This window comes from Camellia sinensis, chromosome 10, assembly GCF_055761805.1.
Source record: "Camellia sinensis isolate YWXY chromosome 10, ASM5576180v1, whole genome shotgun sequence".
In the NCBI taxonomy this organism is placed as follows: Eukaryota; Viridiplantae; Streptophyta; class Magnoliopsida; order Ericales; family Theaceae; genus Camellia; species Camellia sinensis.
The window spans coordinates 62021845-62093933 of NC_138970.1; the positions used below are offsets into that span (position 1 = coordinate 62021845).

At 36.9% G+C, this 72089-nt stretch overlaps 2 protein-coding genes and 1 long non-coding RNA gene across 4 annotated transcripts; 2 read left to right on the top strand and 1 right to left on the bottom strand.

Moving 5' to 3' along the window:
* Nucleotides 1-8486: 8486 nt before the first annotated feature.
* On the bottom strand, nt 8487-13537 carry LOC114296984 (uncharacterized). 2 transcript variants are annotated; one of them, XR_014342088.1, is made up of 3 exons: nt 12924-13537; nt 11800-11880; nt 8487-8733 (listed from the first exon to the last, which is right to left on the bottom strand). It is a non-coding gene; the product is annotated as an uncharacterized LOC114296984 (long non-coding RNA). The 2 variants fall into 2 exon arrangements; XR_014342087.1 differs by having other exon boundaries at nt 11792-11880.
* An 11821-nt stretch (nt 13538-25358) lies between these two features.
* LOC145800431 (uncharacterized) lies at nt 25359-26688 on the top strand. The gene is made up of 3 exons (XM_082890104.1): nt 25359-25915; nt 26013-26131; nt 26224-26688. The coding sequence occupies exons 1-3, from the start codon at nt 25384-25386 to the stop codon at nt 26686-26688; spliced, it is 1116 nt and encodes a 371-aa protein (XP_082746230.1). The 5' UTR covers nt 25359-25383.
* Nucleotides 26689-29960: 3272 nt separating this feature from the next.
* Nucleotides 29961-33309, top strand: LOC114296979 (large ribosomal subunit protein uL4). Its single transcript, XM_028241309.2, has 2 exons — nt 29961-31243; nt 32995-33309. Exons 1-2 carry the CDS (start codon nt 30140-30142, stop codon nt 33106-33108), a joined length of 1218 nt encoding a protein of 405 aa, XP_028097110.2. The 5' UTR covers nt 29961-30139; the 3' UTR covers nt 33109-33309.
* Nucleotides 33310-72089: the final 38780 nt, after the last annotated feature.

Genomic DNA, 72089 nt, shown 5'->3' on the forward strand with positions numbered 1-72089 from the left:
AACACAACCCAAAACTCTAAAACAAAGAGTAAGGGATAGAAATGAGGATAAGACAACAACAGATCTACGGAACCAAGTCCGGATTACAGTTCAACAACAACAGAGAAAACTGGGATCGCTATACAAATGAATGTCCTAATTAACTAGCTATTACAACACCAAAATGAACTATGCTAACTAATTATTACATATTAAAATTAAACTAACTAATTAATGAGCTAGCTATTACAAGTTTCAAATGGACGACGATCTTAACTACAACATACTTCTAGCTAGCATCAACTTCACGAGCCACGGGCAACGAGGAATTGCATATGCATGAACAAGAACTTCCACCCGAAAATCCCTCTGTTTGCTACCAGAATTGTAATTGAACTATTTTCACTCCAGCCTCTACTCTGGTCTGCCATGAAAATGGTACTGTTGGTCTAAAATGAGGTGGCTGGCTGGCCATGAAAAGTGGTTGGCTGGATGGTTGGGTGGCCAACCGGCCACTATTTTTAGGTTTTGCCTTGCTCCAACAGAAAAGAAACAGAGCACAAACAGAGTATTTTCAGGGGATGTTTGTCTACTATGCCTCTCCTTATTATCAATCAGATCAAAGGAGGGGTAGTCTCAATTCACAGATCATCAATCAACGCAAACTCATTGCGTGATGATCCATACATCAAGGGACAAAGTCTCAATAAATGGCAATTAAAGACCAACAAAACCTCATCCTTATCATGGAATTGATCATGGGAAATGGTAGACCTTGAATCTTGAACCATTATCATCACTAAAGAGTATAAAATGATTCAAGACTCAATGGGTTCAATTAACGTCCGATTAAATCCAAACCATTTTTATTACTCTAGTTACCTTTTTTAGTCCATTTTATTAACCCCTTTTTTAATTATCTTTCCATTCTTTAGTCATTTTAGTCCAAAAATAAGAATAAAGTCCATTAATGGAGAGAAGTGTCAAACAAGGAGTTGTTCTTGGCATGAAAGAGATGTAATGCCTTAGTAATGAACCTTCGAAGAGATTAAACCACTAAGTATGGAAGGGTCTCTTTCTCAAGCTTGGAACAACACTCACTTGAAACGACTCTCAGATAAAGAAAAACCAAGAAAGGAGGGAGGTTGCAAAGGTGATTATGCAAAATGTGAACATATGTATGAAAGCTATGAAAATAAAGGTAATCAACTCAAATAGGTTGGTGTCTAAGGCCTAAACCACCAAAGCTATGAGGACTACAACGCTACAAGCATACTATACAAAGCATAAATGAAATAAACACCTTAAAACAGTCCTAAAATGAGTGAAAACAGTGCTGGAATTCAATTGAAAAAGCAAAAAAAAAAAAAGTAAGCTAAAATAGGAGAGAAATAAAGCTAGTAAGCAAGCTAAAGGAGGGGTGGCTAACCTCTCCACTTTTTGGATCTCAAAATCACATATTTTAGCCTTTTAAAACTCTAAAAAACAGGAGCTAAAATTTGCAAAATAAGTGGGAAACACAAGGACAAAAGCTTATGAAACAAGGTTCAAGGAAGGGTGATTAAACTTTCCACCTTTGATAGCTTTAAATCACAAGTTTCAGCCCACCAAAACAGTGTAAAAACAGTAAGAAAAAGATGAGAGAAGAGTGGTTTAACAAGGCAAAATTATACCTTTGAAGAGAAAACACTCTTTTGTTTACAAACCACTAGGTGCTCACTCTCAAGGGATGATATTTTAGGTCAATAACCTCAGCAAGGAGCCTAAAAACATTGGTTTAGGAAGTGTATGTAGAGTGTATGTGTATTGCAAGGTAGAGAGGGAGAGTGTTTGGCAAGTTTTGGAGTCTTAGCAAAATTTTCTAACCTAAAATCAAGAGGGGTGGGCTTGTATTTATAGAAAAAGAGCCTCTCAAGTCGAAAATATCTATATAGAGACAGCTGGTGCAAGGCATGCACATGGGGGGGGGGACAACTAGCAACAAAGTATCTGTCTGTTGGGACACCTGACCGATCGGCCACAAAAATCTGCTCTTAAGCCCGACTTCAAATAGGCATATCTCCTTCATCTGGATTCGGTTTTAGGTGATTCTTAAGTCTAATTTGAAACCCCAGAAATCTAGTTTACACTAGTGGTAGTCTCATATATAAATTCTAAGTGTACAAAGAGATATGTATAATTTAGTGAAGGCTACTCATTTCTTTCTTTAAGGATTGATGCCCAACTTCAAACGGCTATATCTCTCATCCGGACTCAATTTTAGGTGATTCGTGAGTCCAAATTGAAGCCCCAGAAGACTAATTTCCAATAGTGGTGGCCTCACATATAAATTCTAAGTTTACAAAGAGATATTTCTAATTTAGTGAAGGCTGCTCATTTCTTTCTTAACGGATTGATGTCTGACCTTTCCCCTAACTATTTTTCTTCTAACCTCTCATATTTCCTTCAACTCCAAATCTATAAATAAAATGTTTTTAAGTTCACCTCCTTTCCATTTATTTCCACTTTTTCTTTACTCAGTTTACCAAAAAGTGTAATATTTTAAACGAAATACGAGCCTCAGAACATCGTAGAAACATTTGGAAAAATATTTTGAAAAAGAAGGTTTTGAGGTCTAAAATAGTTTTGGTCAAAATGGGGTGTAAGGTTGGGATTAGAAACCAAAGCCTTTTGCTGAAGAATTTGAGCGATTGTACAGCGTACTTTTCATCATCGAATGTTCAACTTGAGGCACCTAAGTCTTGAGAGCGGTCAAAAATGGGGTGTTTACAAAAGGTTGTTGAGGCTTATCTCCTAAAAAGTGTCTTATCTCATAGTTTGCTGGTAAATGATTGACACGAATAAAGATTGTATGGGATTTGAAGATTTTGCAAATCAACAATAAGGCTACAATAGTGGAACTATTTTCTCCAACCCAAGTCAATGGAGGTTTTTGATGGGACACATGTCAACCTATGAAGATGTGCAAGATCAACAAGATGCTACAATCAAGAAATTGTTTTCCCAAATGAAGCAAGATTGGGTTTTTGAATTTCTTGAAGATAAACATGCACACCAAAGAGAAGAGGATCCATGTAACAAAAAAGGAGATTTTTTTCACAAATCAAGCAGAATAAATTCAAATTCAAATATGGCAGGACACGTGACCACCTATGGGAGCTCAATGGACCAACTCAAAGTGATGGAAATAGGTATTAGTCTTTGAAGATCAAAATTGTTCCTACTCTTAAGAGATCAAGTTATGGATCAAAGACACATGTCACCAAGAGGAGCTATCATGTTCTTGACAGTTGAGCAGAAATAGAGGCTTTACCAACACTATATAAAGGTCACCAAGAGCAACATTTGAAGGGGTCCCTGACCAAACACTTGACCAAGAGCCTTTCAATACATTTATCTCAACATCATGGTTTATTTATCTTAGCTTCATAGATTAATTATCTTAGCTTAGCTTTATAGATTAATTATCTTAACTTAGCTTCATAGCTTACTTATCATAGCCTCATAGTTTGGTTCCTTTAGTTTCATAGCTTAGTTATCTTAGATTATCAATTGTACTTCATTTTCAATCAATGCAAGTCACAATTTTAGTCTAATCATCTTTGGCACTTATAAATTTGTTAAAAGTCATCTTCATTGAGACTGTGGGGCAACTTCTTGAGTTTTGATCGTTTGAAGTCAGGGACAACCAAATACCTCAAAACCCTCAAAACTAGTAGAATCTACAACTTTAGGATCCTCAAAACCAGAGCTTTTACAACTGGAACCTTCAGAATCTGCAAAACGTCCAAGACGTTGGTCATAGGCCTATGCAGAGCAGTCAACTTCAGTTCCAACGCGGTTGGTCAAAAGTTAACCCTCTATTTACTATTCCAGAACAAAGAGAATTAAATTACACTTCGATTCCAGAATTGCGAGGGCAGAACTTTGCTCCGATTTTTTAACAGAGAGGGCATCCCTATGCTCCGATTCTGCAATTAAGATGGCAGAACTTTGCTCTGATTCTTGTACAGAGAATGAATAATTTTATGACATGAACTGATAGGGCAGAACTTCACTTCCATTCTTGAACAAGGAGTGCATAATTTTGGTCCAGATCCAAAAGGCCAGAACTTTGCTCTGATTCTAGAACAAAAAGAGAACTTTGCGCCAATTCCTAAAGGAAGATGTTAGAATTTCTACAACTAACCACCCCATGGAGCTTACAAGGGGGCACATCAACCAAATCCAACCATGAACAAGGATCAGGTTATGGATCTTATCAAGGAACAATGCAGTCTTGCACTTAGACGTGTTAGTAGGCCCATCTAGCAAAAGCCTTACCCAGAAGAAATAAACAGAAATTACGATTTTTCCTAGAGGGTATAAAGTTTTTGATTTTATTTTATTTTCTAGTGAAGATTATCATTCTACTGTTAAGCATGTCGCTAGGTTTACTATACAATGTGACGAGATATGAAAGAATGACTTCTTGAAGTTGAAGTTTTTCACCGATTCCTTAACTGGAATGACCTTCACTTAGTATATTAATCTGCATCTAGACTCAGTCTATTCTTGGCAGCAAATAGAAGAGATATTCCACCAACAGTTCTATAAAACCGAACCAGAGGTTATCATGTTCGACTTGTCAAGAATCATCCAAGTTCCTAGCGAGACGGTAGAAGCCAACATTACAAGATTCAAGAGAGCTAGATTAAAGTGTCACAATGTTCTTTAAAAAACGGAGTATGTCAGGCTGGCTCAAAACGGTTTTGACTTCGAAGAAATTCGAAGACATGGAATTTAGAGATCTCTTTGAATTAGCCGCAAGAGCAGCTAGGTGAGCAGATCCTTAGTTGAACCTACTTCTTGTAACGCTGTCCAAGGGGTGCCCGTACACGTTAACAGTATGAACCCTCGATTTCTTCGATCTAGTCTCACGAGTGCAATATGAAACGTAGATGAAAGTCCAGATTTTACAACTTTTATACAAAATCCATTTTATTACAAATTCTTTACCAGAAAATAGACTATATCACCAGATCTTAGAGTCGCCACTCAATATTTTGGAAAAATTAGAAAACCCGTGACTCATGCCAAGGCCACGGTTCGTCATAACCAAGGATGCTTGGCTCGAAACCTTAGGTATGAGAAGGAAAGGTCATTAATTGAACCCTTTGTTCACCTGATCAAAAGATCGGCCTTTACTAAGCCATGATATGATTTTTATTTCCTTTATATGTTCATATTCCAGTTATTTATAAAATCCTAAAATTTACAATGTAAAGCAAAGCAAATATAGACTGTGCCGTTCAATTTGGAGAAATTCGATTTCATATATTTTTAAAAATGTTTTGAATAGTGCAATCGTGAAAATCAATTTTATTCCAAATTAAATAACACAACCTTCACCCATTGACATGTATAGAGTTATATCAAATAAGCACATAGCCACATGGTAGGATGCTAAACATAATAAGAAAATCACACACAGGCAGGAGGCTAAAGTACAAAAACTTAGATATTTACTGACATTCCGCAAATAGGCACAATAACAAAATTAGTAAATATACATGATCCTATATATAAGATCCTAATACAATTCACTCATGAAATGCAACTAAAGATTCGATTTCTAAACTATATGACATGTGAATCATCACAACACATGAGGTAGCGCACAAAATCACATAATAATCAATTAAACCCACAAATGTAAATTTAACCAGATCTTAAGGCATGAAGCATAGATGCAAAACATGGATATGATGAATATTAAAACATACTGCATATGCACAGGTATGAAAAGCAAATAAAGAATGAAATAGAAAGAAACGGGGCAAGAAATTATTACATCGCTCTGAATATTACAAATCTGAATAGGGGGAGAGAAAAAATATCATAACAAAAATTAAATCCTCACAGTCTCTCTAATTAAAACAAAAACTAAACAAAAGCAGAAGCAGAAGCAGAAGCTTCAAGGAGGTCTCGGATTCAGTCGGAGACTGTTCTGCTCATTGTTAGGAGGTTGCTGGGTTTTGTTTAAGAGAAACTGGCTGGCCGGCCAAAAGATGAGCCAGCCAACCAATTAGGCTAGGTTGAAAAATCTATTTTGTTCAAACAACGCAAAAACAAACAGAAAATATGCAAGTGGCTCAACTAACCACTTTTAGTTATCTTACAACAAGTTAAAAACATGGAATTGAAGCAAGAAAAATAATATAAGAAAGAAAATGCAAAAAAAGTAAACGAAAATGAAAAGTGTACAAAGTTTACTCTCTAAGGAAGGATTTGATTTCCAAACTTCCTTGTGATCACCCTCAAGCTTAGGAAGTGTGTTTCCAATTCTTAGTTCGAAATTTCAAAATTCTAGTTCGAATGGTGCTTTTTGGGTGTTTAACAATGTGCATATATGGGAGGAGAGTTACAACTATCTATTTTTCTCTCTTTCAAGAAACACTCACTCTCTTTTGGTCAAGGCTCAAAAATATGGCTATAACAGAATTCATGGTCTTGGTTTGATATATTGAAAAATGGAATATCAGTGTGTATGGAAGTTTTGGCTCAATATTGATAACTTCTCTCTTTTTCTCTCTAACTCTCAATTCACTCTTTCAATTCAATTCCTTTCATTCAACTCTAATCCTCTCTATCTCTATAAGCAATCAGGGAAAGGCTCATAAGTCAAGGAGGTGGAGACAAGGTAGGAGACATGGATGATGGGATGACAAGGGTGGTTAAAAATGGATGCCACCTTTTAGGAAGATGACAATCTCTCTTTTGACAATAAGGGCTAATGGAAGATAATGAAGGGAGTGGGTGTGTATCTCGTGCATGAATCTGTCAAGAAATAGCTGGAATAGGCATGACCCACACGCATTCAACAAGAATTCTGGCGAAACTGCCCTACTTCTAGGCAAATTAGCCAACCAACAAATTTATTAGCTGGCTGGCCAAAAACCTTGGCACGACAGGCCAATTAAGTTGGCTGGCCGATCAAAAAAGTTGGTCGTGGCTGACTATTTTGCTCGAAACAAGATTTTTAAACAAAATTCTCGTCCTTTCCTCCTATTTTCACATTGTTTTTTTGCTGAATTTCTTGAAAAATGTTTCATTTTGAAGTTTAAAAGTGAGCCTCGGAACACTATGAAAATATTTGGAACAAAGCGCGGAAAGAAGGTTTCGAAAGAAAGTTTTGAACGAGACTTAAATAGTTAGCCAAAACAGGCTTAGAGTTGGAAATGAAGCACAAATTTCATATTTTTTACTGAGAATTCTGCGAGAAACACATTCTTATTTTCATCATCAGGTAATAACAAATAAAAAAAAGCGCCCAAGTCTTAGGGCCAGTCAAAATGGAGTGTTTACACTTCCCTTTCTCTCCTCGTCGACTTCTCTGTTTACCTTACATTTTGGTCGCCACTACGTGTGATTCTATCATTTTTTTCTTTTCGTTCGGTTACATAGAGCTGAACCTGTTGAATATGCTCGGTTCTACACAACTGAACATATGCCTTTTGTTCGGCTAAATACTACCGAATATCAAGCTTTTGTTTGGAACTAGTTTTCCGAATAGCGACAAAAGTGGTCACGAAGGCAAAAGAATGAGTTAAGGTGCTAGCTGAAATATGATGGAGGTCACAAAAGTACGAGAGTAGAGATTAGAAGGAGTAAGCGGTTGCAGGAGAGGGAAGTGGATTGCTAGAGGGAGAAAGGGAGAGTTGCAAGTAGAAGGTATCACTACAAGAATTTTCACTTTTGGCGACTAAATTTTTAGTCGCCAAAAGTCAATTTTTAGTCGCCTATAGTCTTTAGCGACTAAATTTTTTGGTCAGAAAATTAGTAGCAAAAGAGTAGTCGGCAAAGCTAATTGGCGAGTAAACTTCATTTAGTCGCCAAATGTATTCATTTGCCAACTAAATATTTAGTCGCCAATAGGTTGGAAAATTAATTAAATAATACATTTTTGCCGACCAATTTTTTTATCGCCAAAAGCCAATAATTTAGTCGCGAAAAAATTTTTAGCTACTAAATTTTTTAGTCGCCTAAAGCAAATATTAGTGTTTTGGCTACTAAAATTTTAGTCGCCTAAAGTCAATCTTTTTTGGCTACTAAACTTTTAGTCGGCAAATAGTATTTATTTTGGCTACTAAATTTTTAGTCGGCAAAAGTATTTTTTATTCTTCAGCTTTTGTTTTTAGCTACGAAAGATTTTAGTCGCCAAACGTTTTATTTTCTTTTGGCTACAAAATATTTAGTAGCCATATGGTTGTTTTTCTTTTAGTTACAAAAAATTTAGTAACCAAATGTTTGATTTTCTTTTGGCTACAAAACTTTTAGTAGCGAAAGGCTTCTTTTTTTTTTTCCCTTTTTTTGGCTACAAAACATTTAGTCGGCAAAAATCCGATATTATGTTTTATTGCAAATATTATAATGTGTCCATAACCTGTCTGTATTCCATGCAACCTGTAATATGTATATAAATAAAATAATACATAAACTATCAATCATTCCACAATCTGCATCCGTATACAAAAAATAAATTACTTTAACTATCCAAGTACATACAAACCAATTATTGTGCAAGCTAAAATAATAATTCCATAGAAAATATAGAATCATATAAAAAGTAAAGCCCTCCCTCCATATACAAAAATTACATTTACTATACCATGTGAAACGACATTTACAAAAGTATTATATTACTTCTATACAAAAGTATAATTTCTTTTCTATACACCAAAATATCTCTGGAAGTCCACACATCAAAGTCATCTACAAAAAACAAAAAAAACATTAGAATTGGATCAAAAAATGCCCAACTTCATGAATGAATTTGGCAACAAGTGACAAATAAAAATAAGTGAGAAACAACCTTCCATGATGAATCAATTATCAGTCATTCTACAGTCTTTCTAAAGTCTTTTGTTATAAGGGACATTGTTAAATGCAGAACAATCATTACTAAATCTTTCATTAGTAACAAAAAGCTAATGTAACAACCTTGTATTTGTATGCAACATATATCCAAATTCTATGGCTAAACCAATATCAAAGCCCAATGTGAATAGAAAGTATTCTTTTTACCAACTTCCTCATTATTTGTTTGCAAAAGGCACTTGAATCATTAGATTCGATATAAAACCATCGTTGCTTATTAATGTATGCCAGTGCCATTTCAGAAAGGATATTAGAATATGTGATAAAAATAATAACAAAAATAAATTTCAATCATAAAAGGAAATATGTAGAAATGTATGTTGAGACACCTATAAATGGTTCATCAAAGAAAGAATACTTGATATCTCATGACACACATAGCCTCAGAAACACCATGAGAATGTTTTATACTTGTATGAAAGCTTAAATATAATATAACACACGTGTGTACGTTCAAAAAATTAGCAAGTTTATAACAAGGCGTAAACTGAGTTCATATTGGTTTCTGAATATTTTTTCCACAATTTTCCATTACTATACATCTACAATACATTTCGTCAGTTGTCACAAGCCCTATTTGTAATGGGGAAGCTGCCCGTGAGAGTCAGAAGGAGGTTCGGGGGCTGTTTTGAAGTTTCGCCCCCGAAACGCCCTTTTTCGACTAAGTTTTGGGCGCATTCGTCTCTAAATCCCAACCTACGGGTCCGAATAACATTCCGTCAGTTGTCATAAGTCCTATTTGTCATGGTAAAGCTATCCGTGTGAGCCACACAGTCGTTCGGGGACTGTTTTGAATTTTTGCCCCCCGAAATGCCCTTTTTCGACTAAATTTTGGACGTATTCGGCTCTAAATCCCAACCTACGGGTCTGAATTACGTTCCGTCAATTCTCACAAGTCCTATTTGTCATGGGGGACCTGTCCATTGTCATGGCGAAGCTATCCATCTGAGCCACACGGTCGTTCAGGAGTTGTTTATAATTTTCGCCCCCGAAACGCTATTTTTCAACTAAGTTTTGGACGTATTCAGCTCTAACTCTCTACCTACGGGTCCGAATTACGTTCCGTCAGTTCTCACAAGTCCTATTTGTCATGGAGATCTGTGCAAGCCACACGGTCGTTCAGGGGCTGTTTTGATTTTTTGCCCCCGAAACGCCCTTTTTCGACTAAGTTTAGGGCGTATTCAGCTCTAACTCCCTACCTATGGGTCCGAATTACATGTCGTTAGTTCTCACAAGTCCTATTTATCATGGAAAAACTATTCGTGTGAGTCACACAATGGTTCGGGGGCTGCTTTGAATTTTTACCCCCGAAACACCCTTTTTCGGCCAAGAAGGCAACATAATTAATATCATATTTTCATACAAAGAAATACAATGAAAATGAATACCTACCAGTCACCCCACATTTGATATTTCTCCCACTTGAAATGGAGCTATTGGGAACCATTGTAACTTTTATTTATTGGGAACCATTTAAATACATGTTCATCACTAATTGAGATGAATATTACCCACCAAAAATAAATAAATAAAGTGATATGAAATGGAGCTACACATACAGAATTGTAGATGTTCTTGTGAATGATGTGTTGAAAAGGACAACTTGAGTTAAGATACTACAATTTCCCAACCCTGGTGGAATACCACTGCTAAAATAGTTGAAAGACAAGACCAAAGTGTCCATTTGCTTGAAACTACCCAAAACCCAATCTCAAATTCAGCTAATTCTCAAAGCTCTCTGGTATATCACCAGTGAAGCTGTTTTGGGAGAGTTCCAAGTATTCAATGAGACTATACACAAAAATACAAGTAGCCCCAAATTCAATGAGAGTTCCAAGTAGCCCCAAATTCAATTACTCGTATGATAATCAATCACAAAAATACACAAACAAACTCAGAAAATATAAATATCATTGTAATTATAAAGACTGAAATTATAAATTTTCTAGAACTTAAAACCCCAACCCTATTTTTAAATGATGATCGGTGAAGATGTGAACTAATAAAAATAAGGAAGCAAAGAAAGAGGCACTAAAAAAAAAACTACACTCTCTTTTCTTTTATCTTAAATATAGTTCAAATCTAGTTAGTTAAGAAATAACCGAAGTATCCTACATTATGAATTACATGTTGTGATTGGTGTCCCATGCAAGGATTCTAAATAAGCCATGCAAGGATCCAATAATGCATTCCCTATCTGCATTGTAGTTCATGTGCATGCAGAGCATGTTAAATATCCATAATCGTGTTGCTACATTTGTGTTTTATTTGTTAATATTAATGCTAAGAATACACAATTATAACAAAATTTATCACTTAAAGTGCAATGGGACTAAGTTGATATTTATTCTGAACTGAGTTTGATCCCATCCTTTCATTGTATTTTCTATGGATTATTATGTGATCTATTATGTGTTCCTAACAAATACTGGTTTGTTAACTAAAATAAAAATAAAAAATAAAAAATTGAGACTTAATTTTGTGTTTTAAGTGTTTATTAATTTAGAAAGTGAATGTATACTTAAATAATATAACTATTTTTGTGTTTTAAGTGTTTATTAATTTAGAAAGTGAATGTGTACTTAAATAATATAACTATAATGTGCCTCTGCCCCTCTCCTTTCTTTCTTTCTCTCTCCTCCTCACTCTCTTCTGCCACAATGAGCTACTATGCTTATGCTTTCCACAATTAAACAACAATTTTAACTAGGAACACACTAACAACATTTTAATAGTCAATAAAAATGAAAGAAGTCAACCTTTTAATTCTATTAATGACAGATTAAAGAACCTAGAGCGGAGAAGCTCTTAGCAATCAAGTTTTATCCAAAAGAAAATGAAAAGCTAATTAGCCAAAATGAAAATAGTAAGTACAAGTTGGGACATCACTCACAATAATACCTTTGAGGTTTATATAGTCATCCTTTGGAGCATTCTTATTATTGTGCAAAATTTGCTCTGCAAGCTGGGGAACATAGTGCCCTAACAAATACAGTAAACATTTAATAAACATAATGCATATACTTACAAAAAAAATTGTTAATTTCACTTGTTTATAGTAAACACTTCAAAATTTATCTTTAATGCTTAAAATTATAAATACAAACTCAAAATTTATAATGCAACAAGCAATATTTACTTTTATTTTGATCTTTTATTTCTATGATCCATATGACATGGATTCAAAGCATTAAAACCCTTCAATAAGAGAACAAATGAAATGAAACAGAGGTTAAAGTCAAAATTCAATATAAAATTACCAAAGCCTCAAGTACACAGCAATTCCCAATACCATAACCAGCCCTAACCTAATCAAGATTGATCTCCTCCCACCTCCCCTCATTCCCTCTCTCTCTCTCTCTCTCTATATATATATATATATATTACATTTACACACAGATGATCAAACAGTGATACAGGGCCAAAAGATAAAATTTCCTTATAAAAATGTTTTAGAATGTAATTGGTTATTAAAAGATTAATTTCAGTAAATGGCTTTTTAAGAGATGTTTAAAAATTAAAAATACAATTTATTTAGAGTTATTGTCAGATTTTTAAAAATGATAATATGAGAGTTATTGTTAAAATTTAATTTCAATACTTACTAGGGTTTACTTTTATATTGAAGGGTAGATATGTGTAATCGAGTTCATCTTCCAGTATAACTATCAAACAACTCACTCACATTATTTTAATTGACACAATCCCATCATTATGGATGCTTAACATCCATGCCTTGGTAAAATTCTATGCAGATAACAAAAACTTTAAAGAAAAATATCGTAACTTTGAAAAACACATTTCCAATTTTTCTTCCATTATGTTTTTTTTAATCAATCCCAAACTTTCAGACCACACTGGAGTCATCACTGCCCATTGAATTTGTTAAATAAATTGGTAAGGTAGGGTCATGTTTTGCATAATTTGTTAAACAAAAATCTGCTACTGAAACACACACATATATACATATGTATATATATATATATATATATAGAGAGAGAGAGAGAGAGAGAGAGAAAGCATACGCGAGACGGAGCATCAATGGCGTCTCTTCTCAGCGATGAAGCCTCTGGATCTCGCGGCGGCGGCGGTGGATCTGCGAAGATCGGCAGAGGAGGGGGAGGCGGCGGCTTGAAAAGAGGGCAGCGACGCAGGTGGTAGCGGCGGCAGTGGTGATCGCAGCAGTTACGATGGCTATGGCGGAGGAGGTGCTTCGGTTGCCGGCGAACGTGAGGAGGAGCGGCAGCGGGATGGCGACGCAGCGGGACGACTTCGCCCCCTTCATCTTCTCTTCTTCTCTTCACCTACCCTAATATTTTATTGGTGAGGTAGTGATCTCCATCCATTGGTTCTTCAAGTGATCGATCCTAGCCATTCATTTTACATCCCTTCCCCGACTAAAATATCGGTTCGTCGTTAATTAATTAAGGAGCCAACCAGTGTTGTCAAAGGCGCGCCTAGGCGCAAGACGAGTCGAGGCCCAGCATCTGCGCTTGTACAGGTATCAGGCGAGGCGAATTGAACCAGGCGCTCGCCTTAGATGCGACTTGATCAAGGCGAGAGAGGCGCAAGGCGATCGCCTAGGCACGACTGTGTTCAAGTCGTAGATCTAATCTAACGACTCAGATAACCTTTCGAATGGCTCGTAATCACAGAGGATTACGACCCATGTACCATATGAGACAAATAAGACTCAGATAACCCTAATCGAGCGATTACGAACCTGTGTTCAAAAAAAGAAGTCGTCTCTTCTTCTTCCTCTGCGACTCGACTTCGATCGACTTCTCGCAGGTTCGACTTCGCAGGTTCTCGATCGACTTCGCAGGCTCGAGTTCGACTTCAATCGGCTTCGCAGGTTCGACTCTCTCCCCTTCTCCTTCTTCTTCGATCGGTTTCGCAGGTTCTCTGTTTTTATTTTTATTTTATTTTTTTATTTTTCTTTTCTTTTACCTTCGTCGAAGCTGATCTGTTTTTATTTTGTATTTTTTATTTTTTTTTCTTTTCTTTTCTTTTGATTATGATAAATAAATAAATAAATAAATAAATTTATAAATAAATTAATTAATTGATTATGATAAATTAATTAATTCATAAATAAACAAATAAATAAATTGATTATGATAAATAAATAAATAATTTTTTTTTTCAATTATTTGACTTTCATAACCCTGATTATTACATAAACAAATAAATTAATTAATTAATTCATACATACATACATAAATAAAAAAATAGATATATTACATTTATTATGATTATATTATACTGAAATTGATTCATCATTATACTGAAATTAATTAATTCACCATTAATTAAAAAAATTGAAAATTGATTCATAACATTAATTAAATCATACATTACATACATTAAATTACATACATTATACATTAATAGAAAATTGAATGTAACATAGGAATAAATGTAATGGAATGTACATTAATTAATTAATTCATCATTAATTAAAAAAATAGAAAATTGATTCATACATTACATTCATTAATTAATTCATCACATAACATGCATTACATTCATTATACTGAAATTATTTTTTTGTTATTTATTTTTTGTGTTGTGTAGTAAGTACTAAGTAGAAAATGACATCGGAAAGTAATAGAAAAGATCCGGCGTGGCAATATGCCCATTTGGTGGAGGAGAATAATTTAAACAAGTTTGAGTGTAATTTTTGTGGTAAAGTATCAAATGGAGGTATTTATCGAGTGAAACAACACCTTGCGGGAGGTTATAGGAATGTCACTACTTGCCCGAAGTGTCCTTCTCATGTAAGAGAAGAGATTAGAGAGTTCATGTCTAAAAAAAAGACACAAAAAGAAGAAATGAGCATGTTGCCTGATTTCGATGACATGGACATGGAAGATGAAGATGAAGATGATGATGTCGTTGAGATCAATGTCAATCAACACCGCAAGTTGACAAGTAGTAGCCAAGGTTCATCCAAATCCAAATCCAAATCAAAAACGCCAAAGAGAAAAGGGCCTATGGATGTTTACTTCACACCCAATCCTGAATCAGTAGTGAAAAATCAAAAAGACCAAGCAAAAGGGAAACAAACCAAAATTGATGCAAATGACCCTTACAAAAAAGAAATGAGAGCTCGGGCACTACAAAGATTTGCAAGGTGGATGTATGATGCTGGCATCCCTTTTAATGCAGTAAATTATGAGAGTTTTTGTCACGCCCCTAACTTGCCCCTAAAAGTTCGGGCATGACCTATTCTCAAACAGACATATAACCTGGTATACATATAGTATATGGGGCCCTGACGGAAGCACAAACATACAAGAGTATAAAACCAACAAATTCCATTGAGCTATTTCTAATATGCCAGGATCTCATACATTACATGCACCATAAGAGATTGATAGAATTCAAAAATATTCTTGGCAGTACATATATATACATAAACATATACAGAACCAGCCCTATAGTCGGGCATATAACAAAACTTTTGGAGTTATGCACAATCAACTTGGAAGGGTAGCCAAGGAGTGAGCCAATTATCTTAGTGGACTTCACAAAACGGGTGGCCTCGTGAGTGCTTGGTTACACAAAGGTTGTCAAAAGGAGCCGGGCATCATAGGTTAGGATTGACCTCCTGATTGGTTGCCTACAGAAACAGACATAACAGAGAGTGAGCCGGGCTCAGTGAATAGTAATACATAATGAAGCAATGCTCAACTTGAAACATGACATATATCAATAAACGTGTGAATGCAGAGATTACAAAGGTAGCCTGATTCTGTATGCATCTTATAACGGCCTTAGGCCCATACCTGAACATAAAAACTTGATATATCATATTCTTAATTCATAACAGCTTGAAGCCCTTAACATGGTGGCATAATGCCCTTGAACATAGTGGCACAAGGCCCCTTGTACTTTTTGGCATTAAAGCCCTTGAAAGTGGCATAAAGCCCTTGAAAGTGGCATAAAGCCCTTGAAACCATATTTATACGGACTCAAGAGGTGTCTCACACGGATTCTAGAGGTGGCTCAGGTCGTAGCACTTAGTTCCGTGTAGCACTTTGTTCCATATCTTGATAACTTATCTTGAATGGCCATAGGCCTAGAGTCTTATAGAACATAGGTGTTCTATCTTTCTTATTTCATTCATTACATACTTGGAGCATACTTGAGCATTAACATACATACTTGCACACTTGAAACATTAATCTTAGTTGCGTACTTGAGACATTAACATGGTCGCGTAAACGAAATGCTAATGAAAATCATTATTCATGTGTAAGGAAGATAATGATACTACTACTCACAGTGTTGCGACGACGTGCTTGTTCTTCCCGGAGTGTGCCCTGCACACATTCAACTTACACACTTTAGTTTCCTTTTTCATATTGAATCACTTTCTGTTTCGTTTTACTTCAAAGGAATTTATACATATTAAAAGACATCAAATACATATTTCGACAATATTAGAGGGTTCTACACGCAAAACGGAGCAAACCATATTTTTCAGCATGAGCCGCACGTGCGGCTGTGAGCCCCGCACGTGCGGCAGTTGGCCCCGCACGTGCGGCCCGGAGGTCCCGCACGTGCCTTTCTAGCAGAACCAAAGTCCCAAAATTTTCCCTTCTCCCGCACGTGCGGCCACAACCCCCGCACGTGCGGCAACACCTCCCGCACGTGCGGCCATGACTCCCGCACGTGCGGCGATTCTGCATTTCCAGTCCGAAATTTGCTAAAAATTTCCATTCTTTTAGGAGTGTATTCAAGACTCAAAAATAGATCTTTTCATTACTAAATCATGGTTCAAAAAGCATGAAATCCAAGGTACAATATACAACATTTCTAGCTTGAATTAAATCCATGCACACAACTCAATTCAATGGGCCAAAAATTGAAATTCACAAACACTCTTCCATATCTTGAAGTTCTTGGCTTCTCATGCACATGACATAACATGGATTAACAAAATCATGCTCTATTCTCAAGTTCAAAGTAAAAAGAGAAAATATAACTTCTCCATATTCAATTTTAATTGAATCCAACAACCAAGGAATATGGAATCATAGTTCCAACCCTTAAGTAACATGATTAAAAGGACATACATCCTAAGAAGAGTTATGGAAGTCAATTGAGACAGTCTTATACATACCTTGTGCTTAATCTTCCAAAAGTCCCCAACCTTTGATGATCTTCTTCCTCTACCCTTCAATTCTCTCACTCCTCACTCTCCCTTAGGATAAATGTGGTTCTCAAGTCTTATGAGTCATGAGACTCTTATAAACATATACATATACATGGAAAACTTGAATAGGGACAAAAATGAATCGTTTAAGCATCTCCAAATTGAAATTTCACAGAAGTGCTTAATATTACATAAAAATTATGCTGATTATATATGTGAAGTCAATTCCAGATAATTAAGCCTCTAAAGCTTCCAATTTCTGATCTAAACATTCTCTTACAACAGATACTTTTCTTATTGAACAGATAGACATCTTTAATCATATGGTTTACTTAATTTAAATTTCCCATAGGATTCCACAGTAAGCATTCAAAATCGCCAAAATAGGACCCAGAGATATAACAAAGAACATGTACGAGGGTCGGGTTATTACACTCTCCCCCCCTTAAATAAGTTTGGTCCTCCAAACTTGGTTTACCTCAGGGTAGAAACAAATGAGGATACTGATGTTGCATCTCCTCTTCTTTCTCCCACGTTGCGTCGGTTCCGTAATGTTCTTGCCATTCCACTTTTACCATTGGAATTTCTCGGTTTCGCAATTGTTTCACTTGCCGATCCAAAATGCGAATTGGCTTCTCCTCGTAAATTAACTTATCATCTAGTTCAATGTGGTGATGATCAATAACATGAGACGGATCCGCAAGATACCCCCGAAGCATAGAGACATGAAACACATTATGTACTTGACTCATATGTGGCGGAAGGGCAACCCGATAAGCTACCAGACCGACCCTCTCCAAAATTTGAAAGGGACCAACGTAGCGGGGTGTTAACTTACCCCTTTTCCCGAATCTTGGATGGCCTTTCAGCGGAGTAACTTTTATAAAGACGTGACTGCCCACTTCGAATTCCAAATCTCTCCGTCGGTTATCCGCATAACTTTTTTGTCGGCTTTGGGCCGTTTTTAATCTTTCCCGAATAATTCCAACTTTTTCAGTTGTCAGCTGAACAATTTCAGGCCCTAACAAAGACTTGTCTCCAATTTCAGCCCAACATACGGGAGAACGACACGGTCTTCCATACAAAGCTTCATAGGGTGCCATTGCAATACTTGAGTGGTAACTATTGTTATATGCGAACTCTACCAGTGGTAAATGGGTTTCCCAACTTTCTTGAAACTCTAGCACACACATCCGGAGCATGTCTTCCAGAGTTTGTATCGTTCTCTCGGATTGACCGTCAGTTTGAGGATGGAAAGCTGTGCTGAACTTCAATTCTGTACCCATGGCTTCTTGTAAACTTTGCCAGAATCTGGAAACGAACTTTGGATCCCTATCCGATATAATGGAGACCGGTACACCATCCAGCCTTACAATTTCATTCACATAGATAACCGCCAGTTTATCTGCATTGTATTGAGTCTTCACCGGTAGGAAGTGGGCAGACTTAGTCAATCGGTCGACAATGACCCATATCGAATTCATACCCCTCGGTGTCCGCGGTAATCCCACAACGAAATCCATGGTTAAATGTTCCCATTTCCATTCTGGGATCGGGAGGGGCTGTAATAGTCCTGCTGGCCTCTGATGCTCCGCTTTTACTTGCTGACATTGCAAACATTTAGAGACGAATTCTGCAATCTCCTTCTTCATGCTTGGCCACCAAAAATTTTGTTTCAAATCCTGGTACATTTTAGTACTTCCCGGGTGCATAGAAAATCTCGAGACGTGTGCTTCTTCCATCAATTTCCGTCTGAGTTCCAACACATTGGGGACACACATCCGATTTTGAAATTTGAGTACCGAGTCCACTAAACTGAACCCCGATTTTGGTTTTGACTCTAACTCATCACACACCTTCTTTAGAATGTCATCCTCCATTTGATGTGACTTAATCTCCTCAAGTAAGGTCGGTTGAGCCATTACCGCTGCTAGTACTGTTTCCTGTCCATGTATCTTAAACTCCACACTCATTTTATTCAGTTCATTTACCAATTCCCTTTGCTCCGTAAACAGGTTGGCCAAATCCCCCACATTCTTCCGACTAAGAGCATCTGCAACCATGTTGGCCTTACCAGGATGATAATGGATCTGTAAATCATAATCTTTAATTAACTCTAACCACCGACGCTGCCGCATGTTCAATTCCTTCTGGGTAAAAAGATACTTAAGGCTTTTGTGGTCGGTGTAAACTTCGCAGGTAGTACCATACAAATAATGCCGCCATATCTTTAGAGCAAAAACCACTGCCGCAAGCTCGAGGTCATGCGTGGGGTAATTCTTTTCATGGGGTTTGAGTTGTCGTGAAGCATAGGCTATGACTCTACCACCTTGCATAAGCACACACCCTAATCCCTTATGAGACGCATCACTGTAGATCACAAACCCTTCGATACCAGATGGTAAAGCTAGAACTGGAGCTGTGGTTAATTTCATCTTTAATTCCTGAAAAGCAGATTCCCACTCTTTTGACCATTCAAATGCAACTCCCTTTCGAGTCAATTGTGTAAGTGGTCCAGCAAGTTTAGAAAAATCTTGAACGAATCTCCTGTAATAGCCAGCTAATCCCATGAAGCTACGCACTTCGGCCACATTGGTAGGAGTCGGCCATTTCACAATCGCCTCAATTTTGTGTGGATCAACGGAAACTCCTTCCTTTGTGATAATATGCCCCAGGAATGCCACCTCGAATAGCCAAAATTCACATTTCTTAAGCTTTGCATACAATTTCCTTTCCCGAAGGATTTGAAGAATTAAGCGAAGATGGGTTTCATGAGCTTCCACATTCTTTGAATAAATAAGGATATCATCAATAAAGACTACCACAAATTCATCCAGATAAGACTTGAAGACGCGGTTCATCAAATCCATAAAGGCTGCTGGGGCGTTAGTAACTCCAAAGGGCATAACCAAAAATTCATAATGACCGTACCGGGTTCGGAAGGCTGTCTTCTCAACATCATCCGCCTTGACTTTCAATTGATGGTATCCAGACCGTAGATCAATCTTAGAAAAGACCTGTGCCCCTTGAAGCTGATCAAACAGGTCATCGATTCTTGGTAACGGATACTTATTCTTAATGGTGACTTTGTTGAGTTCTCTATAATCGATACACAGCCGGAGTGTTCCATCCTTCTTCTTCACGAACAAAACGGGCGCACCCCACGGAGATACACTCGGGCGGATAAATCCCTTGTCCAATAGATCTTGCAACTGCATTTTCAATTCTTTCATCTCAACCGGCGCCATTCTATACGGAGTCTTAGAAATGGGTTGAGTTCCAGGTGCTACTTCAATTGTAAACTCAATTTCACGATCTATTAACTGTCCTGGTAACTCTTCTGGAAAAACATCCGGAAATTCACATACCACTGGGATCATGTTAATATTCTCGTTCGCCATTTGCCCCTCTAGAACACTACATAAATACCCCTGACATCCTTTCTGAATTAATTTACAAGCCCTTGCGGCGGAAATTAAGTAAGGTGGCGAAGTCACTTCATGTCCCTGAAAGGTAGACCCTGATTGTCCCGGAGGATGAAAACTGATTTGTTTAGTCAAACAATCTATAGTTGCACCATATTCACCTAACCAGTCCATTCCCAGAATGATATCGAAATAGGCCATATCGAGAGGCAACAGATTGGCATATACCCGGAGATCCCCAAGTTGGAGTTCACAAGCAGTATATATAGAGGTACAAAACATAGGACCTCCCAAAGGTGAAGACACACACAATTTATAAGATAGTTCTTCTTCAGTTTCATCTAAATTAGGAGCAAATAGTTTCGACACAAAAGAATGGGTGGAGCCAGAGTCAAATAATACGTGAGCAAAATGACCATGAACGATAAATGTACCTGACACCACCGTTGCCGCATTTTGCACATCTCCCGGGACCAATGCGAACACCCTGCCTTGTCTCGCAGTATCTTTATTATTAGTAGGTTTAACCGTTGTCTTGGTGTTGGCAGTTGGTGCAGACCCCGCCGAACTCGTAGTGGTTCTATTATTACTTGGTTGACTCCTTTGAGGGCAATCCTTGATCAAATGACCCGTCTTACCACACTGAAAACAGGCTCCAGACTTCCGATAACACGTCCCACGATGCTTCTTCCCACATTCCGGACAAGTCGGCATTGTATCCTGACTAGGGGTAGAAGTAGTTGAACTCCCTAAGGTCTGCTTCTTGTTTGGTGGAGCTGGTGATCCCTTCGACCATTGGGTATTTTGCCTCTTCCCTTTCCATTCCGAAATTCGACTCTGAGTAGCTAGATTCCCCTCCGCTATAACGGCTCTCTCCAACACATCAACATAAGTAGGTAACTTCAACATGTTGACCCTATCCAGAATAGCGCTCCGTAATCCCCCTTCAAATTTGCGCGCCTTCTTATAGTCCGTGTCTACCATATGAGGTGCGAACCGAGCTAGTTCTGCGAATTGGGCTTCATATTCAGCGACAGTTTTGTTCCCTTGTCTGAGAGTTTCAAATTCTGTTACCTTCTTATCCCGCATGCTTTGAGGGAAGTACTTGTCATAGAACAATTCTAAGAATCTGTCCCATGTCAACCCTTGATGTACGGTTCTTGTAAGCATCCACCATCTGCGCGCTTCATCCTCAAGAGTAAAGGCAGCCAACTGCACTTTCTGAACTTCTGTGCAGGGAAAGACTTCAAATAACTTCTCTATTCCCAACACCCATGCTTCAGCTTTCATTGGTTCTATTCCTCCTTTAAAGGATGGCGGTTGCATCTTTTTAAACTCCTTAGTAAGAGTGATAGTCCGGTCTTCAACATGGAAATCTTGTACTGCCGGTGGAGGTACCGGTGGTGGGGGTGGTTGTTGTGGCTGTTGTTGCCGGAGGGTCTCTGCCATTTCCATAATCATTCTCTCCATTCTATCCAGCCGTGCAGACGTAGCATCTTCTGTCTCTTCTGTCCTTGTCCTCACCATTACCTACACAATAAGCATTTATACATAATAGACATATTTCAAAAGTGTTAGCATTATCAGAGTAGACTTAACGTTGCCATCGCTCTTTCATAATTTTTAGGATGTCATGCAAGATGCCTAAAGCTTTTCTAGACACCCTAAAGCTCAATGGACCCGTGTGTGAGATAGCAACTCGTGCTCTGATACCACTTGTCACGCCCCTAACTTGCCCCTAAAAGTTCGGGCATGACCTATTCTCAAACAGACATATAACCTGGTATACATATAGTATATGGGGCCCTGACGGAAGCACAAACATACAAGAGTATAAAACCAACAAATTCCATTGAGCTATTTCTAATATGCCAGGATCTCATACATTACATGCACCATAAGAGATTGATAGAATTCAAAAATATTCTTGGCAGTACATATATATACATAAACATATACAGAACCAGCCCTATAGTCGGGCATATAACAAAACTTTTGGAGTTATGCACAATCAACTTGGAAGGGTAGCCAAGGAGTGAGCCAATTATCTTAGTGGACTTCACAAAACGGGTGGCCTCGTGAGTGCTTGGTTACACAAAGGTTGTCAAAAGGAGCCGGGCATCATAGGTTAGGATTGACCTCCTGATTGGTTGCCTACAGAAACAGACATAACAGAGAGTGAGCCGGGCTCAGTGAATAGTAATACATAATGAAGCAATGCTCAACTTGAAACATGACATATATCAATAAACGTGTGAATGCAGAGATTACAAAGGTAGCCTGATTCTGTATGCATCTTATAACGGCCTTAGGCCCATACCTGAACATAAAAACTTGATATATCATATTCTTAATTCATAACAGCTTGAAGCCCTTAACATGGTGGCATAATGCCCTTGAACATAGTGGCACAAGGCCCCTTGTACTTTTTGGCATTAAAGCCCTTGAAAGTGGCATAAAGCCCTTGAAAGTGGCATAAAGCCCTTGAAACCATATTTATACGGACTCAAGAGGTGTCTCACACGGATTCTAGAGGTGGCTCAGGTCGTAGCACTTAGTTCCGTGTAGCACTTTGTTCCATATCTTGATAACTTATCTTGAATGGCCATAGGCCTAGAGTCTTATAGAACATAGGTGTTCTATCTTTCTTATTTCATTCATTACATACTTGGAGCATACTTGAGCATTAACATACATACTTGCACACTTGAAACATTAATCTTAGTTGCGTACTTGAGACATTAACATGGTCGCGTAAACGAAATGCTAATGAAAATCATTATTCATGTGTAAGGAAGATAATGATACTACTACTCACAGTGTTGCGACGACGTGCTTGTTCTTCCCGGAGTGTGCCCTGCACACATTCAACTTACACACTTTAGTTTCCTTTTTCATATTGAATCACTTTCTGTTTCGTTTTACTTCGAAGGAATTTATACATATTAAAAGACATCAAATACATATTCCGACAATATTAGAGGGTTCTACACGCAAAACGGAGCAAACCATATTTTTCAGCATGAGCCGCACGTGCGGCTGTGAGCCCCGCACGTGCGGCAGTTGGCCCCGCACGTGCGGCCCGGAGGTCCCGCACGTGCCTTTCTAGCAGAACCAAAGTCCCAAAATTTTCCCTTCTCCCGCACGTGCGGCCACAACCCCCGCACGTGCGGCAACACCTCCCGCACGTGCGGCCATGACTCCCGCACGTGCGGCGATTCTGCATTTCCAGTCCGAAATTTGCTAAAAATTTCCATTCTTTTAGGAGTGTATTCAAGACTCAAAAATAGATCTTTTCATTACTAAATCATGGTTCAAAAAGCATGAAATCCAAGGTACAATATACAACATTTCTAGCTTGAATTAAATCCATGCACACAACTCAATTCAATGGGCCAAAAATTGAAATTCACAAACACTCTTCCATATCTTGAAGTTCTTGGCTTCTCATGCACATGACATAACATGGATTAACAAAATCATGCTCTATTCTCAAGTTCAAAGTAAAAAGAGAAAATATAACTTCTCCATATTCAATTTTAATTGAATCCAACAACCAAGGAATATGGAATCATAGTTCCAACCCTTAAGTAACATGATTAAAAGGACATACATCCTAAGAAGAGTTATGGAAGTCAATTGAGACAGTCTTATACATACCTTGTGCTTAATCTTCCAAAAGTCCCCAACCTTTGATGATCTTCTTCCTCTACCCTTCAATTCTCTCACTCCTCACTCTCCCTTAGGATAAATGTGGTTCTCAAGTCTTATGAGTCATGAGACTCTTATAAACATATACATATACATGGAAAACTTGAATAGGGACAAAAATGAATCGTTTAAGCATCTCTAAATTGAAATTTCACAGAAGTGCTTAATATTACATAAAAATTATGCTGATTATATATGTGAAGTCAATTCCAGATAATTAAGCCTCTAAAGCTTCCAATTTCTGATCTAAACATTCTCTTACAACAGATACTTTTCTTATTGAACAGATAGACATCTTTAATCATATGGTTCACTTAATTTAAATTTCCCATAGGATTCCACAGTAAGCATTCAAAATCGCCAAAATAGGACCCAGAGATATAACAAAGAACATGTACGAGGGTCGGGTTATTACAGTTTTGGACCAATGATTGAAGCCATTGGCCAATATGGTCCTGGTATGAAGCCATCGACATACCATGGAGTGCGGGTTATCCAACTCAAAAAAGAAGTGAAACATACTGAAGATTTGATGAAGTATCATAAAGAGGATTGTGCAAAATACGGGTGTTCCATAATGGCAGATGGTTGGACTGATAAGACAGGAAGGACATTGATTAACTTTTTAGTTAATTGTCCAAGAGGAACCATGTTTGTTGAGTCGGTTGATGCTTCTAGCTATTCAAAGGATGGGCAAAAGCTATTTGAATTACTAGACAAGTTTGTGGAGAAAGTTGGAAAAAAGAATGTGGTGCAAGTTATCACTGATAGTGCTGCAGCTAATGTGTTGGTGGGTAAGAATATTTCCTCATTCCTTACATCAAAATTGTTTACTCATAGTTTGTTTTGTATTTAAAATTTAAAAACTTGAAAATAATAATTCTTCATTATTGTTACATTATAGGGAGGTTTTTGGAAGCTAAGTATGAACACTTGTATTGGACACCATGTGCTGCTCATTGTTTGGACTTGATGTTAGAAGACATTTTCAAGATACTTAGACTGAAAAAGACATTTGAAAGGGGTATTGCAGTACATGGCTACATTTACAATCGACCTACGTTGCTAAACATGATTGAGGCGCTTTACAAATTTGAAGAATTTGATCAAGCCTGCAAAAACTAGATTTGCAACCGCCTTTTTGACTTTGTCTAGGATGCATCAACAAAAAAAAAATTGAGAAAGATGGTGACCTCCGAAGACTGGACCTCAAGCAAATGGGCAAAGGAGCCACAAGGTAAAAGAATGGCACAAACTTTGTTGATGCCTTCATTTTGGAATACTGTTGTGTTTGCCCTTAAGGTCTCGGGTCCTCTTGTCAAAGTGCTTAGATTGGTTGATACCGAGAAGAAACCTCCCATGGGATACATTTATGAGGCAATGGATAGGGCAAAAGAATGCATTGCAAGTTCATTTGATCATAAAGAAGAGAAGTATAATGAAATTTTCGAAATCATTGACAAAAGATGGGATGTTCAATTGCATCGACCTTTACATGCAGCTGCACATTTTCTTAACCCAGAATTCTTTTACCGAAAAGCGTTAGAGGTGCAAAGAGATCATGAAGTGATGAATGGGTTTTATGAATGCATGCAAAGGTTGGTCCCGGATGTCATTGTTCAAGATTTGATCACTAATGAGATGAGTATTTATATGAAGGCTGAGAGTCTTTTTGGCAAGTCTGTTGTGATTAGGCAAAGAAATACAAGAGCACCAGGTAATATATTATAGACTCATAGAGTTTATCTTTAGTAATACTTTTAGTAAAACTTAATACTTGGTAACAATTATTTCTAACTAGTGGGTTATCGCAGCTGATTGGTGGGCATCATATGGTTCTTATACTCCAAACTTGCAAACTTTTGCCATAAAAGTCCTTAGCCTAACATGTAGTTCATCGGGTTGTGAACGAAATTGGAGTGTATTCGAACATGTGAGTATTTAACATTCTAACTAATTTTTTGTTCAATTCAAATATTTTTTATTCTAATTATATAGAATTTAATATCTTTTTAATAATTGCAGCTTCATAGCAAGAAAAGAAATAGATTGGAACAACAACGTCTCAATGATTTAGTGTATGTCAAATACAATAGAACATTGAGATTTAGGTATGACGTGCACAACACTCTTGATCCCATATCTTTGCAAAATATTGATGAAAGCAATGAGTGGTTGCTTGGGAGGATGGATGGAGAATCAGATGAAGATATTGAGCCTGTGTTTGATGATGATGATGGCTTGACGTGGGCCACTGTTGCTAGAGCTTCTGGAGTAGAAGAAAGTAGCCATGCAAGTAGAGCAACAAGTTCACGCTTAAAGGCACAATCGAGGATATCTAAATCATCAACATTGACTCCACTTCAATTAATAGATGAAGAGGAAGCGGGCTCCGATGACACAGCGGAGGAAGATGTTGAGGGATACAAATCAACTGATAGAGAAGAAGATGATAGTTTGCTTGCCATTGATGTTGAGGATGATGATTGACTGACACCGACCTAACCTACCCTTTCTTTTGATATTGATGTTTTTAAGTGTTAAGATATATATTAGTATTTGTTGGATATTTATGTTTTAGATGTTTAGTGTTTATGTTTTTATTTTATTGAATGTGGATTATTTGATCTTTGAAAATTTAAATGTTATGTAATATGCACTTTCATAGCTTTGAGAATTATTCTATATTTTGTCTTGAATCTTGATTACTTTTTATTTTTTAAAAAATTGTCTTAGTACTATGAATGATTAGTCTATATTAATTTTTCTATTTTTTACGAATACTGTGCGCCTTACTTCAATAAAGCCCGCGCCTCGCCTTGCGCCTAGGCTCCAAGAGACCTTTGGCGCCTTAGTGCGCCTTGAGCCTTTAAAAACACTGGAGCCCACCAATAATTCAAAATCTTTCTTTGAAAATGTTAATAGCTAAAGGCGACAAAACTTTTAGTCGGAAAAAGTTAGCTAAAGGCGACAAAAATAATTTTTTGTCGCTGAAAGTACGTTTTTGGAGACTAAAACTTTAGTCGCCAAAGAGAAAAAATAATTTTTTTATTTTCTATTCGGCGACTAAATATTTTAGTAGCCAAAAATCAATATATCGCGACTAAATTTTTTTTGTCGCTGAAAGTAAGTTTTTGGCGACTAAAACTTTAGTCGCTAAAGATAACAAATAATTTTTTAATTTTCCATTTGGCGACTAAATATTTTTGTAGCCAAAAGTCAATATACAACGACTAAGTTTTTTTTTTGCCGCAAATTCTAGAATTTTCAGCAACTAAAATTTTTTTTAGTCGCCAATAATGAATATACCCCGATTAAAAAAAATATTAGTCACCAATTCTATAACTTTTAGCGACTAAATTTTTTTTAGTCACCAATTTTGGTTGCCAAATGTGCATTTTCTTGTAGTGTATAGGGGTAGGAGTAGGGTTCAAAAGGTATATTTGAAATTATGATAGGGGTCCAAAGAAAAATGAAGAGAGAAACAATGTTGGTAGTAAGAGGTCCTAAGGAAAAATGTGGAAACATTTAGAAACACTATTTACAAAAAAAACTATTAATGTAGCGCACATCCAAAACTTGGATTGTTGTCTCGGCTTCAAACTTAGGTCAAGTTTGGCTACCCTAAATAAGTACACACTTTTTATCTTTTTATCTTTTTTTCATCACATCATCTCTCTACTTTTCTGCACATCTTTTCGTAAAAAGACAAAAAGTACACTTATTTAGGTCATCCCAAACAATCCCTTAGACCGGAATAAGCTATTCTCTTTCAAATTATCTTATTAAAATTTAATTAATTTATTTATATTTTAATACGTATTCTCCATATTATGAAAATTTTATACTTAATCAATTTGTTCATCATAAAATCACACCACTTAGAGGGCATGCTTCGAAAGAGAGATTTTTACAGATTATCAACTTGAGGGGGTTTCTTTTTTTTTTTACACGTTTTTTTTTATAAAAAATAAAAAAATTACTACAAAAAGTCAATTTAGCCTAGTTTGGAGACATACAAATACGTAAAATTTATTATAAGTGGTGTTTTGAAAAGATGATTAAAATTAATTTTTTAGTTTTTTTTAACTTTTTTTGAAAAAATATGTACAAAATGTGAGAGATGATGTAACCCAAAATGAGTTAAAAACTAAGAAGTGATTTTTAACTTACTTCTCAAAAAAAACCTAAATTGTCACATCACATTTTTGTTTTTCCACACATCTTTTAGTACAAAATAGGAATGACAATGGAAGGCAAAAAGGTAGATATTAATTCTCCATCTCCATTCTCCTAATATAATTTTTTCCCATTCCCCATCCCCATCTCCCATAGAGACTACGCTCATCATCCCCTAATGAGTATGGGTTTCCCAACCCAACCTAAGCCCCTTTTTTTTCGAAGTTTACAGCCAAAGCTAAAGTCATATACACATTTTATTTTATTTTATTTTTGTTTTGATAATAAAAACAAATATTCACTAATTAATTTTAACAACCTTATTTTAAATTGTTAAAAAAAGGAACACTATCATGTCAGCATAGTCAAAAAAGCTACATGCATTCCATATATTCGAGAAACACAAACGCACACCAACCAAACCAAACCCAAAACCCTACCATTCGCAAATCTCAAAGCCATTATAAACCCCCAATTTCAGCTCCAACAACCTACTCATTAGAAGAAAAAAAAACTTTCTTTGCAAAATCAAAAAATTGCATCATCAGGGATCTTAGAACACCGCGTGTTCTTCGAGACCGCCATGAATGAAAGTGGAGCTTTTTGTGGTCAATCACTGTCGATGGAGAGAAAGAGAGAGAGAGATTGGGGCAATCGAGAGAGGAAACTCACCATGCAAGGAGAACCACCGTAAATGCCGAAGGAGATCGTCGCCGTCGCAAATTGTTGATATCAGTTGAGCTTCAAGCGAGAGATTGAGCAATTCGGTGAATCAATTTGAATGAGAGGGTAAGAACATAGCTGTAAACCTATGGAGAATGAGCGGGCACCTATCCCCGCCCCATCCCGAATAGAGATTAAGGTCAAGTTTGGGAAGACTAAATAAGTGCATTTTTTGACTTTTCTTGTATTATGTATAGAAAAAATAGAGAGGAGATGTTGATTGATGTGACTTAAAAAAGATAAAAAGATGAAATAAGTGCATTTTTTTAATTTAGCCAAACTTAGCCTAAATCTATGCTACCGACCCAACCTGTTGGGTATAAAAACGGGGAAAGCGCATGTATTTTGGTTAGGGTCTCATGAATAACCTTTGAGTAGGATCTCCATTTTCATTCCTAGTAAAAATTCAAAATATCAAAAAAAATAAATAATTAAATAAGTAAAAATAAATTTTTTTTAGGATTCGTTTGAAAAATTATTATTTTAATTAATTTTTTAACTTTTTAACGTAACTAAAAATATTATATTTAAAAAATTTGTTAACTTTTTTTTTAAATAAATTTGATCGTTATAAAAAAAAAATTTATTATGATTTAAATATCAAATTTTATCTTTTTAATTTATTTTATTTTTATTAACTATTTTAATCCAACGCTATCTTTCCAACAAAGGGTTATTACTATTATATTTTTACCGAAAAATGTATTTTACCCCAGTTGGGGGCGACACCCAGTGAGGTGTCAGTTGGGGGTTGGTCCGAAAAAAATAAATTTTTTTTTTTCTTTTTTTGATTTTTGACTAGTGAAAGCGCGCTACGTCACTGGGAGCGCGACCCGCACTGGGTGTATGAAGCAAGGCTCTATTTCTACCCAATCATAAATCAAACCTAAAAAACCCTAGATCATGGCACATTCGTAATTAAACCTCACTCCCACCTATATATACTCTCTTCTTCACTGGTGCCTAATTTCGCTTCCTGTACTCAAAAACCCTAGATCACTTCCCTCCTCCTCTCTCCATCCTGCCTCCGCCACCAGAAATGGCCGCGGCCCGCCCTCTGGTGTCCGTCCACAACCTCGACTCCGACATGGCCACCGACGGCGCCACCACCACCCTCCCCTTGCCGGACGTCATGAAATCCTCGATCCGCCCCGATATCATCACCTTCGTCCACACCAACATGTCCAAGAACAGTCGCCAGCCCTACGCCGTCTCCAAAAAGGCCGGCCACCAGACCTCCGCCGAGTCCTGGGGCACCGGCCGCGCCGTCTCCCGTATCCCCCGTGTTCCCGGTGGCGGCACTCACCGCGCCGGCCAAGGTGCCTTCGGAAACATGTGTCGCGGCGGCCGCATGTTCGCGCCGACGAAGATCTGGCGCCGCTGGCACCGCCGCATCAACGTCAACCAGAAGCGCTACGCCGTCGCCTCCGCCATCGCCGCCTCCGCCGTTCCCTCCCTCGTCATGGCTCGCGGCCACAGAATCGAGTCGGTGCCAGAGATTCCTCTCGTTGTTAGCGATTCGACCGAGGGAATCGAGAAGACCTCTTCGGCAATCAAAGCTCTGAAGCAGATCGGAGCTTATCCTGATGCTGAGAAGGCGAAGGATAGCCAAGCCATTCGACCTGGCAAGGGAAAAATGAGAAATCGTCGATACATTTCTCGGAAAGGTCCTCTGATTGTGTATGGAACCGAAGGATCGAAGCTTGTGAAGGCTTTCAGGAACATTCCTGGTGTTGAGATCGCCAATGTTGAGCGTCTCAATCTTCTCAAGCTCGCACCTGGTGGTCACGTTGGACGATTCGTTATCTGGACTAAATCTGCATTCGAGAAGTTGGATTCGGTCTATGGATCGTTCGAGAAGCCTTCGGAGAAGAAGAAGGGGTACGTGTTGCCTAGAGCGAAGATGGTGAATGCGGATTTGACTAGGATTATTAACTCGGATGAGGTTCAGTCAGTGGTGCGGCCGATCAAGAAGGAGGTGAAGAGGGCTCCAATGAAGAAGAATCCTCTGAAGAATTTGAACACCATGTTGAAGCTGAATCCGTATGCTAAGACTGCGAAGAGAATGGCGCTTTTGGCTGAGGCTCAGCGCTTGAAGTCTAAGAAGGAGAAGCTTGATAAGAAGAGGAAGCAAATTTCTAAGGTATATTTTACTTTGTTTTCATTTATATTTCAACGACATGTTTTCTATTTTGTTATGTTGAATTTTTCGCTACTTTACTCAATACTTGAACTCAACCGGTATAATAATTGGATAAATTTAGCTAGTGAAATTTTTGTTTCACCAACTATATGTAGAAGACCTAACATGTGTAGTTTTTCTGTTTAATTACAAATACTCCTTTGCAGAAATTGTTATTTAACAGAATTAACTGAATTAATGAAATTCATAAATGATAAAATTGCTTGAATTATAAATTAAAATAAAATTTTGACATCAATTAAAAACTGGTAATTGATTTGATGATTTATTATTAAAATGAGCAATTTGTTATAAAATCAGAAACGTTTAGGGGGCAGGATGTAATTTTCATAACCAAAGGTGGTCAATCGTACTTTAAGCAAATCTCAAAGGTTGCATTTGTAATTTATTCTAGTATTTATTATGCCTCGTTGACTTGTGCTGAGCTTTTTTTTAAAAAAAAAAAGAAAAAGAAAAAGAAAAAGAAAAAGAGTTTAATATCTGTGAACTATAGCTTCTATACATGACAAGGTAATAAATTCTACTTATGTTTCAACTTGAGTATTTTGTTTTTGACTGTTTATAATTTGGTTAGCATGGTTTTGGTTCATGTTCTGTTATGCTATGAAAACTGGTCCAGTCTTCAGGTAGAACCCCATTAACCAATTTATGAACATGTTTTAGTTTTTCCTATCCCGAAAAATATTTTCCACTTCCTCTATGAACTTTATTTTTGACATGGAACATTTTCTTTGTACATGGGTGTATGCCTAAATGTTTGCACATATAATATTTGTTGTTGTTGTTGTTGTTGTTGTTGTTGGTCTGTTTCTCTAATTTTTGGAGAAAAATTTACGAGAGTAATTTGAATGTTTATCCAGCTTGTGTGCAATTGTCCTATAATCCTGTTGTTTGACAGATTTTTCTTGAATTGTTTGAAACAATTCTACTTGGGGGTTTTGTTCTCTTTAGTGTTCCCTTGGTGCTGCTTGCCTGTGCAATTAGCTTTGAAACACTGCCTACAAATTGTTTTTGGCTTCATTTGGTGGTTGGGTTGTTTTACTAGTATCAACTTATCGTTTTCAATTTAGTTTAAATAATCTTGTCCACTAATGAATGCGTGGGTTTGGTCAGTGATTATTGAAAGTACTTGGTGTGGATTTATACACATTGGTGTTTCCAGTGATTTATTGGATGATTATCCTAATTCTAGTCAATTGTCAGCAATGTGCTTTATCATTGTGCATATTGTTTTCTTCAAAGTTGTATTTGGATCTTCAATTTGGTGGGGGGTTTTATGGAGGGGGAAAAAAGAAAAGGGAAACAAAATGTGAATAATATTTAGCTTACATGTTATTTACATTTCCCTTCAATTTTCTAGTGTCATGTTTCTTATTAGTTGTATTATACATGATATTGGTGGCTAGTCCGAATTGTTTACACCTGTTGGTTATATCCTCTGTTAATGGTGCTCAGTGCAGTTTATGGCTGTAGAAAATTCTTTATCTTCAGTCAAAATGGTGATTATCAAATCCCAACTTTTGGTTTTGGGATATTGGTGGTTGGGATAATTGGCCTTTTCGTGCAGTTTATTCATGAGAATTGTAGTTCTGTCAATAAAATTCAGTGCATGGAAACTGATATGAAGACAATTGGCCTCATTTGGATCCTTTTTTCTAAAAGAATAATTTTGACCTTTTCATCATTAACAGGAAGAGGCTACCAAAAGCAAGTCTGCAGGAAAGGCATGGTACCAGACTATGATCTCCGACAGCGATTACACCGAGTTTGAAAACTTCTCAAAGTGGTTGGGAGTCTCCCAGTGAGATTTTTCTGGCTTTGAGTTTTGTCTTAGGTATACTATCCTTATCTAATTGTTTTGTTTCAAGAGGAGTTAATTTGCTTTTTGTGGCAGTTTTGAGACGAGAATTGAGTTTGGTGGGGCTATGTTTTATGACAAGATGGATGGATTTTTTATTTTAGCAGATCTGGAATCAAAATTTTACAAATTGTAGTCTCTTGCTTAAGAACGGTTTGTTAGTTTTTTTGGTGGGTTATGTGTTGTTCATGGGAATTTTTTTTTTTTTTTTTTCTCTTGCCCACAATATTTTAGAAGTATTTCTCAGATTCAGGTAGTTTTGAACTTTAATTTCTAAAGGTACTCAGTCAAAGATCCACTTCTAAACTTTTTTTTTGGGACCAAAAGGATAGTATAAATTGAATTTTTTTTTTCCCTTTACCTATACCCGTCTGTCTATTTATTTTCGTTACTTATCTGTTTAAGTGTCATTTTAATATTTGTTTGTGTATCTATAATTTATTTGTTCACATAGTCTATATGGGTAATGATAGAGATTATTAAAAGTAGTGTTTTAAAGTAACTATTAATAATGTGGTATTTACTTTTTAAAATAAAAAAAAGACAAATTACATATATCCTCTTGAGGTTTAGTAAAATTTTAGATACTTTCTAAGGTTTGAGAAATTACAAATATCTTTTGAAGATATTATTTGCATAACAAATTAGGGGATAAATTGTTATGAAAATATAAATTTTAAGAGATATTTGTAATTTTTGAAATCTCAGGGAGGTATCTGTAATTTAGTTAAATTTTTAGGAAGGTATATATAATTTGTTCAAAAAAAAAAAACAAACGCAACAATACTGTCACATCATTAGTGATGATACTAATCATTAGTGGTGGTACTAATTAATACTCTCACTCATTTTCTTTAGGGGTGGGCGGGGGTCGGTTGCGGCCACGAAACTTTCAATCCGCCATCCGTCCGCCAGATTGGCGGATTGAAGAAAATCAATCCGCATCCGTCCGCCAATCCGGCGGATGTGGATTGAGCGGATTGGCGGTTTGGCGGATGGATGCGAATCGGTTTGGCGGTTTAAAATTTTATAAATTTTCAACATAATTCAACTTGTGCACTTCCTTAAAAAAAAAAAGAAAAAAAAAAGTATTACAGTCAATTACTTAAAAAAGTATTACAATCACTGTATGCCTTATCCAAAGAAAGAAAGGTTGAAACTTTAGAATATCAAGATCACTGTATGCTTCATCCACATATTACAATTACAGCATGATTCATCCCTATAAAGTATTACAATCTGTGATTCTTAAAATATAATAACAATTCAAATCACCAAAACCATAAACAGAGCAGTAGTAGAGATTGAATGTCTCTATATTGTTACATCTACATATGTTTTTGAAAACAAAAATCAACTAGCATATATCATATTTTTTATTTATTATTTTTAGAGTTAGATTTAAAAACTAAAAAATATAGATGAATAATATGTTTATTTTTTTCAATTCAAAAATATATTCAAGTTGAAAACTTTTTTTCAACAAAATATTTAAACTCTTTTTCAATTAAAAACACAAACATAATATTTAAACAAATTGAAAATACAAAGTCTTATAAATTACTACAGGTGCTCGCGATTTGGCGATTTGGCGGTTCGGTTGCGGCCAAAAAATCTCAAATCCGCCATCCGTCCGCCAAATTGGCGGATTGGAGAAAATCAATCCGCAACCGTCCGCTCATCATCACGCATCCGTCCAAAATGTGGCGGATCGGTTTGGTTCGATCGGTTTTGACGGATCGGTATATCCGCTGCTCACCCCTAATTTTCTTAGCCTATGTATACCCATATCATCACTGTTGTTACCGGTCACCACTTGTTGCTAACAATTTTTTTGAAGAATTATTTTGATGTTGGTGACTTTTTTGAAAAAAAAAAAATTGACGGTGAACTTTCTGACACCGCGATGGAGGTATATTGGAAAATAAAATTCTTCAAAAAAAAAAGACGTTAAAGCTCCATGGGGGTGGATTGTTTACCAAGTATCTCATAAATAAAGCCTAATTATTTACAAGGTGAGGGAGGGATATTTTTAGCATATGTTTTTTTATTATTAGTTTTTAACTTATAATAAGTTACACTAAACAAGTCAAAAAGCTAGCACTACAACAAATTTTCCTAATTTTGCATCTTCTACCTATATTAAAAAGGGTTAAATTCATTTTATCCCTTTATGGTTTGGGGCTAGAAATTTACCTCCTTATCGGTCAAATATAATTAGAAAGTTTCCATATGATTTTAGATTAAAGTTTTATCATTAATTTTTCTATTAAACTATTGAAAAGTTTATTACACACACCATATTTAAGAGTGACTTTCAAGTGAGTTTCGTTTTTTTGAAAAATTAGAATGAAATTAATATAACTAAAAGATAATTTTATCCCATTTTCTCTAAATCTAAAATTTGATCAATATGTTACTTAAAATAAATTAAAATATAATTAAGAATTGATCTAAAATATAAAATATAATTAAAAATTAATTTTAAATAAAATATAAAATAAACAATAGTTTCGAATTGATCTAAAATGTAATTAAATTAAAATTAGATTGACGTGTTAGAAATTATAATAAATAATTAAGAATTTAGGATTAATTGTGATGTAAAATATAATTAAATTAAAATTAGATAAAAAAAAGTTAGTAATTACAATAAATAGTTAAATGTTTAAGATTAATTGTAATCTAAAATATAATGCAATTAAAATTGGAATAAAAATTAAAAAATTGCAATAAATAATTACGAATTTATAATTAATTGTGATTTAATTGAATTAATACTAGACATTATAAATTATATATATGAGATATGAGAGAGAGAGAAAGAAAATAACAAAAGTATAAGATTTGAGAGTATTATAGTCAGTCTACAGATAGTTTAACGGTGTTAACGGTTACATTTTAGTCTATAATCATGTGGGAGGCTTTTTTTTGGCTTTCCAAGGTCAATATTGTAATTTTAAGCGTGCTAATAAGTATCAATCAGTCCTTACAGAAGATTAATTGCCAACCAATTATCAGACAATTGTGTTTTAGTTCTCTTAATCTCAATGAAGAGGACTTTTACCGGTGGCTTGTTTAGGAAAATTTAGTAAATAACAATTAAGTGAAAAATAATTTCAAATTTTCATTAAGTAAAATGAAAAACTTACAATGATCTGACACAGCCTCGTAGAGGTTTACAGCAACAAACTATTTGAAACTACTCCTATGAATGAAGTGCAGTATAAGAACTTGAAGTACAAAAATATAAAGAACTGTAAAAATTGGAAGGGAAACAAAGTAAATAAAACTGGTTTTTTACTTTGAGTCTGGATCTTTCATTCTGGGCCTTCTCTGCTATTTACACTTCTTAATGATAACCGTCGAAGTGAGCTTCCAACCGTCGAAATGTCCTCTCATGATTGCTGAACATGCTCTCTCACAGTCAGTCCCACTATGCCATATTGCAGTTAGGCTTCCTTCCTGATTTTGAATTTGAACTTTGTGAGTAACCGTCAGACCACATCACCTTATATCCCTTGATTGTTCTAGTGCCCCGCAAATCCATTATTATCAATACGGGCTGACACGTGTCTGACTTTGATTGGCAACTTATATTAACTTCCTAAATTGCACCCTTCATGCCACGTGTTGAATTATAATTGATTTTTACAATTTATATAGCCAACATTACCCCCCGCACTAATATACCCATTACTTTGTGATATTAGTGGATCAAAGTACTTTACCCACGTCTTAGGACGTGCATGAGCTTTGCATCTTCTTAGAAATGCAACCGACATCCCTCATTGCAGTGTTTGTACTGCATTAAATTCTCCTCTATGCCTCGAACATTTCCCACTATCTGAGCATTGGAAAAGGCTGATACAGTTTGCATGACCAAACAAACCTTTTCTTACATAGATCAAGCGTACGAAGAGTTGTTAGATAATGATGATTGCCTTCGAAAGAATTTTCATGCATTTATTAGCCACACCTATCTATCTCCATTTATTCAAGTCATGGAAGCTTTTGTAATTCATCGACCTTTAGATCAAGAACTTATTGTTCACAATTCTTTAGTCCAAGACTTTGCAATAATGAATATTGGAAGCTCTTCTTCTGCCACAAAACCTTCTGTGTGGGATGAGGTTGCTGCTTCCTCTTCTTCTTCTAAAGCTTCTGGCTGGAGAGTTTGGCCCACTCTTACTCAACCTCAAATCAGGGAGTGTATCCATCATCGATTTCCTAAATTCGATAACCCTCTTGCAGTCCATCTTTCCAAGCGTAGCTCTGTAGTATACCCGTATATTCCTTTCAACTGTCTACGTAGCCTTGAGCACAACTTGCTTTCAGCATAGTACACTTCTACTCTGCCATCCTGAATGGTGCGAAGGGCTCCACACCCTGATGAAGCCTTAGGAATCAGTCCTGCACTCCTAGCCAAAAGAGCAAAACTTTGCTCCTCTGATTGGCTTGAGTGTGTGAACAAACCTGAATTCCCATCTTCTTTCAGAGAGGCTCCCACTGCTCCTTTGTTGCCCCCCAACTCAAATTAGATTAAGGAATTGAGGCTCACCATCTTCGAAAGTGAACACTTGACTCTTTATCAAGCTCCAGTTTCCCTAACTGCTTACCAACAATATAGGGCTTAGATCCTGCTTGCCACTTTTTCCCATCTGTCCTTCGAAGTCCTGTGAGATGATATTCTTCATAAGAACTTGTTATGGGCTTGTGACATCATTTCTCGTAGCCATCTTTTCAACCCTGTTACCCATGCAAAGCTCCATACTTTTCTAGACCAACTTCCTCTCCTACTCAATTGGCACATCAATGCTTCAATTACCAATGAAGTATTGAATGAAACTGCTGCTGCTCAAATCCAAATTCAGTACGAGACAGAGAATCTCCTCAAAGAATTTGAGAACTTCAAAAACCCAGACTTAGAGTATAGAGAAGATGCCATTATAGGCGAAGTACATGAGGAAGAGAAGATGGATGAGACAAAGAAGGCTCTTAAGCACATAGAATTTGAAATGAAAGCCCAACAACTCTTTTTCTAATTAAGGGCTTATCGATTAGATAAACCAAATTTGGATAGGATAGAAGATAGATTAATAAAAGAGTATATGTTTATTAGTTTCATGACCTTGTAACTTTGTCCATTCCTTATTTTTACGAAATTGAGAATATAGCCAAATAAGTCTTCCCAATGTATATATTTTATATCAATAAAGCTAGACTTTTCTTTCTTTATTCGGCATAGTCTGGTTTTATATTCCAATTGCATACTTGTAACCATTCTATTTGCCCAAAACAAACAAAATCAGAGCTTTGAATTTACCAATTTTGTCATTCGAAACCTGATTTAAACATTTCCAATGGAATACTGGAAACCTAATTTGAATTCCTCCAACATATGGAGTATAATTGACAATCCTTGCCTTAGGTCTTTTCATTACAATCATATGGTTAACACCATTAACAGTTTTGAATTAACTATCTTTGCTTCAAAAAACAGTCTACGTGTTTTGAAGTATGGAAACTTCCCTTAGGGATTGCACTGTTTCATTCTTAAAGAGTGAGTCCCTTTGTGTTCTTTCACTGCTTAACCAAATATTGGTTTTTTGCAACTTCGAAGTCTAGAACAAACAAATTCTAGCTGCAGAGTATTTCAAATTTTACTTCGAAGGATTTTACTTCCAACAAGAAACCTAAAAGCAAGTCTTTAATCCCCTTGAAGCAAACAAACACTTGAGCATTCTTGTACTCTTAGGTATGAAATGTGCTTCGAAATCAACTTCCTGCTTTCGAAGCCCTAACTAGATGTTTGTCATCTGGCTTTGGAGTCAAAGCTTGGCTTCGAAGCCAAATATTTGATTTCGAAGACAATATAAGTGTTTGAGATACGTTTCCCTCCCAAACGGTCACTCTTGAGAGAAACTTTTCGTATCCGTACCTTCAGTACTTCTTATGAATTCTACCCATTAAAACTGATTGGGCATCTTTCGGACAAAAAGGTTTAAAAACCTTTCCTTTCGTGCATTTAATTTACTTGCTCGCCCAACACACAAACCGTTCATTTTTATTAATCTCTCCTCTTCTTTACCCTTCGTCCTCTGAAAAATTCTGTCAATGGCTTCTTCCTCCTTGAAGATATTAGTCGTGGAGCGCGTGAGTGCATCCGTAGCCTTAAAAAGGATCATTGCTGAAGAGTGTGAGAAGTACAAAGCTGGCGAGAAAAGTGCTATTGATGGGCGTATTTTCATTCCCCGTCGCCATGAGCAACCAGAATATGTGCTTGGGCCTATTTTTAAAAAGGCCCCTACTCAGCTTCCAGCTTTGTACCCCGTTTGGAGGACCACTGCTTCCTTTATGAAAGCAGTCTTGATTGGGGAAGCTGGAGAGTGAATCGACCCCATCGCTGTTGACCCACATTAAGACCAGAATAGAAAGAATGGTATGATCAGGTCATCCCTGCTAAGACACTAGATCTGTAGGAACTTTGCCTCTTCGACGCCCTCCAACTATCCAGGTTCACTATTTCAAAAGACCTATTTTTAATACCTGCTGCTCTTTGTTTTTGGAATTCTACTTTTAATTTCTTCCAATTTAGATGTGGTATGATGGCCCCTACTGCCCTTGGCATCTGTTATCTGTTAGGGTTATCCCTTATTGGTACTCCCTTTGGTCCAGACTACTCTAACCTCAACATCTATTTTTCCCTTCCTCCTCTGATCCCTTATTGGTACTCCCTTTGGTCCAGACTACTCTGACCTCAACATCTATTTTTCTTTTCCCCCTCTGAACTCGTCCTATAGTGACTTTGTGAAGGCTGAGAACAAAAAGGAAGGCCCTGTGACTGATAGGGAATTCTTTTCTTTTTTATTGTATTGGCTCTACAAATTCCTCTTTTGTACTTTTTCTTAGAGGATTATGCCCGAGTTTGCCCCTCTTTCCAAAGCCTTTGTTTTGCATAAAAAGATGGCCTTAGCTCTTTATGTTTTGGGCCATGTCTACAGAGCTTGTTCCCTCTTTTGTGAAAAACCCATGGATGCCATCAAGGAGGCCCATTTTGGATATTCCAATTCTGGCTTTTTGCATACTTCATTGATTTGCGTTCTAAGTGTTTAAAGTTTTTAATACCAAACCCTACCACTTATGGCATGAAGTTAGCTAATGTCTCTCTTTATCCTTCTAACTTTGCCTTCTACTTTTCTTTTTTTCACCAACTCCCAACTTCCCCTTCTTCTCACACCTTTTTCTGTCCTTTCGAAGCCAATATTGGCCCAACCTGGTTGAGGACCTTTTTGAGCGATAGGTCCTGCTCTAGGCCTCAGCACAAAAATATGTGGGCTTCTATTTTGATCCTGAGAGAGCTATTCATTGGCACTATGAACTCTAGAGCTTATAAGCGTATCTCTGAGCCTTATTGCCTGCCCAATTTGCTAGGCAATTTGGACTCTCTCAAGGGATCCCTAACCCTCTCTGCAGTCAGTTCAACTCAAACCTTGTAAGCAGAGAACCTTCATTCCCTAAAGCAATACACTGAAAACGTACCAGAATTGGCGGATGGCCAATATGGAGGTGCACTTGGCCATTTCTCCTCAAGATTTATTAGTGGTACTAGATGTGCCTCAAGCCAAGTCCAAGGGGACTAGAGTTGTTACTTCCTCCACTGCTCATGCTACTCTGGTGTGACAACCCTCACCTCTGATTAGTGTTAAACTGTGACTGAGCATGATAAGTAACTGATAAGAACAAAATTTTGAACTGATTGTATGAGTGTATTGTTTCGAATGCATTTCTATCTGTTTCATTTCTGAATGAATCTGTTCATGTTTTAACTTTGAACTGCGAATTGAAGGTCTTATCGGCGACCGAACCAGAAAGTGATTAGTGTTACATGCTAGTTAGAATTTACGTGATTTTATGGTAAGTTTAATGAAAATTTGGTTTGGAATGATTAAATTAGATTAAATAAAGTTAAATTACATTAGTTTGGATTTACTACCATTTTGCCATTTAGTGGTTTATGTTAGGCCACTACTTCTCTCACCCTTGCATATGTTTGAGGCATCATTTGCTCATCTTTTTTAGACCAAACCGTGAGAGAGGGAGAGTAGGAGAGAAAACTTGAGTTCATCAAAATTGGCTTGGAGAGTTAGGAGAATTGAAATGAATTTGCATAATTGAGCTTCCATACTTGAATTCAAGACCTAAGGTAGGGAGTTCATCCTCTTATTCATGTGTTTAAATTGTTTCTTGCATGATTCATGGAAATTTGGTGACTAGAGTCAAGAATTGAGTTAAAGAGTTGATTTGAGTAGCTAATCCATTCATGCATGCACATACTCTAGCATTTTGAGGTTGTTTTCATAAGAATTTCCACATGCATGTCTACATTTGGGTTGTAGTCCATGAATTCATCATGTTTTGGAGTTCAAACTTGCATTTGGTTATGTGTTGGAACATTGGAATCCATTAGAACACTTGCATGTGATGTTTTTGCATTGTTCTTCAAGTTTCCTTTGAATTTGTGTTCAATTGACTTACCTATGGGCTTTGATTTTACAAATTGATCTTTGAAACATGTTGTATTATGGGTTTTCAAGTGTTTTCCAGAAAATTAGCCCAAAAGAATCAAATTTAAAGCTTTAAAGGTCGAGTTTCATGCTTGAGGATCAATTTGGAAATTCCAAATTTTGGACCCACGCTCGAGTGTAGGACCTTACGCTCGAGCGTACACTCTGAGTACATGCATTTTCGCTCGAGCATAGGAAGTCACGCTCGAGCGTGAAATGCATATGCCCAGAAGTTTATATGTTTTACAGTCAGCTCGAGCGAGAGAATTCACGCTCAAGTGAGGATCTGAGTCTCACGCTCGAGCGGAGGTCGAGCGTCCGTCGAGCGTGAAAATCGTGCATCCAGTACTTTTTCATGAGTTTACGGTCCGCTCGAGCGAGGGAAGTCACGCTCGAGTGGAGCTCCTTTGTCTGCATGTCCGCTCGAGCGTAGAAAGCCACGCTCAAGCGTGGACCCCTATTTCAGCAAATTTTAAAAAGTGTTTTAAAGTGCATTTTTGCGTCCTCATTTCATCCTAGGCATTCCTAGGCCTAGTTTAAGGCATCTTAATGAGTATAATGTTATAGAACCACACCAGTATAGTTAGGGGCTGAGTTATTAATCCCGAGTGTGTGTTCGTTCTGCAATTGTAGGGTTGGCATTTGAGGACGCTCATTATCCTATCTGTAGCCCAGTACTCTGTGAGTAACAATGTTGTAAAGATATGTTCAATTATGATTATTTTTTGAATGATTAACTGTACTGCTTACTGAAATGCTATTGTTCAATGAATGAATGTTTGTGCTATTTGTAAACTGTACTCGTGGCATCCATAGCAACCTACTGTTACTGTTACTGCTACTATTACAGAGATCTCTGTCAGTTCCCATGTTGGAGCTACTACTGTTTACCGTTATGATGACCATCAACTGACTGTTCGGTCTGTTAAGACCTACTGTACTGTTTTGCTATTAGATGTACCACATATGACTGCTTTGGTTTCTAAATGACTGATATGACTGTTTAATTACTGAAAGGACATTCATTCTTAACCTCTTTACACAGCTGTTATTCACGGGGCTTTAGCTCACTGTTTATATATATATATGTAGGTGTCCAGGCACCAGACCGGAGCTAGGAGCGTTGGGTTAGCTCTTGTTTTGTCAAGTCAACCTTTGTGCCTCACTTTGAGGTTCCATGTCTGTTCAAGCTAGGGCTGCTCTGGGGTATCTCAGTTCCACCATTTTATCTCCATTTTGTAACAAATGTTGTAGACTTAACTGTACAGTTATAGTTAGGGATTTGATCCCTGACATGGATGTTTGTGTATATGTTGCATATATATATATATATATATATATGTTTTGGTTGTCAATGTGGCATGTTTATAAAAAAAAATTTTGCATTCAGACTGTCACAGCACATTGGACATCTTTTATTTACTGTTTTGGCTTCCGCCAGCCCCTTTACTCTGTATTACCGGCATTACTGTTAAGCAGGCCTTTGGTAATCACGGATTACTAGCCGGTTACGGTGCTAAACCCATAGGGGCGGGTTTGGGTCGTGACACCCAGCTCTTACCCCTACTACCACAAAGTCTGTTCCTGCTGCCTTACATCTTCCTAGAGTCACTAGAGCTGCTTTGAAGAAAGGTACGCACTGTTGCTTCCTTTCTTTTCTTCTCCTTCATGATGCTTTTGCTTTTTACTTATAATTCCTTCTTTGGTGTAGGTGCCTCACAAGAAGACTCTCATAAAAGAGTTCAAGCTTTAAATCTCCTCAAGAACAAACAGCAACAACAAAGGAAAAGAAAACTCTTGCTTAATCCTGAAGATGAGGTACTTGAGGCTTACGTGGAAGAAGAGGAAACAGAGAAAGAGCAGTAGACACCATTAAAAAGAAAGAAGAAAACGATAGTCTCTCTTTTTTATTTTATTGGGGACTCTACTCATAAAGCAGCTGCCAAAGCAGTAGAAGAGGAACACTCCAAAGAAATCATTGTATTTCAGAGGTCTGAGAAAAGGAGATAGCAACAAGTACTGAGGGATGAAGCTGTTGCTGCTAATGCACTCCAAAGAGAGGCTGTAATGAGGCAACAAACTGCTGAACATTATACCCTTCGTAGTTCTCCAACCATTGCTCCCACTTCTGAAACTGGTAATTTCCTTTTGTGTCTCTAGTTTCCTTTCTCAAGTTTTCAATACTGAAACTTAACATTGCTTCATATTTCTCATTCTGCAGCAATAGTTACTTTACCTCCTCCTTCGATGAGGGTTTCTTCAGTCTTATCTGAAGTTAAAAGACCATTAGAAACACCCTCGAAAAGGAGGAAGAAAATCGACACTAAAGTGCATTTTAAGTGTAGAACCCATTCAGGCAATACTCCCACTTCCCGGTTCTACACTTTTCACACATTTTTTGAGGCAAAGCATTCATATATCTTTATCCTTTGGCTTAACTCCGTATCTTCCTCATCTAACCTTTAACTCAGCCTAATTTACTTTCTCTACAATCGTTGTTGCTCCTTCCCCTCTTGAGGAGATCCCAATTAGTACTTCATCTCCAGTGATAGCTGATTCTCCGAGATAAGATACTGGTAACTCACCAATTATTTGTCCACTATCACTATCCAGCTCCAGCCCTTCTTCTCTTGGCTTACTGGTGGCCAGGACTATGGAAACTACTAGGGACACTTCATTCTCCTCTCCTATCCCTATGCAACCATCTCTTCCTTCTACTAAAGCCCTTTCTGCACCACCAATGTCAATGGAAGAGATCGACATTTTCGAAGCTAGACTGGCTAGCCTTTTTGACATGCCTTCTACTATTCCAGCAGCCAATAATGAAACTAAGCCATTGTTTCTGGCTAATTCTCTTTTGGAAATATTTAAGAGCTTTTCAACCATTAGTAGGGCTTCCGCACCTTCACTAGACTTGAGCATCTATTTGGAGTTGCTGACATTGTTCTCGAGGATTCCATTCGAAGCCTTGCAAAGACCTATTATCAAGAATGGTTTCCTCCAGTACTGCAAGGTCATTGAGCAATCTAACATGGCTATTTCGAGTCACTTGTCTCAGGCAGCAGTTACCATAGACTTTTATGTCAACACCTGCCATGTTGCCAAAGCTGCAGAGGAGAAATTATAAAGAGACCAAGAATTGGTTTCCCATATACATGCTAAGGTGTCTGAATTGACAGAACAACTTTCCACTGTCTCTTAATTTCGAGCCCAATTTTTGGAGAAGAAAGCTCAATTAGAGGAAAAGTTATCAGTAGTTAACTTGGCTTTGGATCGAACTGCTATAAAGCTGCAAATCACCAACCAAGAGCTGGCCGATCGAAGGCAGGAGATGACTACAGCCATTCAATTGTTCCATCCCTTAAGAGTAGATAATCAATTTTAAGGGAACAACTAAAACATTGTACTGACTTTTGGGCCAATCTATGGCTGTATGTACTTAATTCCTTATGAAATGAAATCTTTATTTACTATTTGAGTATTTTCATGCTTCTCTATTTCAGCATTTTCTATACTCCTTGTGTTTCCCATACAGTTGGATAATAAGATTTCAAGTACCTGCCATTAATTTTCTTAGGATGTACATACCCATTCAAATTCCACAAATGGTATGCTCCCCTAGGCAAGATTCTATGAACTTGATATGGTCCTTCCCAACTAGGTGACCATTTGCCAAACTTATGGCTTTTAATTCCTATTGGGAGTATTGCCTTCCATACCAAATCACCTTCATCGAGGCTAATGTGCTTGATTTTCTTATTATAATTTTTGGTTGCATTCTTCTTTTGAAAGAGAATGTTATTTATTGCCAAAATTCTAGCTTCATCCACATTTTCCAATTCCAATAACATGCTTTGATGGTACAACTCAGGAGCTAACTGGTCCTGGCATCTCACCCTCAAGGATTTAATGTTAATCTCTACAGGTAACACTGCATCATGCCCATATACTAAGGCATAAGGAGTAACTCCTGTACTTGACCTTGGAGAATTCCTATAAGCCCACAATACATCCCACAACAAGTTATGCCAATCCCTTGGATTGTCTTCCACAACTCTCTGTATTCCTTTTTTCAAAGACTTATTGGATGATTCTGCCTGACCATTTGCTTGTGCACAATAAGGGGTAAAATTAACAAGGCTAATTCCAAACTCTGCCGTGAAAGACTTTACCATCTTTCCATCAAATACAGTCTCATTATCCACAGTTATGGTCTGTGGGATGCCAAACCTGTGAATTAGATCTTTAATAAATCTAATAACTTTAGTTTGGTCTACAGCCTTATATGGTTTAGCTTCGACCCATTTAGTGAAGTAGTCTGTGGCCACTAAGATGAAACAATGGTGCTTCGAAGAGGGTGGATGTATTTTCCCTGTTATATCCATAGCCCAACCTCTAAATGGCCAAGGCTTCACAATTGCATATAAATCAGTTATTGGTATATGTTTTATCATACCATTCTTTTGGCATGCCTGGTAACCTCTAGCATATTCTATACAATCTTTAAGGATGGTGGGCCAATAGTAGGAATGCCTTCGCAGCAGCCATCTCATTTTCACACCAGGCTGATGAGCACCACAGATGCCTTCATGAACTTCAGTCATGGTTGTCAAAGCCTCATTTGGCCTTAGACATTCTAATAATAACCCATCTGCTCCCCTTTTATAAAGAGCATTACCATATACTATGTATTGCATAGATTGTAATTTGATAGTTCTGCTGGCTTTCGAAGATGGGCCAGTTAGGTACTGCATTATTGGATGGCTCCAATCTTGATCTTGTAAGTCATTATGATTAACTTCTAACACCACATTCCTTTTAGTTAAAAGTGGCATTAATTTTTGATATATTGCTTGACTTATATTCATTTGAGTGTCATCCATTCTCCTGAAATTCGAAACTTTATGAGTTATATCATTGGCTTTGTTATTCATGAATCTTGGGATATAAGTCACATTTGCTATCTGAAAGTGAGAAAGCAAATGTAATGCAACAACATAATATGGCAACATGCTTGCACTTTCACATCTGAAAATTCCTTTCACTTGGTTGACCACCAATTGAGAATCTCCAAATATATCAACTGCATAAGCTTGTAATCTAATAAGCATTTCCAGTCCCATTATTAAAGCTTCATATTCAGCTTGATTATTAGAACAAGTAATTTCATCAACTCTAAAACCATGTGTGGTTTCTATCCCCTGTAATGACTTAATCACCACACCAATTCTAATTAGACCATTGGCTTTTGATCCATCAAATCACATTTGCCATAGCTCAATATTAACCAATCCAAGATCCATTATCTTTTGGCTTTCTGTCTGACATAGATGATCTGCCAAGAAATTAGCTAAAATTTGTCCTTTTACTGCCTTTTGGTGGACATATTCTAGATGAAATTCTGATAAGACTGGTATCTATTTGCCAATTCTTCCTTTCAACATAGATCTAGATGACATATACTTAACCAAATCTGTGGTTGCAATTACCAAGACAACTGTAGACAAAAGATAGTATCTTAATTTCATTGCAACAAAATACAATGCAAGGCACAGCTTTTCTACAACTGAATATTTACATTCACAAGAATTTAAAAACCTACTAAGGTAATAAACTGCTTGCTCCTTGCCTTCTTCATTGTCATGGGCTAAGAAAACTCCCAATGAATCTTCTGCTGCAGTAATGTACAACTTCAAAGGCATATCACTCTTTGGTGGCATCAGCATTGGAGGCTTGGCCAAGTAGGCTTTAATTCCTTCGAAAACAGTTTGATGCTCTGCTATCCACACAAACTCCTCCTCATCTTTCACCTTTAATAAAGAAAAAAATACTTTAGTTTTCCCTGCAGTGTTAGAAATAAATCATCGAAGAAAATTAACCTGACTAGGGAACTTTTGTACTTCTTTCCTACTCGATGGAGGTTTGGCCTCAATGATTGCTTTGGCTATATTCTGATCAATCTGTATTCCCTTCTTATGTACTACATGGCCCAAGAAGTTTCCAGCAGATACACCAAAACCACATTTGAGAGGATTAAGCTTCAACTTGAACTTTCTCATTCTTTCGAAAGCTACTTCTAAGTGAACCAAATGTTCCTCCATGGACTAGGATTTTATCACAATGTCATCAATGTAACACTCTAAATACCCTCCAATGAGATCAGGAAAGATAGTGTTCATTGCCCTTTGATATGTAGCCCCAGCATTTTTTAGGCCAAATGGCATTTTAACCCATTCGAAAGTGCCAATGTTCCTAGGGCATCTGGATGCTGTCTTGTGGACATCCTCCTCTGCAATGCAGATTTGGTTGTAACCATAATGCCCATCCATCATAGATAAAATCTTGTGCCCTGCTGAACTATCCACCAATAAGTCTACTATGGGTATGAGGTACTCATCTTTTGGAGTTGCTAAATTCAGATTTCTAAAATCGATACATATCCTCATTTTACCATTCTTTTTAACCACAGGCACAATATTGGACAGCCATTCAATATATCTGGCTGTTCTAATAAAGCCTGCCTTAAGGAGCCTAAGAATTTCCTCCTTGACCTTCTGAATCACTTCAGGACTCATCCTTTTTGGCTTCTGCTTGTATGGCTTGAAATTAGGCTTCATCCAATCCTGGCAGTTCATTATAAGACCATGCAAAACAATCTTTGTATCTCTTTAAGACCATCAATAACTGGTCCCTGTCAAGAGCACTTAACCAAGCACTGATGTAAGTGGGTTGCTATGCAGAACCTTCCCCTAAATTAACTTCTTCCAAGGGGTCTTGTATTTGAGAACTCACTAATGCTTCTCTTTTGATTTCTTCTGCCCTCAAAGCAATTTCTTTGCTTTATTCTTCTCCCACTTTCTCTAATTTAACATCTTTGCCTTCTTCCTCATAGACAAAGTCTGTCCATAAGGCTTCTTCTTCTTGTATTTCCTGGACTTTTGTTTCAATGTCCAATGCACAGTACTTATCAAAGGTTAAAGGCCTGACTTGTTGTTGTTCCTGCTTACAGCCAACTACCATGGCTTATTTCTCTTGTTCTTGAACTTTTTGGACTATTGATTTTAAGTCCAATGCTGAAAACTTGACTAAAGCCAAGGGTTTGGGTTATTAGGTTTCATCTTCTTGCCTAGAACCAGGCATCATTATCATCTTTGATGACGAATTCTTCATCAGCAGTCTCCTATACCAAGTGTTTTAGGTGTGCTATTTCCTCATCAGCCGTCACTTCAGCTGAACTATTAGGTTTTCTCAATATACTGAGTGGCGTCACTCATTCAGTATACAACTTGGCTTCTGCAAAGTCAGCACAAGCGACAAAGGGTTGAAGGTCTGCATTGATCTCATCTATCTCTCCGTTGTACAAGGCCATCATTATCTTCTGATGTAGAGAGGAAGGCACACATTTGTTAGTGTAAATCCAATCCCTGCCAAATAAAGCATTATACTTAGCATTACTATCAATAACAAAGAATGCCGTCATGCAATCTCTGTTTCCCATACTCAGGTTGATGGGCAAAATACCCTAAGCCATCTGTTTATCCCCAACAATGGTTGTGCTGGTTGGGATTAATCTGGGGTTCCTTTTCCCCAGTTTCTTCAAAGAGGATTTCAGAAGCAGGTTCACTACTGCCCTATTATCCACCAATACCCTATTCATCTGTATCCCATCGAAAAAAGCCTTGACATACAAGGGCTTAACATGCTGTGTCATGGATGTTGTAGGATACTCAAAAGGATATGAGAGATTAATACTAACTTCTTCCTCACTCTCGTCCTCAGTTTCCATCGGTGTGGCCACTTCAAATTCATCTTGAACCATACTAACCTGTGAATCTTCACTAGAAACTAGAATAGGGTCAATCTCCTAACCTTCTTGGTTTCCATCTTCAGCCTGGAACTCCTGAGGTAGTATATGCACCATATTCACTGATACTGGAGGAAATGAGCCAAACTAAACTACTGGCTGCACTTGTTTCTTTTCCAGGCTAACTTGTTCAGTCATTTCAGAAGCATCTTCCATGCTATATTCTGGCACTTCAGTACTAGTGACTTCTTTCAACTGGTCTGTTCCTGTTGGTTTTTCGACCCAAAATTTCTGTTTAGCCATGAAAGCTTTGAACATCTCCTCCTCAACCATTTCTTTTCTTTGGTCTAGGTCAACTTCTTATTCTATCTCACTGTCACTTTTTATCAAAGCCTTTTCAAGACCTGCTAAGCTGAATTTTTCCTTGGCTTTTAGCTCAGAGTGATCTTTAGCCAACTGCTTTTTGCTAAAACTTTTTCTGTTCTGAGGAGTCGATTTTGGACTATGATTCAATTTTAGACTTTCTCTTTCCTCGATCTGACCTTTTGGCTGGGCCAATGAAGAACTCTTCCCACTTTCCTTCAGATCCTTTTGGTACTGAATGTACCTTCACTGGATCTTCCTCTTTTGGGACCTGAAAATTACTAGAACCATATTTAGTTCCTTTATTTTTAGGCGCTTCAGTAACACCCAATTATTTGGAGTCACCAAAGGAGGTTTAACTATTCTACCCTGGTCTCCAACAACACTTCTCTGGGTAGGCATTTCCTTATGCTTGTTCTGCATGACAAACCAATCTAAAACCCCATGTACCCATGAACTCATTAGCTTAGTTGCTGAACTAGCTCTTTCTGCCTTTGAAGCCAACTTCGAAGCTGCCTGTCAAGGCCACTACTTAGCCCTGATCCCCTGTCTTGAGCCTAATTCAGGCCTTTTGTCAGGGTGGCTACCTTCAATCTTGTTTGAGGCTAGTCTAGGAGGCCAATCTCTGGCTCTGATTCCATAACTTGAGCCCACTTCAGGCCTCTTCTCAAGATGATTACCCTTCATCCTGTAGTAGTTGGGTGGTCTGAACTCATGTAAAGGTCTCTTACCCTTGGAATGCACTGTAGTGGCTGTTGGTCCAGCCAAGAATGGCTGTTGTCTGGGACTAGTTGGGTATGGCCTCGTGTTGTAGGTACTGGTTGGTTTAGGACTTCTCTGCACATCCTTGTAATACTATTTCCCATCAATTAGGAGCCCTTTCAACCATTTGTAACTTAACCTGCATCTGGGACACATCTTTGCATGATAGCTGCGTCTAGGGAGTCATCATCCAGTGCCTTCTCACTAGAGTCCTCCATTTGGTCTGCAAAGCTCTGCCCATTCGCTGGTGAACTTCTGGTACTTTCTTGACAGTAGTCTGGCTGGCAACATGCATCTGCACATTAACCTCCTCAAATTCCTTCAAAGATAAGTTCTAGAAGTCTGGCACAATAACATTGGCTGTAACTTCTCCAATCTCTGGGAATGGATTAGTGTCAATCCCCATAGCTTTCTCTACTTTAGCTGGGAATTTTAAACTCCCCTTTGAAATCTATTCTTGGATCCTGTCCCAAAAAAAAAAAATACAGTTTTTAGTTGAGTGAGACCAAGAATTGTGTCATTTACAACACATTTTCCCTTTAAGTTCTTCTGGAGAAGGAATTTTAACTCCTTTTGGTTACTTTAGAAAATTCGCTACAAGCAAATGATCAAAAATGTCATTTGCCTTTGTTAAATCGAAAGAGGAGTATCCCACAACATCCAAGACAATAAAGAAGGCAAGGAGCAAGCAGTTTATTACCTTTGTAGGTTTTTAAATTCTTGTGAATGTAAATATTCAGCTGTAGAAAAGCTGTGCCTTGCATTGTATTTTGCTGTAATGAAATTAAGATACTATATTTTGCCTACAATTGTCTTGGTAATTACAACCACAGATTTGATTAAGTATGTGTTATCTAGACCTATATTGAGAAGAAGAATTGGCAAATAGATACTAGCCTTATCAGAATTTCATCTAGGATATGTCCACCAAAAGGCAGTAAAAGGACAAGTTTTAGCTATTTTTTGGCAGATCAACCATGTCAGACAGAAAGCCAAGAGATAATGGATCTTGGATTGGTTAATATTGAGCCATGGCAAATGTGGTTTGATGGATCAAAAGCCAATAGTCTAATTGGAATTGGTGTAGTAATTAAGCCACCACAGGGGGTAAAAACCACACATGGTTTCAGAGTTGATGAAATTACTTGTTCTAATAATCAAGCTGAATATGAAGCTTTAATAACGGGACTGGAAATGCTTATTAGATTACAATCTCATGCAGTTGATATATTTCGAGATTCTCAATTGGTGGTCAACCAAGTAAAAGGAATTTTCAAATGTCAAAGTGCAAGCATGTTGCCATATTATGTTGTTGCATTACATTTGCTTTCTCACTTTCAGATAGCAAATGTGACTTATATCCCAAGATTCATGAATAACAAAGCCAATGATGTAGCTCAGAAAGCTTCAAATTTCAGAAGAATGGATGACACGCAAATGAACATAAGTCAAGCAACATATCAAAAATTAATACCACTTTTAACTAAAACAAATGTGCTGTTAGAAACCAATCATAATGACTTACAAGATCAAAATTGAAGGCATCTAATAATGCAGTACCTAACTGGCCCATCTTCGAAAGCCAGCAGAAAGATCAAATTACAATCTATGCAATACATAGTATATGGTAATGCTCTTTACAAAAAGGGAGCATATGGGTTATTATTAGAATGTCTAGGGCCAAAGGAGGCATTGACAGCCATGACTGAAGTTCATGAAGGCATCTGTGGTGCTCATCAACCTGGTGTGAAGATGAGATGGCTACTTCGAAGGCATTCATACTATTGGCCCACCATCCTTAAAGATTGTATAGAATATGCTAGAGGTTGCCAGGCATGCCAAAAGAATGGCATGATAAGACATATACCAATAACTGATTTATATGCAGTTGTGAAGCCTTGACCATTTAGAGGTTGGGCTATGGATATGATAGGGAAAATACATCCACCCTTTTCGAAACAACATTGTTTCATCTTAGTGGCCACAAACTATTTCACTATGTGGGTCGAAGCTAAACTATATAAGGCTGTAGACCAAACTGAAGTTATTGGACTTATTAAAGATCTGGTTTACAAGTTTGGCATCTCACAGACCATAACTATGGATAATGGGACTGTATTTGATGGAAATATGGTAAAGTCTTTCGCGGCAGAGTTTGGAATTAGCCTTATTAATTTTACCCCTTATTGTGCACAAGCAAATGGTCAGGCAGAATCATCCAATAAGTCTTTGAAAAAAGGAATACAGAGAGTTGTGGAAGACAATCCAAGGGATTGGCATAACTTGTTGTGGGATGTATTGTGGGCTTATAAGAATTCTCCAAGGTCAAGTACAGGAGTTACTCCTTATGCCTTAGTATATGGGCATGATGCAGTGTTACCTATAGAGATTAACATTAAGTCCTTGAGGATAAGATGCCAGGACCAGTTAGCTCCTGAGCAGTACCATCAGAGCATGTTCTTGGAATTGGAAAATGTAGATAAAGCTAGAATTTTGGCATTAAATAGCATTCTCTTTCAAAAGAAGAAAGCAGCCAAAAATTATAATAAGAAAGTCAAGCACATTAGTTTTGATGAATGTGATTTGGTATGGAAGACAATACTCTCAATAGGAATTAAAAGGCATAAGTTTGGCAAATGGACACCTAACTGGAAAGGACCATATCAAGTTCATAGAATCTTACCTGGGGGAGCATACCATTTGAGGAATTTGAATGGGTATGTACATCCTAAGAAAATTAATGGCAGGTACTTGAAATCTTATTATCCAACTGTATGGGAAACACAAGGAGTGTGGAAAATGCTGAAATAGAGAAGCATGAAAATACTCAAATAGTAAATAAAGATTTCATTTCATAAGGAATTAAGTATATACAGTCATAGATTGGCCCAAAAGTCAATACAATGTTTTAGTTGTTCCCTTAAAATTGATTCTCTACTCTTAAGGGATGGGAACAACTGAATGGTTGTAGTCATCTCCTACCTTCGATCGGCCAGCCCTTGGTTGGTGATTTGCAGCTTTGTAGCAGTTCGATCCAAAGCCAGGTTAACTACTGATAACTTTTCCTCTAATTGAGCTTTCTTCTCCAAAAGTTAGGCTCGAAATTGAGAGACAGAGGAATGTTGTTCTTTCAATTTAGACACCTCAACATGTACATGGGAAACAAATTCCTGGTCTCTTTGTAATTTCTCCTCTGCAGCTTTGGCAACATGGCAGATGCTGACATAAAAGTCTATGGTAGCTGCTGCTTGAGACAAGTGACTCGAAATAGCCATGGTAGATTGCTCAATGACCTTACAGCACTAGAGGAAACCATTCTTGATAATAGGTCTTTGCAAGACTTCGAATGGGATCCTCGAGAACAATGTCAGCAACTCCAAATAGATGCTCAAGTCTAGTGAAGGTATGGAAGCCCTACTAATGGTTGAAGAGCTCTCAATAATTTCCAAAAGAAAATCAGCCAGAAACAATGGCTCAGTTTCATTACTGGCTATTGAAATGGTAAAAGGCATGTCAAAAAGGCTAGCTAGTCTAGCTTCGAAAATTTCTATCTTTTCCATTGACATTGGTGGTGCAGAAAGGGCTTTAGTAGAAAGAAGAGATGGCTGCATAGGAATATGAGAGGAGCATGAAGTGCCCCTAGCAGTTTCCATAGTCTTGGCCACCAGTAAGTTAAGAGAAGAAGGGTTGGAGCTGGGTAGTGATAGTGGACAAAGAATTGGTGAGCTACCAGTATCTTCTCTTGGAGAATCAGCTATCACTAGAGATGAAGTAATAATTGGGATCTCCTCAGGAGGGAAAGGAGTAGCAACGATTGTAGGGAAAGTAAATTGGGCTGAGTTGAAGATTAGATGAGGAAGATATGGAGTTAAGCCAAAGGATAAAGATATAGGAATGCTTTGCCTCAAAAAAGGTGTGAAAAGTGTAGAACCGGGAAGTAGGAGTATTGCCTGAATGGGCTCTACACTTAAAAGGCACTTTAGTGTTAATTTTCTTCCTCCTTTTCGAGGGTGTTTCTAATGGTCTTTCAACTTTAGATAAGACTAAAGAAACCGTCATCGAAAGAGGAGGTAGAGTAACTGTTGCTGCAGAATAAGAAATATGAAGCAATGTTAAGTTTCAATATTGAAAACTTGAGAAAGGAAACTAGAGACACAAAAGAAAATTACCAGTTTCAGAAGTGGTAGCAATGGTTGGAAAACTACGAAGGGTATAATGTTCAGCAGTTTGTTGCCTCCTTGCAGCTTTTCTTTGGAGTGTATCAGCAGCAACTTCATCCCTCAGTACTTGTTCCTGTCTCCTTTTCTCAGACCTCTAAAATACAATGATTTCTTTGGAGTGCTCATCTTCTACTGCTTTGGCAGCTGCTTCATGAGTAGAGTCCCCAATAAAATCAAAAAGAGAGACCGTGTTTTCTTCTTTCTTTTTAATGGTGTCTCCTGCTCTTTCTCTGTTTCTTCTTCTTCCACGTGAGCCTCAAGTACCTCATTTTCAGGATCAAGAAAGAGTTTTCTTTTCCTTTGTTATTGCTGCTTGTTCTTGAGGAGATTTAAAGCTTGAACTCTTTGAGGAGAGTCTCCCTGTAAGGCACCTACACCAAAGAAGGAATTATAAGTAAAAAGCAAATACATCATGAAGGAAAAGAAAAGAAAGGAAGCAACAGTTCGTACGTTTCTTTGAAGCAGCTCTAGTGACTCTAGGAGAGGTGAGGTAGTAGGAACAAACTTTGTGGTAGTAGGGATAAGAGTTGGGGTAGCATGAACAGTGGAAAAAGTAACAACTCCAATCCCCTTGGACTTGGCTTAAGGCACATCTAGTACCACTAATAGATCTTAAGGAGAAATGGCCAAGTGCACCTCCATATTGGCCATCCACCAAATCCGGTACCTTTTCAGTGTATTGCTTTGGGGAATAAAGGTTCTCTGCTTGCAAGGTTTGAGTTGAACTGACTGCAGAGAGGGATAGGGATCCCTTGAGAGAGTTCAAATTGCCTAGCAAATCGGGCAGGGCAATAAGGCTCAGAGATACGCTTATAAGATCTAAAGTTCATAGTGCCAATGAATAGCTCCCTCGGGATCAAAATAGAAGCCCAAATATTTTTGTGCTGAGGCCTGGAGCAGGACCTATCGCTCAAAAAGGTCCTCAACCAGGCTGGGCCAATATTGGCTTCGAAGAGATAGAAAAAGGTGTGAGAAGAAGGAGAAATTGGGAGTTGGTGAAAAAAAGAAAAGTAGAAGGCAAAGTTGGAAGGATAAAGAGAGACATTGGCTAACTTCATGCCATAAGTAGTAGGGTTTGGTATTAAAACTTTAAACACTTAGAACGCAAATCAATGAAGTATGCAAAAAGCCAGAGTTGGAATATCCAAAATAGGCCTCCTTGATTGGCATCCATGGATTTTTCACAAAAGAGCGAACAAGCTTTGTAGACATGGCCCAAAACATAAGGAGCTAAGGCCACCTTTTTATGCAAAACAAAGGCTTTGGCAAGAGGGGCAAACTCAGGCATAATCCTCTGAAAAGAAGTACAAAAGAGGAATTTCCAAAGCCAATACAATAAAAAAGAAAAGAATTCCCTATCAGTCACAGGGCCTTCCTTTTTTTTCTTAGCCTTCACAAAGTCACTATAGGATGAGTTCAGAGGCGGAAGAGAAAAAGGGATGTTGAGGTCAGGGTAGTCTGGACCAAATGGAGTACCAATAGGGATAACCCTAACAGATGACAAATGCCAAGGACAGTAGGGGCCATCATACCACATCTAAATTGGAAGAAATTGAAAGCAGAATTCTAAAAACAAAGAGCAGCAGGTATTAAAAATAGGTCCTCTGAAATAGTGAACCTGGATAGTTGGAGGGCGTCGAAGAGGCATAGTTCCTAGAGATCTAGTGTCTTAGTAGGGACGACCCGATCATACCATTCTTCCCATTCTGGTCTTAATGTGGGCCAACAGCAATGGGGTCGGTTCACTCTCCAGCTTCCCCAATCAAGACCGCCTTCATAAAGGAGAATGAAAATACGCCCATCAATAGCACTTTTCTCGCCAGCTTTGTACTTCTCACACTCTTAAGGCTACGGATGGACTCACGTGCTCCATGACTAGTATTTTCAAGGAAGAAGAAGCCATTGACAGAAGTTTTCAGAGGACAAAGGGTAAAGAAGAGGAGAGATCAATAGAAATAAACGGTTTGTGTGTTGGGCGAGCAAGTAAATTAAAAGCATGAAAGGAAAGGTTTTTAAACCTTTCTGTCCAAAAGATGCCCAATCAGTTTAAATGGGTAGAATTCATAAGAAGTACTGAAGGTACGAATACGAAAATTTTCTCTCAAGAGTGACCGTTTGGGAGGGAAACGTATCTCAAACACTCATTTTGGCTTCGAAATCAAATATTTGGCTGCGAAGCCAAGCTTTGGCTCCAAAGCCAGATGACAAACATCTAGCTAGGGCTTCGAAAGCAGGAACTTGACTTCGAAGCACATTTCATACCTAAGAGTACAAAAATGCTCAGGTGTTTGTTTGCTTCAAGGGGATTAAAGACTTGCTTTTAGGTTTCTTGTTGAAAGTAAAATCCTTCAAAGTAAAATTCGAAATACTCTGCAGCTAGAATTTGTTTGTTTTAGACTTCGAAATTGCAAAAAACCAATATTTGGTTAAGCAGTGAAAGAACACAAAGGGACTCACTCTTTAAGAATAAAACAGTGCAATCCCTAAGGGAAGTTTCCATACTTTGAAACACGCAGACTGTTTTTTTAAAGCAAAGATAGTTAATTCAAAGATGTTGATGGTGTTAACCATATGATTGGAATGAGAAGACCTAAGGCAAGGATTGTCAATTATACTTCATATGTTGGAGGATTTCAAATTAGGTTTCCAGTATTCCATTAGAAATGTTTAAATCAGGTTTCTAATGACAAAATTAGTAAATTCGAAGCTCTGATTTTGTTTGCTTTGGGCGAATAGAATGGTTACAAGTATGCAATTGGAATATAAAACCAGACCATGCCAAATAAAGAAAGAAAAGCCTAGCTTTATTGATATAAAATATATACATTGGGAAGACTTATTTTGCTACATTCTCAATTTCGTAAAAATAAGGAGTGGACAAAGTTACAAGGTCATGAAACTTAGTCCAACAAAAATCAATATACACATACTCTTTTATTAATCTATCTTCTATCCTATCCAAATTTGGTTTATCTAATTGATGAGCTCTTAATTGGAAGAAGAGTTGTTGGGTTTTCATTTCAAATTCTTTGTACTTAAGAGCCTTCTCTATCTCATCTATCTTTTCTTCCTCATGTGCTTCACCCATAATGGCATCTTCTCCATACTCTAAGTCTGGATTTTTGAAGTTCTGAAATTCTTCGAGGAGATTCTCTGCCTCGTACTGAATTTGGATTCGAGCAACAACAGTTTCATTTAATACTTCATTGGTAATTAAAGCATTGATGTGCCAATTGAGTAGGAGGGGAAGTTGGTCTAGAAAAGTATGGAGCTTTGCGTGGGCAACAGGGTTGAGAAGATGGCTATGAGAAATGATGTCACAAGCCCATAACAAGTTCTTATGAGGAATATCATCTCGCAGGACTTCGAAGGACAAATGGGAAAAAGCGGCAAGTAGGGTCTAAGCCCTATATTGCTGGTAAGCAGTTGGGGTAACTGGAGCTTGATAAGAAGTGAAATGTTGACTCTTGAAAATGGTGAGCCTCAATTCCTCAATCCAATTTGGGTTGGGGGGCAGCAAAAGAGCAATGGAAGCCTCTCTGAAAGAAAATGGGAATTTAGGTTTGTTCACACACTCAACCCAATCAGAGAAGCAAAATTTTACTCTTTTGGCTAGGAGTGCAAGACTGATTCTTGAGGCTTCATCAGGGTGTGGAGCCCTTCGTACCATTCGGGATGGCAGAGTAAAAGTGTATCATGCTGAAAGCAAGTTATACTCAAGGCTGCATAAACAGTTGAAAGGAATATACGGGTACACTACAGAGCTACGCTTTGAATGATGGACTATAAGAAGGTCATCGAATTTAGGAAATCGATGATGGATGCGCTCCCTCGTTTGAGGTTGAGTATAAGTAGGCCAAACTCCCCAGCCATAAGCTTTCGAAGAGGAAGAGGAAGCAGCAGCCTTATCCCATGTAAAAGGTTTTGTGACAGAAGAAGAGCTTCCAATATCCATTATTGCAAAGTCTTGGACTAAAGAATTGTGAACAATAGGTTCTTGATCCAAAGGTCGATGAATTGCAAAAGCTTCCATGACTTGAATAAATAGAGATGGATAGGTGTGGCTAATAAATGTATGAAAATTCTTTCGAGGGCGAACATCATTATCTAACAACTCTTCGTATGCTTAATCTATGTAAGAAAAGGTTTGTTTGGCCGTGCGAACTATATCAGCCTTTTCAAATGCTTAGATAGTGGGAAATGTTCGAGGCATAGAAGAGAATTTAATGCAGTACAAACACTGTAATGAGGGACGTTGATTGCATTTCTAAGAAGATGCAAAGCCCATGCACGTCCTAGGACGTGGGTAAAATGCTTTGATCCACTAATATCACCAAGTAATGGGTATATTAGTGCGGCGGGTAATGTTGGTTGTATAAATTGTAAAAACCAATCACAATTCAACACGTGGCATGAAGGGGATAATTTAGGAAGTTAATACAAGTTGCCAATCAAAGTCAGACACGTGTCAGCCCGTATTGATAATAATGGATCTGCGTGGCACAGGAACAATCAAGGGATATAAGGTGATGTGGCCTGACGGTTACTCACAAAGTTCAAATTTAAAATCATGAGGGAAGCCTAATTGCAATGTGGGGTAGTGGGACTGACTGTGAGAGAGCATGTTCAGCAATCATGGGAGGACATTTCGACAGTTGGAAGCCTATTTCAACAGTTATCATTGAGAAGTATAAATAGCAGAAAAGGCCCCAGAATGAAAGATCCAGACTCAGAACAAAAAACCAGTTTTATTTACTTTGTTTCCCTTCTAGTTTTTACAATTCTTTACATTTCTGTACTTCAAATTCCTGTACCGCACTTCATTCATAGGAGTAGTTTCAAATAGCTTGTTGTTGTAGACCTCTACGAGGCTGGGTCAGATCATTGTAAGTTTTTCATTTTACTTAATGAAATTCTGAAATTATTCTTCACTTAATTGTTATTTACTTAATTCTCCTAAATAAGCCACCAGTAAAAGTCCTCTTCATTGAGGCTGAGAGAACTAAAACACAATCGTCTGATAATTAGTTGGCAATTAATCTTCTGTAAGGACTGATTGATCCTTTTTGGCACGCTTAAAATTACAATATTAACCTTGGAAAGTCAAAAAAGCCAACAGATACATATCACTATTTTTATAAGATAACAGGGTAAAGTATTATCAAGCCATATCATATAGAGGTAAAATTAATTTTTCCCTATTAAAAATAAGGGTAAAATTCATTGACCTCCCTTCAGATTTGGAAAAAATATAAAGTCTAACAATTTTGATATAATTAAACTTTTTTTTAGTAAAGTTAAAAAGACCAATATTAATGTAGATGGTATGAAAACACAAAGATAAATAAAATAAAATATATGTTTCAGTGTAAAAAAGACAACATTATTTTTTCATCTATAGGATTAATGAATTTTTGATAAAAAGTGAGTTAAATTTTATATGAATTAAAATATTTAAAAGAGTTCAATGTAATATGTCAAACTTATGGAGTTTATTGTATTTTCTTTGGGAATCTTTGAGGGGTTTGTGTGAGGCTCACTACAAATCGAGTCTTATTTTATTCACACACTTAAAAAATTGTGAATAATACACATATTTTGATTTGTAAAGAATAGTGGGACCTATAATTTTGAGTGGAGTCATTATACTTTTTGAATATGTAGTCCAATCACATTTTGTGTATTGTTTACACACTATGGATACTGTTTTGATTATTCTAATCAATAATTTTACAAGGCCTTCCGTATATATCATTAATAAAAATAAAAAAAAATTAATTTGACAATTGTAGCATTCTCATTTTATTGTATTTATTTTTGAAAAAATGAACGATAAGTTTGTTTTTGAAAATGAACTATCTATTTTTTAGAAACAAAAATAACAAAATAAAAATGTTATGATTATCAAATCAATCTAAAACGATTCAACTTATTTAAAACGGCACTCATAATAGACCTTACATGTCCCTCAAATGCTCCCAAATTCAATTTAAATATGAAAGAAACCCCCACCTAATTTTTGAAGGTCGCGTTAACATGTGTTTCAAGGATATTAAAACACTTTTATAGAAATGTATGCACAGTAGTTAAGAAAATTCTCTAATTGTTCTGTTTTTTAAATTTTTAAATTTTTTTAAATAAAAAGCCAATTTTATAGAAATAAATATTAAAAAACATTTTGTCTCTAACGAGAAAATCATATGAAAATTGGCCTCAAGTTGTTGGGATGGCTTGACACCGTTTATATTTGGGGTGTTGCTTGGTACCTCGAAATTTTTGTGACTCAAATAAATTTATTAATATATTAAAAATAATTATTAAATTTATTTATTTATTTATTTATTTATTTATTTATGAAGATACTAAACCTAGTTGTTCTTGATAATATATGATTTCTTAAGATATTTTATCAACTTTTTTTCTTATAAATTTTATATCTTTAGCAGCATCAGTGTTTAGTAGATTTTGTAAAAAAATTACAACGTTGGTGACAATTTGCGATTAATATTAGTATTTGATTACGATCTAGTAACAGATCTTGGATATAGAAATAGTGATATAAACTCATAAAAAGGAAAAACTTATTTAAAATTTTAAGATGTTTTAATTTGAGACCTATTATGCTTTCAAAATAAAAACAGTTCCTAAAGATTTAGACCATTACTTGAACATAGTTGGCATAGGGTTCTGGCGTTGGCAAGCTTCCAGTTTACAGGGGTGGCTAACTTCTGCCTTTTCTTTCTCATATTAGGCTCAGCACAGATCTGTTTCATTCTCTACTCATACCGTAACTTCAGAAACTGCTTCTTTTGTTATGCATGAGACCTAAGATCAACAACTTGACATATAGTAGTAACACACTCTTTTCTGAAAATGAAAAACATTTTTATTTATTGAACAAAAATTTACAAGGAAAGGAGTGTCTGTAGACTGTTGAATTGCTAGAGTCGTGTTTGCTCTAAGAAGGCTTGAGAATTAGACTTCTTTCGTAGTTTCAAGTATATTCTAAGTAATTTGTCCCCCTTTTGTTCTCTCTCAAGTTCCTTATATAGACACCTTGTGGATTTCAAAGTCTAGACTTCAACCTAATCTATAAATATAAAATATTTTACATATTATATTTTATTGTTACTAGAAGACAAACAAGCAGGTGGTGTGGCCACATGCTAATTTATTTATGAACAAGAGACACCAGTGAGGTAGTCACATGGAAGTGTAATCTTCAGCCCATGGTTTTGCCAAATTGCCCATGGTTTTGTCAATCCATTGTATTGTTCAGATTCCATACCCTCTCATCTCCCATAATATCACTAAGATCATAGTTTTCATCATATTCTTCAAACATCTCATCCCATCCTTCTAGATCTTGTTCCATCAGATATTTTTTCAAAAATTTACATCTTCTTTCAGATAAATACGTCCCTGAATCTATATGTTCCAAATAATTATATGCTAATTCACGAGACAATCCTGGAACAATTATTTTTTCTACCAAGGATGGTGTTATTACAAACGTAGTCCTTCTATAATGAACTAATTTAAACTCAACTCTTGCTAATTCTGTAGTTTCGTGAAATATTATGAAAAATCCTTTTGCCTTTGTTTCTGTTAGATCTACTATAAAAGGTTCGTTCCAATCATTGAACCAATCGTATTTGTAGGGGATCGTGTCTTTCTTGTCTTTGACTTTTATCAGATAATGAGCATTTAGACATTCATCCTTTATCTCCGTTTGGGTAGTTGTAAATATGATGGGTGCTATGCTTGGATATTCTTTATGGACTTCATAAATTCTCCTGAACATGAATTGTTAGAATTTGGTGAGCAACGAGAACATAGTATTATGTGGGTGAGGTGGAATGTCAAATGTATTGATTATTCCCAATTTCCACATTTGAACCAAAGGATCTTTTGGGCTAATGACCTTGTCTGGATCGAATGAAACTCTTAACATTCTATAAGTTGTACAAGGTTATCCGTCTATTGAAATAGCATCACTGAGTTCCCAGATAGGTAACACATTCTTCTTACTATCTTAGAAATAACTTAATAAATGTACATCTTTTTCTTTTATCTTGGATGTCATAGGGGAGTTGAAAAGACAAATATAATACTTCTAATCGTAAAAATGTTTTGGCTATTGTAACTCGACTTTTTGTGCCCCCTTTCGGAAGACGAATAGTCCTACAGTATCAGACTCCCGTAGTTTTGAATCTGATCTCACAAGTGCAATGTGAAATAGATAAATTCCAAATAGTCCAAATCCAGAAAATCTTTTAGAAAATCGATTTTGAATCAAATTGCAAAAAATGAACTGTTTTGCCAGATACAAAGTCGCCTCTTAAATATTTTTGGAAAATTTAGGAAACCCATGACTCATGTTAAAGGCCACGTGTCCGTCATCACCAAGATTGTCTCAGCTCGGGAACTTAGGTACAAGAGGGGAAGGTCATGAATCGAGCACTCCCGTTCGTTCGATCAAAGATTGGCCTCTACTAATCATAATACGAATTTTATTTACATTATATGCTCTTGTTTCGATTTTTAGACTAGCATTACTATGTGATGCGCACACACACAAGTATAGACTAATCTACAAGAATTGAAACATTTAGTTCATGTTTGTTTGCAAAATTGTTTCGAATATGTACCACTTGAAAAAATGATCGCATCTAAACATTATTTAAATTATTCCAATTCAAGCAATTAGTCTTCAGTCACAGGCATTTAAGTCGTTTATCAGATAAGCACTTAGTCTCATGGTAAACATGCTAAACATGACAACATCAACATGCAATGCAATATGCTACAACACAAAAATGCTCACTTAGTGCAACATGTATGCTCTAACTAGTGCAACATGACTAATGCAACACATGCGATATGCAATTACTAGGCTTGGCTACAAATGTGGTATATGAATCAATTTGATAGCATGCAATCTAAGAACGTATTCAAAGAAATATTTAAACGATAATTCAAGTTAGAGTGATGAGCCGAGCCCAATGCATGCAACATAAGTGGATGCAAACATGGATTATGCTAAACAAAACATGATGCTCTAATCTAACCATCGTAAGTAGTTAAATAAAATGGAGAAAGACGTGGGGTTGGAAGACATACACATTATTACAAGATTTGCGCCCTCACACAGGAGAGTCAGAATGAACAAACTAGCTAACTAATTAAAGCTAAGCTAATTAATCAACTATTACAAACCCAACTGAATAATTTAGCTAAACTACTTAACTAGTTATTATAAACTGAATAAAATAATTAACTACTCTAATTAATTAAATAATTACAATACAAAATGAATTAGCTATTACAAAGCTACTACTTCAAGCACAACCTTAATATTAACATCATTTCATGGATCCCGAGGATCAAGGGAGGGTTCATGCATGAATGTGTTTCTACTCGAAGAAAGCCACTGTTTTGCTACCAGATACCTCTGTTGCACAATAGAACGCTTACACTGTTTTTCCACCTCAAGATCAATTTTGTTCTGCTTCAAAAGTACACTACTGGATTTTGCACAGGTGGCTGACAGGCTAGAAGTGATGGCCTGCCGTCCACAAAAAGTGGCATGCCGGCCACTGTTGCCTGGTTCTTCCTGTTGCAACAGAGAGCAAATAGAGCAAGCACAAGGTATGTTCAAGGGTTTTTTGCACAACTTACCCCTCCCTATCTTCAAACAGCTCAAAGGAGTGGCAAAATTTGATTTACAAACCATCAATTGATGCAATTTCATTGCATAATGGCCTATGAACCAAAGGATGCAAGTTCAATAAATGCAACAAATAAGACTCTCAAACCCCCTCTCTATCATGGATGATCAAGGGAAATAGTTGATAATGTCTCTTGAACCGTTTACATCACTAACAGGTATAAAACGACTCAAGACTCAATGGTTCAATTAACGTCTGATTGAACCCAAATCAAGTTATTATCTTGCATCATTTTTAGTCCCCAATTTTATTACTTCATTTTAATTACATTTTCATTCTTTAGGAGAAAAGTATCAAACCAAGAGTTGGCTTAAGGCATGAGAGAGATGTCATGCCGTTGATAATGAACCTCTAAAAGGGATTAAACCATTAAGCATGACAACCTCAATCTCAGGCTTAAAAGAACAATAGGTTTAAAACAACTCTCAAAGCAAAGCAAAAAAAGGAAAAATGGAGGTTATAGAGGTGATTAAAGGTAATCACAAGTAAGAAAAGTATGAAATAAATGTTATCAACTCAAATAGGATGGTGGCTAAGGCCTAAACCACCAAACCTATAAGGACAATTGCACTACAAGCATGCAATACAAAGCTCAAATGCAATGAACACTTAAAAACATTCCTAAAATAGTGCTAAATAAGTCCTAAAATATGTTGAAATTAAGACAAAAATAGCTAGAACAATAAGCTAAAATATAAAACATGCTAGGCTAGTAAGCAAGACACAAGGAGGGGAGGCTAACCCCTCCAATTTTGGACCTCAAAACAACATTTTAGCCACTAAAATAACTCTAAAAATCAGTGTTTAAAAGATCAAAAAACAGATAGTGTAACGGTGGGAAACACAAGGGTAAAGGCCTTGAAAGCAAGGTGTAAAAAAGGATGAACCACCCATCAACCCTTATTAGCCTTAAACCACAAGTTTCAGCCCAAAAATACATAATTTACATAGCCTAAAATAGTAGAAAAACAGTAAAAAAAAGAGAGTAATTAAAGCAAGTAGAGAAACAAAGCTTTGTACCTCTTGAAGAGGAGATCACTTTCAAACAACAAAACCACACTTGCATACCCTCAAGAGCTCAAGATAGGCTCAAAGGTACCTCAGCTCAAAGACGGAGAGGTTTGGTTAAGAGTGTATAGGCAAAGGTGTAAGAAATTGCAAGAGAGAGAGTGAGAGAATTGTAAAGAGAGAGAAAATATTTTTCTTCAAAATTTTTCTAACCCCCAAAGCAAGAGAAAAGGTCCTCTATATATAGAAAACATCACTGTCTCTTAGAAATATCAATACATACACGTGTAAAAAAGTGCAAGCATTTGTGCAAATAGCTGACACAGTTGGCAGAAAATATCTACAAAACACACACATGGCCGGCAGGCCACATCAATGGACGGTAGCCAATTGAAATGGCCAGCAGGCCACAAGAGGTTGTAGGCTTGAAAAACTCTGGTTTTGGTCTAAAAATAAGGCAACAGGTATGTAGGGTTTGAAGGCTCAAAGTTGTGGCATTCCGCTGAAGATTTTCGAGCACTTGACAAACATATACACTTATCATTAGGTGTGCAAGCGATGGTGCCCAAGTCGTAAGGGCCATCAAAAATGGGATGTCTACAGCTACTAAATGGGTTGTCTTAATGAGCTCGTTCATAGAACGGCTCTTCTCTACTGCCTATATTTTTCTGATAATTTCAGCACTATCTTGTGTCACCAAGTCCAACACTTCTTAAGTCTCTGCCAGGAGTGTTTCCTTCTTTGGCGATGTAAGTCTTGTGGATGTGGATGTCATCTGCAAGTTCTCGGATTAGAGTATCTACTAAATTATTTTTATTACCATTAATATGTTTTATATCAAAGGTAAATTGTTTTAACTAGAGTTGCTATCGTAAAAACCTCCATTGTGCTTGCATGTTAGATAAATTCTTATTTACGAAATCTAGTAGGCCTTTACAATCAGTTCTCATTAAAAACGGTTTTAGTGCCAAAAATATTAAAACTTTTCTATTCCTTTTATTATGGCTAATAATTCTCTTTCTATGGTGGGATAATTACATTCAGTTTGATTAAAACTTCCACTATAATACTGTACGAGCGTGAAATAATCTTCTCGTATAATCATGTTGACCAAGTTTGCTCTCCTCCAAACGTCGTCGTTTTGCTACCCGAAAACACACGTGAGATAGCCGCGCGGGTGTGTGTCAGAAACCCTTAAATGCTTAAGTTAGCAAGTAGACAATAGATAATAAGCTCTATGTATTTGTGAGTAAGAATTGTAATACCTGCCTATAGGTTCTGTCATAAGTTTTTATAAATTCTGCCAGACACAATCCTAGTAGGACTCTAACTCTCCTTAGTAGAGTCCTCCTAGGAGTCGCATGCCCAAGGATAATACTTATCCTTAGAACACCCTTATCACTACAAGCCTAGTGAGACGGCAGGGTCTCTACTCAGCTAGTTATGCTCCACCAAGTTACCATGTTTCGGTTCACTGCTGATCGCATCGCATTAATCCTCCATACGAGCTGTGCCGAGCTACGGATAGCTCGGCCTCCTTCATTTGTCCGGTAGTTCATTAGCAAGGTCTGACCCTCTAGTCGGCCTATCAACCATTCTGCTCAAGACCGAGCTGCTAATATAGCGATCTCGATTTTTCCCGTCATTTGTTATGTCCCGGACTCAAGTTCCGTAGTTGTTTGTTGTTATCTATATCTTGTTTCCATCTTTTAATTCCTTGTATTTGAGTTTTGGGATGTGTTGGGTAAGTTTGAAACAGGTTGGTTGTGTGTTGAAACAAATGGTTACTGCCCAGGTTTTGGCTTCTTCGCTCGTGTGAAAACCCATATTTAAATTATTCTTAAAAATAAATTAATTAATTAATTAATTAATGTTATTCAGAATCTACCTAAAATATATAATAGTGTAAAAAAAAATTAGTTTTAAATTAACCCAATTCAATCACTAACAAAGACCTTATTAAGAATAAAAATGTTGTGGATGTTCAATAATTATTGTTATAATTTATTAGTTTAAAAATAATATAAAAAAAAGGAAGAATCAGATTCTCGGCAGGTATGTACCACCTGCAAGCTTGCATGTAAGCTTGGAAAATTCCATCCCATCATCATTCTTGGGTTAGGGAGAATTGTAATGGATATCATAATGAGAAAGAGAAAAAGAGAGAGGGAGTGAGAGGGGAAAAGGCTCAACAGGATTTCTATAGATATACATCCATGCCTTTGATGGGTGAGGAGAGTCTAACAAAAAAAAAAAATTAGTAGAAGGAAAAGAAGAGGGGAAGGTTAAGGAAGCAAAAATTTTCTACCATTTCGCCACCCATTTGAATCCTACTATAAGGTAAGAAAACCATCTCAACCCTCTCATTTCTTTTTATTAGTGAAGTTTTCAGATTATGTCCTTATGATTAAAATGACTACTCACAAATAGAAATTTTATATATATATGTGTAGGAATTTTGTGATGTGTATATCAAGTGTTTGAAGATGTTGATAGTCTTAAAATCATCTTATTATTGTAAAGAAATAAGCTTGCATGTGTAGTTTATACATTTAAAGAGAATATTGAAAATAATTAATCTGTTTTGAATCTGTTAGAATGTTGCCCGAATTTTTAGACAATTTTATACTCAAATTTTGAGATAATTTCTTCTACAAAGTTGTTGATAATGATGTCTAGTTCATCCACGAATTTTGGCAATAATTTTTTAACTTTCTACGAATTTATACAAAATTTTAACTAAATCTAAAACTGTGTTGAAAATAATCTGTTTTGAATCTGCCAGAATGTTGCCCGAATTTTTAGACAATTTTATACTCAAAATCTCGAGATGGTTTCTTTTACAAAGTTGTTGATAATGATGTCTAGTTCATCCAAGAATTTAGGCAACAATTATTGAGCTTTCTACGAATTTGTACAAATTTTTAACTAAGTCTGAAACTGTCAGACAGATTTTACTATGTATTTGAAAATTTATTTAAAATTCTATAGTAAGCCAAATCTGATAATTTCTAACTAAAATATGAAATTTGAGAAGTCTAGTTTCATGATAAATTTTTAGATTATGAATTTGATCTATAAAATTAAGCATGGAATTAATGTAAGGAAATGTGACAAACCTGTGTCATAAAGATTGCTAGAAATTTTACAGGATTATTTACATCTTATTTTTCTGAAATTCTTTCTGAAAAGTGGCCTAAACATCCCTATTGAGTATTCTGTTCAATTGCACGAATTTTAGAATTGTGTAAATAATTTATTTATAATTTTTAATATCTAAGTTATTATGTTCATACCATGGCTTAAATTAATTGTCTATTAAATTTTGTACATTTAATTATTATTGTGTGACATGTATAATGTTTCACGTTAGGAGTTTTTTTTTTGTTGTTGGTATAACATTATTGGTGATTGAGAATTGAATAATTTGTGTTTAATATATAAATTAACCGAAATGATTGATGGTATATAATAAGTTACTGATAAAGGGTTAATACCAGGTATTCAGGGCGAGCCCTGGTTTTTAATAAGTTTTAAGTAAATTGCGTCGCGAAACCCTAAGATGGCACGGGACTTATTTGAACCCTTATCGGTATTTGGTTTTGGAATAAGGGTGGATGTGCGGGTGGCATGCAGGGAAGTTACGTACCCCTGCCAGACCGTTTCCTTAGGGCAGACCACGGATGTCACGGCTTGGGTATATAACTCCGGGCGTAGGCATCTTTGGTAGTTCTTGAATATTTGACCAATGGGGGGTTTCCAAATTAACCGTGGCCATGACTTAGTGGTTGGTAAGTTAAACCTCTTTGACGAGATTTCAAAGGTCACCTAAGTTATTAAAATTAATTAAATTATTTTATTGATTGTAATTTATGTTTACAATTATATTATTATCTCGTGTTTATAATCTCGTTATTTTCTCTCAAAAAGAATGGTAGGTTGGTTATGTTTTCTTACTGTGTTGCAAAACTCATGGCATATATTTTGTTGCCCTGGCGTTTCACACCAGATTATGTCGAGGAATGGACTGAGGCTGAAATTGGAGCTGCTGCTAATATCGAACCTTGGCTAACTTAGAGTCAAGATTTTATCAAAATAAAATCCTGTTATTTCTTGTATTAGTATTTAATTATGTTGTGGCGTTGTGTGTGAACTTGTAGTTTTATTTTGTTGTTGGACTTTGACTATGTAAGAATTTAAAAGTTCCTAATTAGTAGCTAAAATTTTATCTAGCAAGTTATTGTTATTTAAATCTTATGACGTTTCAAAAAAAATTTGGGGCGTCACAACTCGAGCGAGGTCTTTTGCGCTCGAGCGAGCCTTGGGTATTTGCTTCTTCGCTCGAGCGAAGTTTCTAGCGCTCGAGCGAGGATTGAGGGTCTTCAGGTTTTTTTTCAGACGCAGCTTCCGCTCGAGCGAGCTTTCTTGCGCTCGAGCGAGGTCTGTGTTATTTGTTCATTCACTCAAGCGTGCATCTGCGTCTCTATTAGACCTGAAGGTTGGTATTCTCCGCTCAAGCGAGAACTCTTGTGCTCGAGCGTGCTTCTGCGTTGCAGACCTAAAGCTTTGAATTGTGCGCTCGAGTGAGGCTTCTTGCGCTCGAGCGAGGTGTTTGTTGTGTCTGGTCGCTCGAGCGACAAATTCTTCGCTCGAGCGAGCCTCGCATATATCAGTTCACAGTAGCGTGATTTTTATCACTTTTTCATCTCTTCTTTCACTCCAAACCCTAAATCCGGCTGTCTCCCTCTCTACTCTCTCTCTCTCTCTCTCTCTCTCTACAAATACACCTTGTTTTTGGGTCTCTCTACCCTAGTCCCTTTGTAAAAAAGGTAGAGCTTGGCGTGGGCTATCCTTTGGTCCGAAAAAGAGTGGATTTGGAGCATCTTGAGTTTCTCCCTTCTTCTCCCTTGAGCTCCTAAATTTGAGGTATGGATAATCTACTCCTTATTATGAGTTTTGACATAAATGTTGGTTATTTTGTATAGATGGTGGTGTTTGAGAGTTTTGGGCAAAGTTAGGGTTTGATTTGAAATTATAAAAAGGGGTTTTCCAATTTTGGGTTCATTGTGTATGAAAGGTCTTGACTTTGGGGCCCTCTTATATATAATTGATGAAATTTGGCCTTGGGTGCAATTTTTTAGAAAAGGGAAAAATGACCTAAATGAGATTAATTGAATTACATGTTTAAATAATGAAGTAAGATGTGGAAATATGAAATTGGTTTGAAAATTATGAAATTGGAGGAAACTGTAATTAAATGGTGTAGATGGATTGATAAATCACTCACCTCTGGAGAATGTAATAATTTATCTGTTTGATAGATTTATTTACCTGTTTAGAGATAACTATTTTGGGCTATCGGTGGAGGATAGCCATAATTGTTGTAGAACTGCATTATGATTAGGTAAATTAAAACTAATTAACTGGATTATGTCATTGAATATGACGGTTGAATTAACACATTGAATATGTGCTTTAATTGGTCATTGTATATGATAATGTGTTTAAATACATTGCATATGTATCATTGTTTGGGAGATGATAGGGGATGTACTCCATTGTTTGGAAGGAGATAGGGGATGGACTCCATTGATAATTAAGTTGGCCGGAGTGTCCAGGATGAAAGTCTCGAAATCTTAAATACGTTTGAATGACGTTGATGATTGAAATGTTGATAATATGAGTTGTAATCTCATTTTGAATTGTCTGGATAAATAGTGAACCATGTCTATGAATTGATTTGGATAAATAAATGGAAGTGGATTGAAATATGGATGTAATTGTTGTTGGGCTATGGTAAGGGTGTAAGTTGGTTTACAAGTGTTAACCATTTGTCGAATGCTAATGTTTTAGTTATTTCTCATATTTGGTTTAGCATATCTCTACTAGGCTTTGGCTCACCCTACTTGGGACACCATTTTCAGGTACATGTGACGTGCCGCCTCCAAGGTCTTAGCTTGAGAGGTTTAGGAGTTAAAGGCTCTGTTTTGTTATTTTTGTTTCGGTGATTACATGTAAATTCAAGCCGAAGGCTTTATATGTAAAGAGTTAGCACTCTCTTTTGATTGTAACCAAGTTATCACTTGGAACGATATAAGCCCGTAAGGCATTTTGTTGTTTAATACCTTTGTAAAGAATACTCTGATATATGTAATATGTAACATTTCCATTATGTCTTATGAGATTTATGAATGGATGATTCTGTATTATTTTGAGAGCGTCACAGCTAATCACTGACTGCCAGTCACTTCGTCGAGCTACATCTAGCTCGGCCTTCACCACTCATTCAGTACATTACTCCGGTTTGTTTACTGGTTGTACACGGATAGCTAGGGCCAAACCAATTAACCATCCTAGCAACCGTCAGCCTGGGACCGTGCTATTTGGGTATATAGCTCGGCCTAATGTGCGGCCCAACCTCGGAAGACGACCTTACCAAGCTCGGCCCAATTTGCACACAAATTACCCTCTCA

Bases quoted from the DNA above. Each gene is read 5' to 3' on its own strand.
- LOC145800431 (XM_082890104.1), top strand. From the start codon at position 25,384: ATGGTGACCTCCGAAGACTGGACCTCAAGCAAATGGGCAAAGGAGCCA. The intron at 25,916-26,012 runs GTAATATATTAT...GGGTTATCGCAG, and splicing joins AAGAAATACAAGAGCACCAG to CTGATTGGTGGGCATCATAT. The intron at 26,132-26,223 runs GTGAGTATTTAA...TAATAATTGCAG, and splicing joins ATTGGAGTGTATTCGAACAT to CTTCATAGCAAGAAAAGAAA.
- LOC114296979 (XM_028241309.2), top strand. From the start codon at position 30,140: ATGGCCGCGGCCCGCCCTCTGGTGTCCGTCCACAACCTCGACTCCGAC. The intron at 31,244-32,994 runs GTATATTTTACT...CATCATTAACAG, and splicing joins AGAGGAAGCAAATTTCTAAG to GAAGAGGCTACCAAAAGCAA.